The sequence below is a fragment of the Scyliorhinus torazame genome, unplaced genomic scaffold, assembly GCF_047496885.1.
Source record: "Scyliorhinus torazame isolate Kashiwa2021f unplaced genomic scaffold, sScyTor2.1 scaffold_974, whole genome shotgun sequence".
Lineage (NCBI taxonomy): Eukaryota > Metazoa > Chordata > Chondrichthyes > Carcharhiniformes > Scyliorhinidae > Scyliorhinus > Scyliorhinus torazame.
The window spans coordinates 3,130-73,384 of NW_027308701.1; the positions used below are offsets into that span (position 1 = coordinate 3,130).

At 51.4% G+C, this 70,255-nt stretch overlaps 2 protein-coding genes across 4 annotated transcripts; one reads left to right on the forward strand and one right to left on the reverse strand.

The window, feature by feature from the left end:
* Positions 1-11,376: 11,376 nt before the first annotated feature.
* On the forward strand, positions 11,377-18,067 carry LOC140406885 (kelch-like protein 11). The gene has a single exon (XM_072494751.1). The coding sequence runs from the start codon at positions 11,778-11,780 to the stop codon at positions 13,266-13,268; it is 1,491 nt and encodes a 496-aa protein (XP_072350852.1). The 5' UTR covers positions 11,377-11,777; the 3' UTR covers positions 13,269-18,067.
* A 7,174-nt stretch (positions 18,068-25,241) lies between these two features.
* Positions 25,242-48,851, reverse strand: LOC140406883 (kelch-like protein 10). Of its 3 annotated transcripts, none has more exons than XM_072494748.1 (5): positions 48,434-48,850; positions 44,401-44,890; positions 42,114-42,731; positions 29,045-29,194; positions 25,242-25,740 (listed from the first exon to the last, which is right to left on the reverse strand). In XM_072494748.1, exons 1-5 carry the CDS (start codon positions 48,622-48,624, stop codon positions 25,363-25,365), a joined length of 1,827 nt encoding a protein of 608 aa, XP_072350849.1. In that variant the 5' UTR covers positions 48,625-48,850; the 3' UTR covers positions 25,242-25,362. The 3 variants fall into 3 exon arrangements, with proteins under 3 accessions (XP_072350849.1, XP_072350851.1, XP_072350850.1); XM_072494750.1 differs by having other exon boundaries at positions 44,566-44,890; positions 48,434-48,849; XM_072494749.1 differs by lacking the exon at positions 29,045-29,194 and having other exon boundaries at positions 48,434-48,851.
* Positions 48,852-70,255: the final 21,404 nt, after the last annotated feature.

Consider the following 70,255-nt stretch of genomic DNA (forward strand, 5'->3'; position numbering starts at 1 on the left):
ACACTGACACTGGGGGGGGCGTGGCGGGAGAGAGATCCCACACTGTCACTGGGGGAGGGGAGAGATCCCACACTGTCACTGGGGGGAGGGGGCGGGAGAGAGATCCCACACTGCCACTGGGGGAGGAGAGGAGATCCCACACTGTCACTGGGGGGGAGGGGGAGGAGAGGCTATCCCACACTGTCACTGGGGAGAGGAGAGGAGATCCCACACTGTCACTGGGGGGAGGGGGCGGGAGAGTGATCCCACACTGTCATTGGAGGGGGAGGAGAGGAGTTCCCACACTGTCACTGGTGGGAGGAGAGGAGATCCCACACTGTCACTGGGGGGAGGGGGCGGGAGAGGGATCCCACACTGTCATTGGAGGGGGAGGAGAGGAGTTCCCACACTGTCACTGGTGGGAGGAGAGGAGATCCCACACTGTCACTGGGCGGAGGGGACGGGAGAGAGATCCCACACTGTCACTGGGGGGAGGAGAGGAGATCCCTCACTGACACTGGGGGGGCGTGGCGGGAGAGAGATCCCACACTGTCACTGGGGGAGGGGAGGAGAGGAGATCCCACACTGTCACTGGGGGTGGGGGGGAGAGGAGAGGAGATCCCACACTGTCACTGGGGGGGGAGAGGAGATCCCACACTGTCACTGGGGGGGAGGGGGGGAAGAGAGAGAGATCCTACACTGTCACTGGGGGGAGGGGGAGTGAGATCCCACACTCTCACTGGGGGAGGGTAGAGATCCCACAGTTTCACTGGGGGAGGGGGGGTGAGGAGAGGAGATCCCACACTGTCCCTGGGGGAGGAGAGTAGATCCCACACTGTCACTGGGGGGGGTGGGGGGAGAGAGATCCCACACTGTCACTGGGGAGGGGAGAGATCCCACACTGTCACTGGGGGAGGGGAGAGATCCCAGACTGTCACTGGGGGGGAGGAGAGGAGATCCCACACTGTCACTGGGGGAGAAGAGGAGATCCCACACTGTCACTGGGGGGAGGATCCCACACTGTCACTGGGGGGAGGGGGGGAGAGAGATCCCACACTGTCACTGGGGGAGGGGAGAGATCCCACACTGTCACTGGGGGGAGGGGGGGAGAGAGATCCCACACTGTCACTGGGGGGAGGGGAGAGATCCCAGACTGTCACTGGGGGGGGAGGAGAGGAGATCCCACACTGTCACTGGGGAGGGGAGAGATCCCACACTGTCACTGAGGGGAGGGGAGAGATCCCACACTGTCACTGGGGGGGAGGAGATCCCACACTGTCACTGGGGGGAGGAGAGGAGATCCCACACTGTCACTGGGGGGAGGAGAGGAGATCCCACACTGTCACTGGGGGGGGAGGATCCCACACTGTCACTGGGGGAGGGGAGAGATCCCACACTGTCACTGGGGGGAGGGGGGAGAGAGATCCCACACTGTCACTGTGGGGGGGAGGAGAGATCCCACACTCACTGGGGGGAGGGAGGGGGGGGGGAGAGAGATCCCACACTGTCATTGGGGGGGAGGGGGGGGAAGAGATCCCACACTGTCACTGGGGGGAGGATCCCACACTGTCACTGGGGGGGAGGGGAGAGATCCCACAGTCACTGGGGGGAGGGGGGGAGAGAGATCCCACACTGTCACTGAGGGGAGGGAGGGGGGAAGAAGAGATATCCCACACTGTCATTGGGGGAGGGGGGGTGAGAGATCCCACACTGTCACTGGGGGGGTGGGGGGAGAGATCCCACACTCACTGAGGGGAGGGGGGGGGAGAGAGATCCCACACTGTCACTGAGGGGAGGGAGGGGGGGAGAGAGAAATCCCACACTGTCATTGGGGGGAGGGGGGGGGGAGAGATCCCACACTGTCACGGGGGGGAGGGGAGAGATCCCACACTGTCACTGTGGGTGGGGAGAGATCCCACACTGTCACTGGGGGGGGGGGCGGAGAGATCCCACACTGTCACTGAGGGGAGGGGGGGGGGAAGAAGAGATATCCCACACACTCTGGGGAGGATCCCATACTGTCACTGGGGGAGGGGGGGGAAGAGAGATTCCACACTGTCACTGGGGGAGGGGGAGGGGGGGGGGAAGAGAGATCCCACACTGTCACTGGGGAGGGGGAGGGGGGGAAAGAGAGATCCCACACTGTCACTGAGGGGAGAGAGAGATCCCACACTGTCGTTGGGGGGAGGGGGGGGGAGAGATCCGACACTGTCACTGGGGGGAGGGGAGAGATCCCACACTGTCACTGGGGGGAGGATCCCACACTGTCACTGGGGGGAGGGGAGAGATCCCACACTCACTGGGGGGAGGGGGGAGAGAGATCCCACACTGTCACTGAGGGGAGGGAGGGAGGGGGGGGAAGAAGAGATATCCCACACTGTCACTGGGGGGGGAGGATCCCACACTGTCACTGGGGGAGGGGAGAGATCCCACACTGTCACTGGGGGGAGGGGGGAGAGAGATCCCACACTGTCACTGTGGGGGGGAGGAGAGATCCCACACTCACTGGGGGGAGGGAGGGGGGGGGGAGAGAGATCCCACACTGTCATTGGGGGGGAGGGGGGGGAAGAGATCCCACACTGTCACTGGGGGGAGGATCCCACACTGTCACTGGGGGGGAGGGGAGAGATCCCACAGTCACTGGGGGGAGGGGGGGAGAGAGATCCCACACTGTCACTGAGGGGAGGGAGGGGGGAAGAAGAGATATCCCACACTGTCATTGGGGGAGGGGGGGTGAGAGATCCCACACTGTCACTGGGGGGGTGGGGGGAGAGATCCCACACTCACTGAGGGGAGGGGGGGGGAGAGAGATCCCACACTGTCACTGAGGGGAGGGAGGGGGGGAGAGAGAAATCCCACACTGTCATTGGGGGGAGGGGGGGGGGAGAGATCCCACACTGTCACGGGGGGGAGGGGAGAGATCCCACACTGTCACTGTGGGTGGGGAGAGATCCCACACTGTCACTGGGGGGGGGGGGGCGGAGAGATCCCACACTGTCACTGAGGGGAGGGGGGGGGGAAGAAGAGATATCCCACACACTCTGGGGAGGATCCCATACTGTCACTGGGGGAGGGGGGGGAAGAGAGATTCCACACTGTCACTGGGGGAGGGGGAGGGGGGGGGGAAGAGAGATCCCACACTGTCACTGGGGAGGGGGAGGGGGGGAAAGAGAGATCCCACACTGTCACTGAGGGGAGAGAGAGATCCCACACTGTCGTTGGGGGGAGGGGGGGGGAGAGATCCGACACTGTCACTGGGGGGAGGGGAGAGATCCCACACTGTCACTGGGGGGAGGATCCCACACTGTCACTGAGGGGAGGGAGGGAGGGGGGGGAAGAAGAGATATCCCACACTGTCATTGGGGGAGGGGGGGTGAGAGATCCCACACTGTCACTGGGGGGTGGGGGGAGAGATCCCACACTGTCACTGAGGGGAGGGGGGGAAGAAGAGATATCCCACACTGTCATTGGGGGGAGGGGGGGGAAGAGATCCCCCACACACTGTGGGGAGGATCCCATACTGTCACTGGGGGAGGGGGGGAAGAGAGATCCCACACTGTCACTGGGGGAGGGGGGGGGAAGAGAGATCCCACACTGTCACTGAGGGGAGGGGGGGGAGAGATCCCACACTGTCACTGGGGGGAGGATCCCATACTGTCACTGGGGGAGGGGGAGGGGGGGAAGAGAGATCCCACACTGTCACTGGGGGGAGGGGAGAGATCCCACACTGTCACTGGGGGGAGGGGAGAGATCCCACACTGTCACTGGGGGGGGATCCCACACTGTCACTGGGGGAGGGGAGAGATCCCACACTCACTGGGGGGAGGGGGGGAGTGTGATCCCACAATGTCACTGAGGGGAGGGGGGAGGAGGGGGGGGAGAAGAGATAGCCCACACTGTCATTGGAGGGAGGGGGGGGGAGAAGAGATCCCACACTGTCACTGGGGGGGGGGGAGATCCCACACTTACTGGGGGGAGGGGGGGAGACAGAGAGATCCCACACTGTCACTGGGGGAGGGCAGAGATCCCACACTGTCACTGGGGGAGGGGAGAGAGAGATCCCACACTGTCACTGGGGGAGGGGAGAGATCCCACACTGTCACTGTGGGGAGGATCCCACAATGTCACTGGGGGAGGGGGAGGGGGGGGAAGAGAGATCCCACACTGTCACTGGGGGAGGGGAGAGATCCCACACTCACTGGGGGGAGGATCCCACACTGTCACTGGGGGGAGGGGAGAGATCCCACACTGTCACTGAGGGGAGGGAGGGAGGGGGGGGTGGGAAAGAAGAGATATCCCACACTGTCACTGGGAGGAGGGGGTGGTTGGACCATGAGAATGTTGAGGTCCATGCTGCTATTGGTAATGGAGGGACCCGTTATGGTATCAGCCTGGGCGGGTTAGTGTGGATCAGGAAAATGACGGTGGAGCCGTGACCATCATTTCATTGTGGTAAAGAAAGAACAAGTATGTTTGTTAACATTCCAAAATATAGGGCAGCATGGTGGTGCAGTGGTTAGCACCGTGAAAGTCAATATTTTCGCTTCTGTGAGAGAAAAGTTCAACACGCTCATTAAGACAGAATAACAAGCTTTATTTTCGAAAGCAACTGCTTGCAGTAATGGCTGAAACTTGAAGTAAGAGGGCAGTCAGCAAAACTGCTCAGTCTTTCACAAGTTCCGTGCTTTTCGTGGAGAATTAGCTCAATGTTCATACATTAACTTTATCAAGATTATGTGACTACAGTATGGTCAGGAGTTTAATCGGAAAAACAAACGGAAGCAAAGACCAGACCATGTTTGGTCATATCACTCATACCATTATTTAGTCCTCGGAGGGTCAGAATAGATTTGTTTCTTCCTGAACCTATCTTTGTTTTAAATTCCTACGGCCCTGGGTTATGCCGAGTTAGTTTTATCAGGAGTTGCCGAGGTCCGGTGTTTTGGAATGGCTTGACCTTCAAGTTATGCTGAGTTGGCCTATGGCCAGACATCTCTGAAAATGGTTAGGGCAGCATTCTTTACCTGGGCCTGGGGAGCTGGAATGAGTAGTTTCAGTCTATCTGGTATTGTCTCAAACCTTTTGACCAGTCTTCCCATTGACCAGTTTTCCCATCATGCCATTACTTAATTCGTACCATATCACAGCACTGCTGCCTCACAGCGCTGAGGTCCCAGGTTTGATCCCGGCCCTGGGTCATTGTCCGTGTGGAGTTTGCACATTCTCCCTGTGTTTGCGTGGGTTTTGCCCCCACAACCTAAAGATGTGCAGGCTAGGTGGATTGACCACACTAAATTGCCCCTTAATTGGAAATAATTAATTGGGTACTCTTTAAAAAAAAAAAAAAAAAAAAAATGTTTAATCCAAAATATGCCACATCCAGTTAATCTCTTTTGAGATGTAATCACTGATGTCCTGTACTGAGTGCAGTGCAATCAGAGGACATGGGAGCTCTGTTATCATTAAGCATTCAGAATTGGGGGAAGTGCAATTGTTTTAATTTTTGCCATTGAGCATGCCTCCACTATTCCCATCGTACCAGTCACAGATAACGTGATCTTGGATCATATTCTTGTAATACTCTCCACCCACCTTCTACCAAATCTTATTTCCTCCTGTGTCTTCTCCTGAAAGGCAATCTCCCCCAATTCATTTACAATTGCGCTTTCAAATTTCCACCTGTGTAATCTTTGGCTCTGTGTTACCACACCATTTTTGCAGCAATCCACATTTCGCAACTGCAATGTCTTCACCCCATTTAAAACCATTTCAGTCTAAGGGAAGCAAATTTGAGTGGATTTGATGGCCTACAGATTTACTATTCACCACCAGATCTGTCTGGACCAGAATCCTGCTGTTGTTTGTGAAACCCGCTTTCTAGTGCAGGATTGTCCTAGAATGCAAAGATAATCAACCCCTTTTCTGCACTGCAATTCATCTTCTTAAAGCCATTAAAGGTATTCCTGCGCCCGCAGAACACCGGGAACCATCCAAATCGCAAACATGCCCCCCTAGCAACCCCTCTACCTCAACCAGCGCCCTGGTCCCCGCCAGACGCAACCACCTACCTTCCACAAGAGCTGACATTTGCCATCGGATCCCAGGATCATCCAGCAGCAGCCGCCGACCGAGGAAGCGAGGGAAACGCGCCGGTCTGCAGATTAGACTGAAGCAACGCGGTTTCAAGACCCCTCTCTGCAGCATACGTCCAAGCGATCGAAAACAAGCTGGATGAACTTAACGCCAGACTTGCCTCTCAGAGGGAAGTAAGAGACTGCTGTGTGCTCTGTTTCACAGAGACATGGCTCACCCCCGCCTCACCGGACTGTGCCATACAACCTGGAGGCTTCTCAATTCACCGGGTGGACCGCACGGCATCATCAGGCAAAGCGAAGGGTGGAGGGGTTTGCCTCCTCATCAACTCCTCCTGGTGCTTGGATGTGGCGACCCTGGCGACCTGCTGCTCCCCAGACCTGGAATATCTGACCATGAAGTGCCGCCCATATTATCTGCCACGTGAGTTCACTTCAGCTATTATCACAGCGGTCTACATCCCACCCCAGGCAGAAGTGAGGAAGGTGCTGGACGAACTATACACAGTTATAAACAATTACAAAACAGAACACCCGGAGGTCTTGTTCATCGTGGCTGGAGACTTCAACAAGGCCAACCTCAAGAGTGTACTGCCAAATTTCCACCAGCACATCTCCTGTCCACCCAGGGGCGACAACACTCTTGACCACTGCTACTCAAAAATCAAGGGCGCCTACCGTTCCATCCCCCGACCGCACTTTGGGAAATCAGACCATAAGACGGTGCTCCTTCTCCCAGCATACAAGCAGAAACTTGAGCGGGAGAATCTAGCTAAGAAGGTTGTGCAGTGCTGGTCCGAGGAGACAGAAGAGCTCTTATGTGACTGCTTAGAGACAGTGGACTGGTCCATATTTAAGAACTCAGCGACCAACTTAAATGAGTATGCCACCACCGTCACAGACTTCATCAGCAAATGTGTGGATGACTGCAAAAGAAAGCAGTATGTACGTTCCCCAACCGGAAACCATGGCTCAATCGCGAGATTGATTCCCTACTGAAGGACAGATCAGAGGCGTTCAAGACAGACGATCCTGACCTATACAAGAAATCTAGGTATGACCTCCGCAAAGCCATCCGAGATGCCAAGAGAGAATATCAAACCAAGCTAGAGTCACAGACAGACTCTCAGCGGTTGTGGCAAGGACTAAACAACATAACGGGCTACAAAGCAAAGTCGAACAGTATCTCTGACAGCAGCGCACCCCTCCCCGATGAACTCAGTGCATTCTATGCTCGGTTCGAGCAGGTAACCAACAATCCGCTGGCGAGTGCCCCAGCAGCCCATAATTCACCTTGGCCTTCCTGAAAGTGAACCCTCGGAAGGTGACGGGCCCGGACGGGATCCCTGGTTGTGCACTCGGAGCCTGCGCGGACCAGCTGGCAGAGGTATTCGCAGACATCTTTAACCTGTCCCTACTCCACTCCGAGGTCCCCACCTGCTTCAAGAAGACCACCATCATACCGGTACCAAAGAAGAACCAGGCAACATGCCTCAATGACTACTGTCCAGTGGCCCTGACTTCAGTCGTAATGAAGTGCTTCGAGAGGTTGATCATGAAGCGCATCACCTCCATACTCCCAGAACGCCTTGATCCACTGCAATTCGCATACCGCCGCAACCGGTCCACATCAGACGCCATTTCCCTGGCTCTACACTCATCCTTAGAGCATCTTGAAAATAAGGACTCCTACATCAGACTCCTATTTATTGACTACAGCGCCGCCTTCAACAACATAATCCCAGCCAAGTTCATATCAAAGCTCCAAAACCTAGGACTTGGCTCCCCACTCTGCAACTGGATCCTCAATTTTCTGACCAACAGACCACAATCAGTAAGAATGAACAACAACACCTCCTCCACAATAGTCCTCAACACCGGGGCCCCGCAAGGCTGCGTACTTAGCCCCCTACTCTACTCCCTGTACACACACGACTGCGTGGCAAAACTTGGTTCCAACTACAAGTTTTCTGACGATACGACCATAGTGGGCCGGATCTCGAATAACGACGAGTCAGAATACAGGCGGGAGATAGAGAACCTAGTGGAGTGGTGTAGCGACAACAATCTCTCCCTAAATGCCAGCAAAACTAAAGAGCTGGTCATTGACTTCAGGAAGCAAAGTACTGTACACACCCCTGTCAGCATCAACGGGGCCGAGGTGGAGATGGTTAGCAGTTTCAAATTCCTAGGGGTGCACATCTCAAAATCTGTCCTGGTCCACCCACATCGATGCTACCACCAAGAAAGCACAACAGCGCCTATACTTCCTCAGGAAACTAAGGAAATTCGGCATGTCCACATTAACCCTTACCAACTTTTACAGATGTACCATAGAAAGCATCCTATCGGACTGCATCACAGCCTGGTATGGCAACTGCTCGGCCCAGGACCGCAAGAAACTTCAAAGAGTTGTGAACACCATCACACGAACCTGCCTCCCATCCATTGACTCCATCTACACCTCCCGCTGCCTGGGGAAAGCAGGCAGCATAATCAAAGATCCCTCCCACCCGGCTTACTCACTCTTCCAACTTCTTCCATCGGGCAGGAGATACAGAAGTCTGAGAACACGCACGAACAGACTCAAAAACAGCTTCTTCCCCACTGTCACCAGACTCCTAAATGACCCTCTTATGGACTGACCTCATTAACACTATACCCTGTATGCTTCATCCGATGCCAGTGCTTATGTAGTTACATTGTATATGTTGTGTTGCCCTATGATATATTTTCTTTTATTCCCTTTTCTTCCCATGTATTTAATGATCTGTTGAGCTGCTCGCAGAAAAATACTTTTCACTGTACCTCGGTACACGTGACAATAAACAAATCCAATCCAATCTTCCCTTTTTAAAATATATTTGTTCTTGGGATGTGGACACTGTTAGTATTGTCCATCTGTAGTTGGCTTGAAATGGGGATGGTGTGAACTGTTGAACAGTGATATTGTTTAAAAGAATAATGGGATGTGGGTGTAGAAGGCTGGACCAATATTTATTGCCCATTTCTAACTGTCCTCCATTTCAGAGGGTTTTTTGGGAATCGGTCACATTGCTGTGGAGTCACATAGGGATGGAATTAAGGACCAGAGGACGTTAGTGAACCAAATGGGTTTTTACCATTTTTTAAATCATTTATCATTTTATGATGATACGCAATTTCATGGTCATCGGCAGACTTCTAATTCTGGATTTCTATTGAATTCAATTTTCACCATCTGCCATGGTGGGATTTGAACCCGGGTCCCCAGATCTTGCCCTGGGTCTCGGGATTACTAGTCCAGTGACAATACCACTACACCATCGCCTCCCCTGTTACACCCACAGTACTGTTGGAGAGCGAGCTGGATTTTGACAACTGATGGTGAAGGAACAGTGATCGTAGTTCTAAGTCTGCTTGGTGAGTGGTTTGGAGGGGACATTGCTGCTGGTGGTGTTCCCATGCATCTGGTGCCTCAAATCACTCACCATGCAGGTGGTAGGAGTCACTGGTTTGGAAGGTACAGTTAAAGAAACCTTGGTCAGTTGCAGCAATGCATCTTGTAGATTTATACACTAATGCTAATGTACACTGGTGGTATAGAGAGCAAATGTAAAGGTGGTTGATGGGGTACCAATCAAGTGGGCTGCTTTGTCCTCTGACATTGATCTTGAGTATTTTTGGAGCTGCATGCATCAGGCAAGTGGCGAGTCTGCCATCAAATGCCTGACTTGTGCCTTGTATATGGAGGACAATCTGGGAAAATAACCATTTACCACAACTTGCCGTTTTCTGTCCTTAAGCCATTTTTTAAAAATCCAAGCTTGCAATGACCCTCCAATTCCAGCACAGAATCTTTATAATGCAGTAGGCGGCAATTCGGTCCATTGAGTCTGCACTGACTCTCAAAGATTATTCTACCTAGTCCCACCCCTCTGCCTTGGCCCTGTAACCTTGTACATTCCCTCTTTTCAGATAATCATGATCCACAGTTTTGTTAACCAGCCTTTCACGTGGTACTTTGTCAAATGCTTTCTTAAAGTCCATATAGATAACATCCGTGGTTTTCCATTCATCAGCCTTCACTGTTACTACATTTTTAAAAAATGAATTAGATTTGTCAAGCAAGACCTACTTTTTACAATCTGTGACCTAACTCTACTTACTTCATTTGAATTAGCAATTGATGATAGGAGCAGTTAGTGGGATGAATAGAGTAAATGATGAGGTAGAGCTGGGTATCTTCACTTAACATTTAAAAGTTGACTCCATTCTTCTGGTAGAAATGCCAAGAGTTAGCATGCAGAGGACTATGGATGGGCACAGTGCCCATACAAGTGCGGATGAGGAAACTATTTGAGGTAAGAGGTCTGTGTTGTAACTGTTAAGACTGGAAGCAGGAGAATATAGTGTACAGGAGTGTTGTGGAGGAGAAACATCAAAAGGAGTCTGGAATGAACAACCATAACAAAGGCTGCAAATGAGCAGGCTGTAATCGTATGAGACTTTTGTACTGTCATTACAAACATGAGGTGCGTTTTTGATGTCCTGCATTACTATTACAGAATTACTTTTGGTGGAAGTGTTTCTGTGATGTGAATCTGCAAAAGCTTTTATTCCACATTCTGGACCAAAGGATAAGTGTGCAGACCTCTGTAATGCTGTGCAAGCATCTGTACAGGCCAGATATTCTGCTGCTGGCTGAAAGATAATCATTGCATACTCACTGTCAGAATTAAACAGCAGCTTCCTCATGGTAGCCATGCAGATCCCTCCATGAGGCAGCCATGCAGATCCATCCACGAGGCAGCCATGCAGATCCCTCCGCGAGGCAGCCATGCAGATCCCTCCACGAGGCAGCCATGCAGATCCCTCCGCGAGGCAGCCATGCAGATCCCTCCACGAGGCAGCCATGCAGATCCCTCCACGAGGCAGCCATGCAGATCCCTCCGCGAGGCAGCCATGCAGATCCCTCCGCGAGGCAGCCATGCAGATCCCTCCGCGAGGCAGCCATGCAGATCCCTCCGCGAGGCAGCCATGCAGGTCCCTCCGCGAGGCAGCCATGCAGATCCCTCCGCGAGGCAGCCATGCAGATCCCTCCGCGAGGCAGCCATGCAGATCCCTCCGCGAGGCAGCCATGCAGATCCCTCCGCGAGGCAGCCTTGCAGATCCCTCCGCGAGGCAGCCATGCAGATCCCTCCGCGAGGCAGCCATGCAGATCCCTCCGCGAGGCAGCCATGCAGATCCCTCCGCGAGGCAGCCATGCAGATCCCTCCGCGAGGCAGCCATGCAGATCCCTCCGCGAGGCAGCCATGCAGATCCCTCCACGAGGCAGCCATGCAGATCCCTCCACGAGGCAGCCATGCAGATTCCTCCACGAGGCAGCCAGCGCTTTTGCCACTGCTCCAGTTTACTTTGCACTCATGAATTTTGACATCTCTGTCTTACTGTCCGGAGGCATGGAGTAAAATTGCTTTGATTGATATTCACTAACCACTATTTCTTGCAATATGAAGTCTGTGTTAACTTTATTTTCTAAAAATGTTAAGCATGTGGCGCATTTGTTTTCAATGTACTGCCCATTAGTGGCATTTACAACATTTTCCAAAACTGCCATTTCCTTGTTCCAGGTTCCTCTTGCTTCAACTGAAGGAATTCTGTGGGGAGTTTCTGAAGAAAAAGCTAAACCTCACCAACTGCGTGGCAGTTCACAGTTTGGCCCACATGTACTCCCTGGACCAGTTGGCATTGAAATCTGCAGACATGATCCGCAGGGATTTCTCCAAGGTGGTACAGGATGATGAGTTCTACACACTACCATTCCACCTGGTTAGGGACTGGCTTTCAGACTCTGAAATCACAGTGGACTCTGAGGAAGTTCTTTTTGAGGCTGTGGTGAAGTGGGTGCAGAGGATCCCAGAGGAGAGGGAGAAGCACTTTGAGGAGCTGTTCCAGTTGCTGCGGTTGCCTCAGATGAAGCCCACATACTTAACCCGGATCATCAAATCCGAGCAGCTCGTGGCTAATAATGCCAGCTGCCTCCGGCTCGTTTCAGAAGCAGTGGAAGGTCATGCACTGCGGTCGGAGAATCTTCAACCTGCAAACTTGGAGCACTGGGCGTCTCATGTTGTGTCATTCCAGCCTCGCTTTGGGCAGAACATGGACATTATCATGGTCGTGGGTGGTGTGTCAGAGGGTGGGGATTATCTGAGCGAGTGCGTAGGATACTTCATTGATGAAGATCGATGGATAAATCTCCCCCACATTCACAACCACCTAGACGGCCATGCTGTGGCCATCACAGACTCCCATGTGTACGTGGCTGGCTCCATGGAGCCTGGATTTGCAAAGACAGTGGAGAGGTACAGCCCTAACAGGAACAGCTGGGAGCAGGTCAACAACCTAATCACCAGGAAGCATTCCTTTGGCCTGTCAGCAGTTAAGCAGAACTTGTATAGTATCGGGGGGCATGGTAATTTTAGCCCGGGGTTCAAGGATGTTGACGTTTACGAACCTGAACAGGACAGATGGCACCATCTGGAGTCAGCTCCCAAAATATTACGGGATGTTAAAGCCATCAGTGTGGAAGATCGTTTTGTGTACGTCACTGCCCGCACTCCCGTGGACACCGATAATGAGGATGGACTGGAGACTATAAATGCAAAGTATGATACTGACACGAGGCAGTGGCAGGACGTGGAATCTCTGCCACTCCTTGATAACTACTGCGCCTTCCAGATGGCTATTGCAACCACAAACTTTTACCACACAGCCTCCTGCTGCCCCAAGTGTTACCCTGTGACAGATGGTGAAGCAAAGCAGAAAATCTCCAGCATGACAGCTGATGAAATCTTGGAGAGCTTACCATCTGAAGTGCTGAGTATTGAGGGGGCGGCAATTTGCTACTTCCGTGATGATGTCTTCATAATTGGTGGCTGGAAGAACAGTGATGACATGGACAAGCAGTACCGGAAAGAGGCATACCGCTATTGCTCAGAGAGGAAACGCTGGATGCTGCTGCCTCCCATGCCGCAGCCACGGTGCCGAGCAACCGCTTGCCATGTGAGGATACCTTACAGGTACCTGTACGGAGTTCAGAGATACCCAATGCCACAGAACCTGGCCAGGCAGCGAGAACGGCTGCAGCAGATGCAGCAGTTGCATCGACGATCTCTAAGCCTCAGGCGGCAACTGCAACCTCAAGTGGAATGTTAACCAGAAGCACTTCTGGGTTTGGTGAAAAACCTCCCCCCAAAATTCCAGTATAAGTCTGATTCTCTACAGCTTAATATAATTTGGAGGTTAGTGCTAACTAGAATTCCTGCCTCTCCAAAAATAAACTGCTGTGACAGTACAGATTATATAGATAGTTGAAAGTTGGCAGAGCTTTCAAACTCAACTGTTCTATAATAGAAATAAGGGTCAGTGTCATACCAAATGGACTGAATCAGACATCAAATGAGACTTGTGATGCGTTCGTGTCGTGAGCTCTGTCACTCTCCCTCTCTGGGTTTTGCCATACAATGAAAAAAATATTCCCCAAACTATGGGATCGAACCACTTTAGGATGGTTCACTACATCTTTTTCCAAAACATTGCTTCTTCCCATTCCACTCCATCTCCAGCCAAGTCGATGTGTGCCATATTTTTTTAATGTCTTGCCTTGGTGTTATCCATGTAACATTCCCTATTTTTATGTTTTTTTGCTTCTTCATCCCTTGTTGAGACCACTTTTTACCTCTTGTTCCAATAACCCCATGGTTATTTAAACATGCAAAAATTCCAGTTTTCTTAACATGAGGCAGCAGGGGGAACATATTCTGTTGAGCCATAGTAATTTCCTTAAGATGTCACTCAATGGTGTAGTCATGGCCACGACTACTTTGCCTAGCTATATGTGGTTGTGTGGCAGCTTGCCTCCATATCTGTTCTGATCAAAAACAATGATGATAGTAAACTGGAGAGCCAGTCTGATGGATTCCATTCTCCACGGTGCCTGAGAGCAGGTGGAACCAAGCCATGGAATGATCTATAATTTATTGGGAGAACAGCAAGGGTAAATTTGTTGGATTTTTAATTATATTAAAGTAGCACAACTGACATGAGACCGTGATAATTTACCCTGCGTTTTCCAGTCATGACCCCTGAAATGGAACGGGCTCAGTCAACAGTTGAAAAACCAAGACTAGATACTAACCAGCATAGGATTCCCTAAGCACTTTGGTTATTGCAGAAAGCATTTTAAACTGATGCTTGTTAACTTTAATGGAGCACACAGTTAAACCACACTACGATTAAATCTCCAGGAAATGGATTTTAAGTTTGTCCCTTTAAAGTACTTGTCATTCTGTCATGATCAGCTTTTTAGTTTTGACCAAACTACAGGTTAGTGAATACCAATTCATTGGTCCAGGAACCTGGTATGTGGCATGAATAGGGTATGACTTAGATCTTACTTTTGGCTTTCAACTTGGACTATGCGGAAAAGAGCTCAACTTCCTACTAAAGGGTTTGACGGAGTTACAATTGAACATTTTGGGGTTGCACGGGGTTACTGCTCTGAATGATTGTTTGTTGACCCATGCCACCTTTTCTTTTTCTCTCCTTTATTTCCGACACTTGGTCAGAGCTGGGAATTATGGTGAGCTTTACATTGGATTCAGTAGCATTTGCGTGTTATGTGTATATTTCATTGATTGAGACTGCAGACATCTGAACAGTGAGCTATGATTAAGATTTTCCTTTGCTCCTTACAATGGACAAGTAGAAACTACACCACCAAATCCTATGTGTAATCTATTTAAGCACTTAGTTCCCTACAACTTCTACACTTAAAAGTCAAGGAAACACTGAAATATAAGGATGTTAGGTAGTTCTGTCATACAACTCAGTTATGTTTCCAATCCAAGTTGTAGTGAGCTTGGAGTATAGCTTTTGGTTGCAGTTTCTCTTGTGGTACTGTCACTTTCTGCTGTGCTGTGTATATTTGTATCCTGACTTGTAAGACTGAAATGTATTTTCCCTGTATAGATCTATATATTTCCATTCCTTGTTATCCTCAAGTAAGGGAGCTACCTAAATTTAAACTGGCTGGCCTAATTTCTGTATCAGAAGTCACTTAGTTTTAAGTAGTGTACGTAATTCAAGTAGAAGATTTAACATGTGTTTTGTAAATCCTGTGTGTAAGATGACTTATCAAAGCAGGTCTCGCCTTTGTTTTGTGGGTATGGGCCATTCTTTCATCAGCCTGTCTGACGGGGCTGTTACTTTCCTGAGGAAGATGTCCTGCTGGTGACACACTGCCTGCACAGTTCCTTTTTTCCTAAATGAAACTTTTATAACCTCACTTTGATATATAATTGGTGTTGTCCCAATATTTGTTAACAACTGGTCTCCAAAACTGAAAGTTTTTGGTGCTGCACCAGTCACCATTTGTATTTTGATATGTTTATATTGCAGGACTGTAACACTAAATCCCCAAAGTTAGGGCTGACACCAAGGAACCAGGTTTCACACTGCTGGTATTTTCTTTTCTGTTCTGTTCAAATTTTAAGTTAAATAAGAACCATTAGTATCAAGTCACTAGACTTGTTTAGCATGTGTCCTGTCTAGGGCAGGATTGTACTTAAGCCAGTACATTTTAGTGTTGTGTTGTACTTGTCTGATACTGGTAGGCTGAATTAATCTCATTGTTCCTTCACTGCCAGTGGCCCACTTGTAACCTCAGAACGCTCGCTACACTGTCACAAGCCAGTTTGGAAGGAAAGGTTCTGTAATTGTATTGCTGAGGTCAGCAAAACTTAAATGTTCTCTCCATTACACTTTACTGAAACTATTGTGAACTCCATGGCCACTGTGTGCACTATTTCCCTATCATTTGTGCACAATCCGAGTGAACCTGGGCTGGGATTTCTTCCTCCTTGTACCAAATTATATTCCTACACTCAACCATCCAGAGGTAATGCTAGTGATACAATGGAAGTTGTATTTTTCAGAGGGTTCCATTCACTGTGATGTAGCTTGTTGAGTGGGGAATTTCTGCCCTGAGAAAGCCATGCATGGGTAGTGTAATCCACACAAGTGATCCAACTCCAATATCAGACCGACTTGTGCTGTTCAAAGGTAAGGCTCTGGGCCAGAGAAAAGATTTCAACTACATTCTCCCAACCTCCAAAATTATCTTTGTGCAGTTTGAAACCAGGCTCTGGTGTCTTTATGTACTTAAATATTCTGTGCTAATGAGGCATTTTATTTTTAGATTCAGCACATGCAGTGTCACAAGTGGCGGTAAGTGATACATCAGCATGGTTTAACAGGAGAGGTATTCTGCTTGTTTAGCATGGAGCACTAAACACAGAATGAGAAATGTTTTGCTGCACCTCACTTTATAATCCCTAAAGAAATTCAAGCTTCAGTAAGAATCTGGTTCCTTCAGGCTTGATGTCCAGCATGAAACCTTGCCTGCAAATAGTCCAGTACCAGGGCCTCTTACCATTTATAACATCCACATCTGATTGTGATGTAGATTTGAAAGAAAGTCTTGTTTTAATGTGTTCTTCTGCACCTCAGAAAAGCCTCAAAGCATTTCATCTTCAGTTTTGGAATTCACTTTAATTGTTCTTTTGGAAAAACGATGCCTGTCATGACGTGTACAACAAGGTCCATATCCATAATAGCAAGCCTGACTGGAAATGCCAGTTAATTGGTGATCAGTGACAAACTACCCTTAATTTCAACATCCTTTGATGGTGTTAGAAAACTTGGGTAGCTGTCGAAGCATCACTTTATTCGGAGTGAGAGTCCCTTAAATTGTTTTTTAGTTACCTGTTTTGATGTGATGCAAACCTTGATGGTCTAGTCTCGCATGTCCTTGATGTTGGCAGCTCAGCCATAGAGTATCTGATCAGCTAGTGGCACCACATTGTGCACACTTGTCCAAGTTAACATAGGAGTGAAATCTACTCTCTACACTGACTGATGAGATGTACAGAGCCTGGCCTAGGCCAGTGAGGAGAATATCATATAGGATGTCTGAAATAACTTGCCTCTTATTAACATCCACACAATCATTGGCTTGTTGAATATTTTAACATTTGATTTCTTTCTGCACTCACTCTTCATCAAGTGCTCTCTGGACAAATTTATTAAGTAAAAAATGCTCGATATGAACACTCCTGCTGCTGACAGTTCCCATTCTGCTGTTCTGAAGTGTAGAATTAGCAGAGCTAAATCTGCATTAGTACTTAGTTCAAAAGACTAACCGTAAGTGATTCTTTAGAGGTTTGGAGTGGGATGGGGAAATGTGTGATGACTCCCAGTTGTGTTTGGCTGCCGCATTCTCGGGCTGCACCGATTACGTTCATTAGTTTACTGACTTCCTGTTTCCTTGGCTGATCTGTACATTTTTATTTAAGTATTTTTACTTAACTCCTTCTTGGTTATTTCACCCTCATTGTTTGTCTGAAACACAGGAAAAGTGTTTGCGTGTGTGAGAAAAATGTCTGGGGTTTTATCTCCCTCTGCCTAAGGAGATAGAGCATTTTGCTACTGTGTAGTGAGGGAGGGGAGTGAGGTAAGAAAGTGTTTCAATTCTGATGTAGGCTCTGCTTTGAAATCTGAACACTGTATACTGTCTTGTATTCAAGCATAAGGTTTGTTCCAGTTTGTCTCCATCATTGTTGGGTGTTCCTGTTGCTCTTTTTCAAAAAAGCTTTGCCTAAGTGGACTTTCCCCCACCCTTAAGTGCATTTGTGCAGCTGGCTGGGCACAGTGGGATTGTGTCTTGTGATGAATTCGAGGGGACAGTGGAAGGAGTATCTTTCAATTGAGGGGTATTTGCTTTCTGCCTGACACCTTTTGGAATATTCACGCACAAGGTTGTCCAGACTTTACAAATTAATTCTAATGAGCACATGCATGTTTATGGTGTGTTCAGCAATGTGATAGTCATCCACTCTTGTTTTTAAAAAAATATTAAACAATAGCTTGTCAATAAAGGAAGATTTTATCATGAATGCTGTGTGTTTGCTTTCTATAGGGGTGCTGGCGATAGTGGTGTGCACAATTGATATAACAATTAAATCTCAACTATCTGATTCACTACATTATCTAGGATTGATTAGAGTAGATCAGATTATCCAACTCTTATGTGGGCAGATGCCCTAGGGAGGGTGAACTCTTCCTCTTCGTGCGCGAGGCTCAGCCTCATACAGTTTAAGGTGCTGCACAGGGCACACATCACCGGGACAAGGATAAGCAGGTTCTTTGGGGGGTGAGGACAGATGTGTTGGGTGCTCAGGGAGCCCAGCAAATCACACCCATATGTTCTGGGCATGCCCAGCGCTGGAGGAATTTTGGAAGGGCGTAGCGAGGACGGTGTCGAGGGTGGTAGGATCCAGGGTCAAACCGGGCTGGGGGCGCGCAATATTTTGGGTGGCAGAGGAGCCGGGAGTGCAGGAGGCGAAAGAGGCCGGAATTCTGGCCTTTGCGTCCCTGGTAGCCCGGCAAAGGATTCTCCTTCAGTGGAAAGATACGAGGCCCCCAAGCGTGGAATCCTGGATCAGCGATATGGCAGGGTTCATTAAATTGGAGAGGGTGAAATTCACCTTGAGAGGGTCGGTACAAGGGTTCTTTAGGCGGTGGCAACCGTTCTTAGACTTTCTGGCAGAAAGATAGACATTGGTCAATGGCAGCAGCAGTGGGGGGGGGGGGGGGGGGGGGGTTACTTTATTTCTGTTTATGTTATTTACACTGGAGGGTCTGAGGGGGTGTATACACCTGTTGTCTTTAGTCGGGGTGTTAATGTTAATTTATTATTTAGGTACAGGGGGGGAGGGGTTTGGGGGGTTGCTTTTTTAGATTGTGTTTTGTACTTAACCCTGTTGGGTTCTTTTTTCTTTCTCATTTTGTTGTTGATATTTTATGAAAACCTTTAATAAAAATTATTTTTTTTTTAAAAAAGATTATCCAACTCTTTTGGAAATAGAGCAAAGTATCTGCAAATGCCAGAGTGTGGAACACATGGTTACGCAGTATTGCAAGATCTATACAATAGGACAACCATCCTCTTATCTCTCAACCTTTCCTTCTGCTGTCCCCCTCAGTCCTGGAAAATAACTGCAGGAATTCCTACGGGTAGTGTCCTAGACCCAGCCATCTTCAGCTGCTCATCAATCTTTCTCCATCATAAATGCAGAAGTTGGGGTGTTTTCTGATATTCTGCTCAGCGCCATTCGCAATTTCTCCGATACTAAAGCAGTCCACGTCCATGTGCAGCAAGACCTGGGGACTATCCAGGCTTGGGCTGATAAGAGCCAAGTAACATTCACACCTCACAAGTATCAGGCAATGACCATCTCCCTTGTTAATTAACGGCATTGCTATTGCTGAATCCCCCACTATCAACATCCCTGAACTGGACCAGCCATAAAAATACTGTGGCTACAAGAGCAGGTCAGAGACTGGGGATTCTGTTCCGAGTAACTCATCTGACTTCCCAAACCATTGTCTGCTATCAACAGGGCATAGGTCAGGAGTGTGATGGAATACTTTTCACTTGGGCTGGTTGAGTGCAGCTCCAACAACACAAGAAGCTCAATGCCATCCAGGTCAAAGTAATCCCCGTGATTGGCGCCCCATCCACCATCTTTAAACATTCACTCCTTTCTCCACCAACACACAGTGACAGCAGTGTCTACCACCTTCAAGATGTAGCAACTCACCAAGGATCCTTAGGCAGCGCCTTCAAAACCTCCAATTTCTAGCATCTGGAATGGCAACTGCAGCAGATACCTGGGTACACCACTACCTGCACATTCCCCTCCAAGCAGCGCACCATCCTGACTTGGAACTATATCGCTGTTCCTTCACTGCTGTTTGTTCAAACTCCAGGAACTTCCTAAGAGCACTGGGTGTCTCTGCACCACATGGACTGCCCCCTTTCAAGAAGGAGACTCATCAGCAGCTCCAGGGCAATGTGTTGGTCCAGCCAGTGATGCCTACATCCCATGAACAAATAAAACTAAATGGTGACGCTCCTGTGTCTTTGAATTAAATCATTCACTGGAATGGATGTTGCTAGTAAGCCCAGCATAAATGCTCATCCCTAATTGCCCTCAAGAAGCTTGTGGTGAGTGCCTCCACAGGGGAGTTAGAGGTCAGTCATGTTACTATGAGTTCTGAGCCATGCATGAGTCTGACCCATGGCAGATTAAAGGACATTAGTGAACCAGATGTTTTTTTATGACCAATAGATTTTTTCAATAAATTTAAAGTGCCTAATTATTTTTTTCCCAATAAAGGGGCGATTTAGCGTGGCCAATGCACATCTTTGGGTTGTGGGGGCAAAACACATGCAGACACGGGGAGAATGTGCAAACTCCACACAGTGACCCAGAGACGGGATCGAACCTGGGTCCTCAGTGCCGTGGGCTGCAGTGCTAGCCACTGTGCCGCCCACGACAATCCAATAGTTATGATCACTTGCTGATTCTTTTTAATTCCAGATTTATCTAATATTTACCCCTACTTCCAATGTCGGATGTGAAGTTGTCACACGCTATTAGTCCATGCCTCCTGGTTACTAGTCCAGTAAATAATCTCTCTGCCACCATAATCCTTTTGGGGGATTTTTTTGTCTTTTAACCCTTTGGGTATAAATTAAACTTTTGACTGCAATAAGGCTGTACCAAAAAAAAAGATGTTTTGGTTCCTTTTAAGTTCAGCTTGATGGATGATCATAAGAAATAGTAGTTCCCACTGCCGCTCTCGCCGACAAAGTATACCACGAGCCCGGTGGTGGTGGCAACGCTAAGGATCTGGGGCCAGTGGAGACGGCACAGGAGTGCAATGGGAGCATCGGTGTGGTCCCCGATCCGGGGTAACCATCGGTTTGTCCCGGGGAAGATGGACACAGGGGGTTCCAGAGCTGGCATCGGGTGGGGATCAGAAGAATGGGGGACCTGTTCATTGACGGAACGTTTGCGAGCCTAGGGGCACTGGAGGAGAAGTTTGAGCTACCCCCGGGAAATGGCTTTAGATATATGCAGGTGAGGGCTTTTTTGAGGCGACAGGTGAGGGAATTCCCGTTGCTCCCGGCACAAGAAATTCAAGACAGGGTGATCTCAGGTGCATGGGTCGGGGGAGGGCAAGGTGTCAGCAATACACCAGGAGATGAAAGAAGAGGGGGAAGCGCTGGTAGAAGAGTTGAAGGGTAAATGGGAGGAGGAACTGGGGGAGAAGATCGAGGAAGGTCTGTGGGCTGATGCCCTGGGTAGGGTTAATCCCTCCTCGTGTGCCAGGCTCAGCCTGATACATTTAAGGTGGTTCACAGAGCTCACTTGACGGGGGCAAGGTTGAGCAGGTTCTTTGGGGTAGAGGACAGATGTGGAAGGTGCTCAGGGAGCCCGGCGAACCATGTCCATATGTTTTGGTCATGCTGGCACTGGAGGGGTTCTGGAGAGGAGTGGCGGGACCAATATCTCAGGTGGTGAAAGTCCGGGTCAAGCCAAGCTGGGGGCTAGCAATATTCAGAGTAGTGGATGAACCGGGAGTGCAGGAGGCGAAAGAGGCCAGTATTCTGGCCTTTGCGTCCCTAGTAGCCCGGCGAAGGATCTTGCTAATGTGGAAGGAGGCGAAGCCCCCCAGCGTGGAGGCCTGGATAAACGATATGGCTGGGTTCATAAAGTTGGAGAGGATTAAGTTTGCCTTGAGAGGGTCTGCGCAGGGGTTCTACAGGCGGTGGCAACCGTTCCTAGACTATCTCACGGAGTGCTAGAGGAAGGTCGGTCAGCAGCAACCTGGAGGGGGGGGGGAGGAGCAAGAGATAACATGAAGAGTCAGGGAAACTGGCACGTACAGGAGAGAGCCAGTGTACAAAGATATGTAAATATACTATTTTGTCATCTATATATCTTGCTCCGGGCGATTTTTCATTTCTTTTTTGTTACGGGGGGGGGGGGGGTTATTATTTGTAAGGGAGAAAAATTGTGTTAAAAATTTTAATAAATATTTTTTTAAAAAAAAAGAAATAGTAGTTCATTCTGCCCATTTATCCTGCTCTGTCATTCAGTAAGATCATGACCAGTCTAATTGTGATCTTTCCTGTCCCCCATAACCCTTGACTCACGTAGATTAAAACTCTTGTCTAACACAACCTTGAATACATTCAATGATCCAGCAGCCTCCCACCGATCTTTGGGGAAGAAAATTCCAAACACCAACCACCCTCTGAAAGAAGACATTCCTCCGCACCTCATGGGGACTCCTTATTTTAAACTGTTCCCCCAATACTAGACTTTGCCCCCCCCCCCCCACAGGAGGTAACATCCAGCATGTACCCTGTCAATCTCAATCTTGAATGTTTCAAGAAGATAGGCCCAACCTGTTCAACTTTTCCCACATAAGATGGCCTCTTCATCATAGGAATCAGCCCAGTCAACCTTCTCTCAACTGCTTCCATGCAAGAAATACCCCTCAAGTAAGTGACCAAAACTGTACCCTACTGTAATGCCGCCTACAGTTGCAGCAAGATTAAATAGAAGCAGGAGGAGGCCATTTGGCCCTCCTGCAATCTTAGTAGCGCCTGCAAACTTGCTAATCAGACCTGCTATGTTTTCTTCCAAGTCATTTATATATATTACAAACAGCAGAGGTCCCAGTACTGATCCCTGCGGAACACCACTAGTTACAGACCTCCATTCGGGAAAACACCCTTCCACTGCTACCCTCTGTCTTCTATGGCCAAACCAGTTCTGAATCCATCCAGCTAGGTCATCCTGACACCATGTAATTTAATGTTTTGCACCAGCCTGCCATGAGGGACCGTTTCAAATGCTTTACTAAAGTCCATGTGTAGACAACATCCACAGCCCTTCCCTCATCAATCATTTTTGTCACCTCAAAAAACTCAATTAAATTAGTGCGACATGGCCTGCCTTGTACAAAACCATGCTGTCGCTAATAAGACCATTCACGTCCAAATGTGCTTGGATCCTATCTTTGAGAATCTTTTCTAACAATTTCACTATCACTGACGTCAAGCTCACTGACCTATAATTACCTGGGTTATCCTTGCAACCCTTCTTAAATAATGGTACAACATTGGCTATCCTCCAATCCTCTGGGATCTCACCTGTGACCAACGAGGACAAAGATTTCTGTTAGAGGCCCAGCGATTTCATCTCTTGTCTCCCTCAGTAATCTGGGATTGATGCCATCTAGCCCTGGGGATTTGTCTACCTTAACGCTTTGGGATTGATGCCATCTAGACCTGGGGATTTGTCTACCGTAACGCTTTTTAACACACCTAACACTTCCTTCCTCGTAATAACGACCTGTTCTGAATTGTTTACATATCTGTCTGAGACACCAGTTAGGAAGGCAAATGCAATGTTAGCATTCATGTCGAGAGCTAGAATACAAGAGCAGGCATGTAATACTGAGGCTGTATAAGGCTCTGGCCAGACCCCATTTGAGAGCAGTTTTGGGCCCCATATCTAAGAAGAATGTGCTGGCCTTGGAAAGTGTCCAGAGGTTCACAAGAATGATCCCTGAAATAAAGAGCTTGTCATATGAGGAGTGGTTGCGGACTCTGGGTCTGTACTCGTTGGAGTTTAGGAGCATGAGGGTGATCGTATTGAAACTTATAGGATACTGAGAGGCCTGGCTAGTGGATGTGGAGAGGATGTTTCTACTAGTAGGAAAGACTAAAACTCTGACTGAAGGGAGAATCCTTTAAAACTGAGATGAGGAATTTTTTTTCAGTCAGGATGGTGGATCTGTGGAACTCTGCCGCAGGAGGTTGTGGAGGACAAATCACTTCAGTCTTTAAGACTGAAATAGATGGTTCTTGATTAATAAGGGGATCAGGGGTTATGGGGAGAAGGCAGGAGAATGGGGATGAGAAAAATATCAGCCATGATTGAATGGTACACCACTAGTCACCAGACCCGATTGGCTGAATGGCGTAATTCTGCTCCTATGTCTTATGGTCTTACAATACTCCAGATGTGGCCTCACTAATGTCCTAGGCCAGCATGCCATTTGCCTTCCTAATTACTTACATGCTAACTTTTAGGGACTCGTGACCAAGGACACCCAGGTCCCTCTGTACTGAATTATTCTGCAGTGTCTTTCAATTTCAACAACCTCACATTTCCCACTCCTGGTGATGGAAAGTTTCATCACACCCCATGTAAAGCTCCCTTTCAAACTACCATCAGCCAATCTACCAATATGGTATCCCCCTTCCCCACATCTGGCCTCCACAGCCTGACGTTCTCTCCAAGTTACTGACCTGTTTTGTAGATTTATTTCCCAAAGTTGAGCTCAAGCTGAATTTTAGTGCAATTTCCTGCCGTAGCAAATGCTCTTTGGCACTACTCCAGGGAGTTTCAACATGGCTTACTAATTAGCCTACCAATAAACATGTTTTTTTGTCGGTATGCTTGTGATGAACATGATTCGTCACCTCAAATTGCTTCCACCTCTACATTCCGGTAGCCGGCACCCCGGGACCAATAAAATGCTGCATCCTTTTCATCAGACCTCATTGCAGATGTTAAGCACTCTTTGTGAAGAAGATTTCCATTCTCACGTTATCTTTTATTATGCCTTTTGTTAATTTTGATCGTTCTTCCTTGCCAGATTCAAATTTAACGCGTTATTCCATTCTTTTCCGATCTTCTGAATCTCAAATCACTTCAGTCTTTAAGACTGAAATAGATGGTTCTTGATTAATAAGGGGATCAGGGGTTATGGGGAGAAGGCAGGAGAATGGGGATGAGAAAAATATCAGCCATGATTGAATGGTACACCACTAGTCACCAGACCCGATTGATCGACAGGGATCACACCTTTCTCAGTGGAAGCCGACCTTACTCCAGACTCACCTGCGCTCCGAAAGCTCGTGATTCCCAAATAAACCTGTTGGACTTTAACCTGGTGTCGTAAGACTTCTTACTTTCTCCAGACTGCCCTCATTGCTCAGATCTTGTCGCTTCTCCCTAAGACAGGAATTGTCAAGGGATGGGTGCGTCCTTGTGTATGTGCAGCGTTAGGGGCTGTGTGGCTATGGTTACTTACCCCCGAGATGAAAGGATCTCCCGCCAATATTGGTGATCTTCCCACTGCACCAGCATCCTTTAGACTTGGTTGTCGAGGTGACCAATTAACATATGCAGACCAATCTTCACACTGCTTAAAATTTTATTTAAAAATAAGTTTTCTTTATGGTTATTACACTGTTGATTCTTCAGGAAAATATTTTATTGGTAACAGCAAAAGAGTAATCGGGTTGTCAGTGCAGAGATCATACCGCTAAGAGGCTGGTGGAGGCAGAGTATTTTATTTGTTCCTCACGGGACAGTAACCCCAGCAGACTGTCTCTGGGTGCTGCATACTCTCTGACATTGGGCAGTCCCGGCACCACGCAGCAACTCAGGGCGCTGCGGTAAATACTCATGTCGTGAGCGTCATACCATTCATCCGTCTTCTCGTCGTAGCACTCCACGTTGAACGTCGTCGTGAAGCCGTTGAAACCGCCCACGACAAACAAGAGGTCGTCCACCACCTCGATCCCAAAGTTACTCCGTGGGTTGAACATGGTGGGCAGGGTGCGCCAGGTGTTGGTGAGCGGGCTGTAAGCCTCGGCACTCCGGAGACGGTTAGCTCCGTCGAAGCCTCCAACCTGCCGTCCAAAAGGGAGGAAAAGCAACTTTTCACTACAAACAAAATGCCTCACTTCTCTCGCAGCGTGAATGGTTTTTGTGGCCAGTCCTATTTCCAGTCTTATCTCAAGCCCACACACACTTTAACAGTGACTTAAGCTTGTTGACCAGTCGACATCTGCAGGACTCTTGTTCCACACTGGGCCAGCTAAAGAGAATTATTGTGCTTGAGAAAGGACGAAAGGATGATAATTCTGGAAATTGGGAATCAAACTTAACAAGAAAATAGTTTTTTTTTTAAAGTAATTCTCATTTGAAAAGAGGGTTTGAGGTCACAAATGCAGCAGTCAAAGTTATGAAGAGCTGGGAAATTTTCAAAAATCCTCTCTTTCAATTACTTTGTTCTTTTTTAAAATAAATTTAGAATACCCAGTTGTTGTTATTCCAATTAAGGGGCAATTTAGCCTACCCGGCACATCTTTGGGTTGTGGGAGTGAAACCCATGCAGACACGGGAGAATGTGCAAACTCCACATGGACAGTGACCCAGGGCCGGGATTTGAACCCGGGTCCTCAGCGCCGCAGTCCCAGTGCTAACCACAGCGCCGCCGTGCTGCCCTACACTACTTACTTTCTGAACTATGTTTACCAGCTCCTTCCCCGGGAACATTTAGTAACTTTGACGGAAATAAATGAAAGAGCTTGCCTCTCTAGTATTTTTTTTAAACAATTTGAGCATGGCCCAAAACATTGTACAGACAAATAAGTACTTTTGAAGTTGTAATGTCAAACATGCAGCAGCAGGGCAGCATGCTGGCACAGTGGGTTGCCTCATGGCGCTGAGGTCCCAGGTTCGATCCCGGGTCTGGGTCACTGCCGTGTGGAGTTTGCACATTCTCCCCGTGTTTGTGTGGGTTTCGCCCCCACAACCCAAATATGTGCAAGGTAGGTGGATTGAACACGTTAATTTGCGCCTTAATTGGAAAAAAATGAATTGGGTACTCTAAATTTATTTTTAAAAACATGCAGCAGCCAATTTGGGTTCACAATCTCCCACAAACAGCAGTGAGGTAAATGACCAGATCTACTGATTTAACAATATTGTTTGAGCAATGAATGTTGGCTAGGATGCAGAGAACTCTGCTCTTCAAAGTAGTGCCAGGGGATTTTTTATGTCTGCTTAAGCATGGTAGCACAGTGGTTAGCAGGTTCGATTCCTGGCTTGGGTCACTGTCTGTGTGGAGTCTGCACGTTCTCCTGTGTCTGCGTGGGTTCCCTCCGGGTGCTCTGGTTTCCTCCCACAAGTCCCGCTGTTAGGTGAGTCGGACATTCTGAATTTTCTCTCTCTGTGTACCCGAACAGGCGCCGGAGTGTGGTGACTAGGGGATTTTCACAGTAACTTCATCGCAGTGTTAATGTAAGCCTACTTGTGACACTAATAAATATTATTATTATTATTATTAAGGGGGCAGATGCGGACTCGGTTCAGCCTCTCATACAGCACCCCCTCAGTAATGAACTAAAGTGACAGGGCTCGGTTGTCCCGGACTGGGGCATGAACCCACAAACTTCTGATTCTGAGTCTTACCCACTTTCTCAAGGCTGACAGCTGAGAATGAAGGACATGCAGGGACAGGTGAAAGAGCCTGACAAGCTGGTGGATGGCTGTAGGGGAAGAGTTTGCAGTGACACAGTCACAGTGTTGTAATTCCGAGGATTCTGTGATATGCCAAATGGGTAGGTGGGGTTAAAATCAATCATAAATACATGAGCTTGTTCAACTGGTCCTTACTCCGCATCCGCTTGTTAACATTTTTAATGTCAACCTTTGTATTTAGGGTTAAAATAAATTTTTTAATATAAATTTAGAGTCCCCAATCTTTGTTTTTCCAATTGAGAGGCAATTTAGCGTGGCCAATTCGCCTACCCTGCACATCCTTTTGGATTGTGGGGATGAGACAAGGGTAGATGGTTTAAATAAATGTATGAGGAATATTCAGAAGCTGATGTGCATTGATTCTCAGTGTTGTTTGTGGATAGTTTGCATTTCTTGGTTAAAGGTTCATTCCAGCCTGTAGAATTCTAGACTGGTTAATGTTGACATCTCACTCCACTTCTCTCTGTAAAAAGTCATCTCCCTCTCATTCTATCACTCCCCCACACCCCCGCCTGGTGGCATCTACTGCTGGGGTGCGGGAGTGGGTTTAATAGAGTATAGGAGATTGGCTCACAAAGTGACTTTCCCTGCCATCAAAAGGTTTCTCAAATTTGTCTTTCGAACTTTGCTTTTAGACAGCTCTCCTGTTAGGTGCCAGCCCACCCCACAAAGCATTTTAGGATATTTCTAATATTAAAAGCGATGTACAAAAGCAAGTTGTTAGATAGCTAGCACTCCAGCTGCCCCATCTGTCCAACAGGCACCTTCAATACTGCCAGGTTTGCTTTTGTTATCCATTTGATTGGATGCGAGGCACAGGGGACAATATTTACAAGACACATCTGTTTGCTTCCCTGTGCCTCTCTGCAGCAGCACAGCAAAGATCTGGCCAAATGGTGGGAACTTGGCAGGAAGAAGGCCGAGTTTGGAACTGAGAGAATGTTGATTTATCAACTGGGAGCTGGAATCATGGTGCCCCAGACTGAAGTCAGGGTGATCGAAATTCCTGGGAGCAAGATGAGGTGGTCTAACGACCCATTGTCTGACCTCAAAATGTTTGGAGGGAAATCATGTCACCCACTGGCTTTATCCTGTTTCTCAGCACCCATTTCAAAATCCCCATCCTTCTCCCCAACCCGTGGCCTCACTCTCTCAAGCTCTACAACCGCCCCCCTCCCCCCAGGTCAGTGGACAAGCTTGCATCCTCCTGATGGAATGTGCATTCTCCGATATTACTGGTGGCAGTGCTCAGTCATCCTAACATCCAGAATCTGGAAGTCGGACTCTCCCCTTCCCATATTTCTCCCACATCAGAAATCTCCTCAAAATCTACTTGTTCAATCTAATTTTATCTTTGTGTGAACCCCAAGAACAAAGAAAATTACAGCACAGGAACAAGCCCTTCAGCCCTCCAAGCCTGCACTGACCATGCTACCCGTCTAACCTAAAACATTCTATACCTCCGGGGTCTGTACCCATTTAATTCCATCCTAGTCATATAATTGTCAAGGCGCCCCTTAAACATCACTATCGCACCTGCTTCCACCACCTCCTCCGGCTGCGAGATCCAGGCACTCACTACCCTCTGTGTGAAAAACCAAGTTGAGAAACTCCTTGGGATATTTTGCCATGTTAAGTGTTCTATAATTGCCAGCGGGTATCACTTACTGCGTATACACATTCACCATAAGCTATAACTCCAACGCCACTACGCCTGCTTCTCATGGGCGCTATGGTTGTCCATTGGTTGGTTTCGGGAGTGTAGAATTCGGCTGTGAACAAGCATTCATTACCATTGAATCCTCCGCATATGTAGACCTGAGGTGAAGAGGAAAGCACAGCTAGATGCCCGTGAGCGGGAAGGAATGTGTTAGAGTGTGAGATGTGGCACACCAGGCATTGTTTACACAGGAGGTGGTGAAGCTAGATTGAACCTTCGTGTGTCACACTTTGAATTAGACTTCATTATTGAAAACTGAACATTAAGGGCACACAGTGCAAATTTTTAGAAATAATGGAGAGAATCAGTGATCGTAGGAAGGTATTCATCTAAATGCAGGGTAGGGAAACCAGAGGAAGAGCCAAATATAAGAGAGAGGAAATATTTCAACAGAACCCAGGTATAAAGGGTTAATTATCATAATTGATACTTGAATTTGCCATTTAATTATTTAACAACATGGATGGTTAAATATAACCAGGGATGAATAAAACTTTTGTTCTAGACCCAGTACACCCACCTTCAGCATTTAGGAGAGCTCCTGGATGGACGGCTGTGTCTAGACGAGACCTCAGCAAGCCATGATTGTGAGGCTGGGGGAATATTCCGGTGATCTGTTCAATTCCTTTTTGGGATCAGGAAGTGCTGATACAACCTCCCCTCAGTGGGGGCAGAGTACACAGAGGATAGAATGCATGGGCTGTGGGACAGGATCCATTGCTGGTGCAGAATCCCTAATTGGGGAGTTGTACAGAGTTTGTGGAGAATGCTTGACAAGCTGACTGATATTTTCTCATCCCAATCATTCTCAAGTCCTTTGCTCTTAGCAGCATTGTTTTGTCAATCTTGTCAAAGTAAAAGCTGAGCTGTAGCTGCAGAAATTTACCTGTTTATGAAGACATGTGCTTCGATGAAACTGGCAGTCCAGAAAGGCAGTGAGAGGCAGTATACGGCGAGAACTTACCAATGGATGAACCCATGGTTATTTCCATCCTTAAGACATTGCATTATTCACAGTGCTTGTCTCCACTGGTTAGTAGATACCATGCAAAGAATTCAAAGTGCTCAAGTTAATAGACCCAATGGCTTGATGTGTAAATGTGCCAACTGCTACAGTACTAAACCTTGCCAATCAGAATGGTCCCAGGTCTGATCCACAGTCCGTGCAAATTTTGCTGATCTCAGTCTCGGACAGGAATTCAATGTCTAACAATTAATTTTCACTCCTGGACTAAGAAAGGGAAAAGTTGTCAGGAGTCCCTTTCCCGACCTATGATCACTCTTGTTGGATTTAGGAAAATGAGGAAGACATTCAACGTCCCCGGCCCATCCCCCACCACTCCTCTCCCCACCAGTCCTCTCCCCACCCATCCTACACCACCCCTACCCATCCATCCCACACCACCAACCCCCTCTCCCACCACCCCCACTCAGCAGCCGCCCATTCCCCCCCCCCCCCCCCCCCCCCACACACACACACACACACACACATCCCCACCCACCTTTACCCAGCAAGTATAAATAGAGAATAAGCTTGCTATTGTTCCTCTGGCACTAAATTTCAATAGCACGTTATTAAGTAATAGCATTGTCATATTTTCAAAACCTGTTTAAACACAATTACCATAACAATATTCCACAGGTAAAAGCAAAATACTGCAAATGCTGGAATCTGGGACAAAAACAGAAAATGCTGGAAAATCTGGCAGTTTCTGTGGAGAGGGGAACAGAGTTAACGTTTTGGGTCTGTATTACTACATTTCTCTTTCCAGTGGTGTTTCCAGACCTGCTGAGTTCTCCAGCATTTTCTGTTTTTGTGTTTGAACTCCATAGAATTGGATAATAGACCTGCTAAGTGGAATCAAACTCAGAGTTTGCTGGTGTGAGCAGTCACAAATTCGGAGCTCCTGCTTGGCTTTCTGGAGCTAAAATGTGTTCTATTCCTCTACATGTCTTGCTTCACTCTGATGTTCTATTGAAGGAAGAAAATTTGTCGGATTATGGGGGTAGAGCAGGAGGGTGGGGCTAATTTGCTAGATCTTTCAAAGAGCCAGCAGAGACATGATGCGCTGCATGGCTGTTTCCTCTGCTGTATCATTCTAGGATGTTTCAGTCACTGTAACTTCACTCTAACTTTGAGAATATGTATAAATATTTCAGGTTTTTATTTGAGAACATATTTTAAAACTAATAAAAACTTGACAGCTTAAAAAATTTAGTATGAGCAAGATACTGCAGATGCTGGAAATCTGAAATAAAAATAAAGGTGCTGGATAAACTCAGCAGGTCTGGCAGCATCTGTGGAGAGTGAAACAGAGTTAATGTTTCAAGTCCAATATGATTCTTCTTCAGAATTATTATTCGTAATTTAGTTTGTTCCCCACTATACATCCTGCATCTCTTCCCATTCTTTACAACACAAATCTTTCAACAGGCATGAGAAACCATAACATCACATTCCCAAGTTCTCATCCTTCATGTGTTAATCTAGAAAGTGTCAGAGGATGTGTCACCGATGGCTGACACCACAACAATGTTTAATCCTAGTGTCCTTCAAGAGTCACACACACATATATTGTAGAAATATAAACTTTGGCTAATTCTTCCCTCCTTTTCCCAGTCCAGTTGTGCTGGAGCTAATTGTAAAACCAGACTGATACCAAACCAAGCTCAGGACAGGGTTTGGGCCTCTGGTGATTCAGTGTTGTAGAGTAATCGGTTATAATAATAATCTTTAGTGTCACAAGTAGGCTTACATTAACACCGCAATGAAGTTACTGTGAAAATCCCCCTAGTTGCCACATTCCGGCGCCTGTTCGGGTACACAGAGGGGGAATTTAGAATGTCCAATTCATCTAACAGCACACCTTTCGGGACTTGTGGGAGGAAACCAGAGCACCCGGAGGAAACCCACGCAGACACGGGAAGAATGTGCAGACTCCGCACAGACAGTGAGCCAAGCAGAGAATCTAACCTGGGATCCTAGCGATGAGAAGGAACAGTGCTACCCACTGTGTTACTGTGTCGCCCATAACAAATATGTTAACGAGGTTGAGAATATTAATGATGTAACTAACATCAGTGGTCAGATGACAGAGAGACTCCAAGAGAGCTGGGTGCAGCATTGATGATATCCTGAATACCATGTGCTTACCCTGAGGTCTTCGTATAGAGTACTTTTTTAAAAAATGTTTTTATTGGATTTTGTTATACATAATATAAATACACAGAATGAGCGATTTGAACCACAAGAATTTGTGTTGGGCTTGTTTAAACGGCAGCCTCCCCAGTGCTGACCCTCCCCTTGCAGGTTCACCGGGATGATCTCGCTTTTGCTCATGTTGAGTTTGTAGCCCGAGAAGGCACTGAACTCTTTCAGGAGCGCAATGATTCCTTCCATGCTGCCTTGTGGGTCCGAGATGTAGAGGAGCTGGTCATCCGCATAGAGTGAGAATCTGTGCTCTCTGCCTCCTCTTTGGATCCCTCTCCAGTTCTTTGCTGTTCTGTGTGCGATCGCTAGTGGCTCTATTGTTAGGGCGAATAGCAGCGGGGATAACGGGCATCCCTGCCTCGTGCCCTTCTGCAGCTGGAAGTACTGGGAGCTGGTGTTGTTTGTCCGTATGCTCGCCCTGGGAGCGTTATACAGGAGCTTCACCCAGGCGGTGAATCCTGTTCCGAGCCCGAACCGCTCCAGTACGTCTGTGAGGTACTTTCACTCGACTGCGTCAAAGGACTTTTTCAGTGTCTCGGGAGACGATCACCTCCGGTGTTCACTCCCCAGATGGGGTAATGATCACGTTCAGCAGAAACCTCTATTCGATGTTAGCTGTCTACCTTTGACAAAGCCTTTGTATAGAGTACTTAAAAGATTTGAAGTTAATTTTTCCAAATATTTAAAGTCTGTCCAAAGGAAGCAAAGCCTCCTCGAGGATCATTTAGACTAGAAAGCATGGTATTGGTAAAACCTCACTAATGCTTAGCAACAACATTGAAAGAAACAATGTTGAAACATGATGGCAGCTCTGGAGGCCACTATATAGCAAACTGCAGTCACAGATTGACAACCCATGGGTGAAGACCGGCAAAGGAAGAAATTAAACTCCCCAACAATGAAGGTCAGATCCAAAAAGTGCCAGAGAGGGGACAGTGAGAGTCACACAATGTCGCTAACCACTGAGAAACACTACCCCTCCTACAGCCTTTTGTCAGGAAATCAGAATAACATGGAAAATCTGCTTTTCAAAAATATTGTTATTGAGAAAATGTTTTCAGTAGAAACTAAAAACCAAACTACACAACAAATACAATTCCACCCCCCCCCCCCCCCCCCCCCCCCCACACCAAAACAGAAAAACCACTGAGACAAAACCCAAAACAAAACCAGAAACTAGGTCCCCAAGGCCTTCTTCAACTCATTGGACAAACTAATTATGGCGTTCGTATTGGGAGAGGTGGGGGGGGGGGGGGGGGAGAGAGAGAGAGCGGAAGAATGTGAAACCAGAACTCCCCCACCCACCCCCCACATCTGATAGTGATCAGCTCCCTGAAATAGGAAATTAAAGGCTGCCATTTCGAGTAGAACCCGGTGGCGCAGTGTTTAGCACTGCTGCCTCACGGTGCTGAGGACCCGGGTTCGATCCTGGCCCCGGGTCTCTGTCCGTGTGGAATTTGCACATTCTCCCCGTGTCTGCGTGAGTCTCCCCCCTACAACCCAAAAAGATGTGTAGGGTAGGTGAATTGGCTACGCTAAATTGCCCCTTAATTGGGAAAAAAAGAATTGAATACTCTTAACTTTTTTTTTTAAACCCTTCTGCCGATCCCCTCCTGATTTACTTGATCTTTTCCAAGTGCAAAAACTTATTAAGGTCACTTAACCAAGACGAAGCTCTGGCCAGGACCGGAATCCGCCACCTACCTTCGGGCCATTAACGAGGCAACGGCAAGAGCATCTGCCTTCGCCCCCGTCTGCAATTCCGGATAATCGGAGACTCCGAAGATAGCCACCAGCGGACAAGGCTCCAACTCAATCCTAAGAATCCCTGACAGGGTGCTGCAGAAGGAGGCTCACAAGCTTGGGGCAAGACCAGAACATATGTGGATAATTTTCCGGATCTCATGAACAACGCTCGCACCTATCCTCTATTTTCGGAAAAACCCACTCATCCGCACCCTGGTCAGATGCGACCTGTGCACTACCTTGAACTGAATCAAGCTGAGCCTAGCACATCAGGAGGTGGAGTTGACCCTGTATAGAGCCTCACTCTACAATCCCCCCCCAACTCCATCAAAAACCTGACCCAGCTCCCTTTCCCACTTCCCGTTAACCTCATCCAATGGAGCTTCCTCCACTGACAAGCCGCGTATAAATATCCAATATCTTCACCTCCCCTACACAATCGCCAAAAGAACCCTATCCATCAACGAGAGTGAGGGTGCCAAGGGGAAGGAAGGAATCTCTTTATACAAAACGTTACACAGCTGATATCTAAACAGATTAGCTTTCGGAAGCTGAAATTTACCCAACCTCATCAAAAACAACGAACAGCCCTTCCACGAACATGACCCCGAATCGCTCCTGCCCCCCCCCCCCACCCTAAATGACAAGTCCAAAACCGCCGGAAGCGATGGTTTCCACAGGTTGGGGCTAACAACAACATGGCACCCAGCTTGAAATGTTGCCAAACGTGTCTCCATATTCTCAGAATGGCCACCACTACCGGACTTGAAGCAAATTTTTTGAGGGGGGAAAAGGAAGTGGAACCGTAACCAGGGCCCTCAAACTAGTCCCTCGGACAAGAGCTCAACTCCATTCCCCTCCCCATCCCCCCCCATATGGAATCCGGATCCTTAAGCCACCTCAGCCCCGTTTCAATGGCCACTGCCCTATAATAAAGTAACAGTTGGACAACACAAATTCGTGGGGTCTTGCCCACCCAATTGAAAGAAGATATTTTATTAACATTCACAAAGAATGATTTGGGAAGGAAAGCTGGGAGAGATTGTTTGGAGACTTGGGCGGAGAGATGGCAGATGGAGTTTAATCCGGACAAATGTGAAGTAATGCATTTTGGAAGGTCTAATGCAGGTAGGGAACATACAGTGAATGGTAGAACCCTCAAAAGTATTGAAAGTCAAAGAGATCTAGGAGTACAGGTCCACAGGTCACTGAAAGGGGCAACACAGGTGGAGAAGGTAGTCAAGAAGGCATACGGCATGCTTGCCTTCATTGGCCGGGGCATTGAGTATAAGAATTGGCAAGTCATGTTGCAGCTGTATAGAACCTTAGTTAGGCCACACTTGGAGTATAGTGTTCAATTCTGGTCGCCACACTACCAGAAGGATGTGGAGGCTCAGTTTGTTCTCACTGGAACGAAGGAGGTTGAGGGGTGACCTGATAGAGGTCTACAAAATTATGAGGGGCATAGACAGAGTGGATAGTCAGAGGCTTTTCCCTGGGGTAGAGGGGTCAATTACTAGGGGGCATAGGTTTAAGATGAGAGGGGCAAGGTTTAGAGTAGATGTACGAGGCAAGTCTTTTACGCAGAGGGTAGTGGGTGCCTGGAACTCGCTACCGGAGGAGGTGGTGGAAGCAGGGACGATAGTGACATTTAAGGGGCATCTTGACAAATACATGAATAGGATGGGAATAGAGGGATACGGACCCAGGAAGTGTAGAAGATTGTAGTTTAGTCGGGCAGCATGGTCGGCACGGACTTGGAGGGCCGAAGGGCCTGTTCCTGTGCTGTACATTTCTTTGTTCTTTGTTGTTCTTTGACTGAAACAAAAGTAAAAACCTGGGGCGGATATTCATCTTCCCCGATTGGACCCTGCAGGCCAGGGACAGAGGGAGGTTTTCCCACTTCTTCAAGTCAGACTTGATCCCATTTACCAGACATGCAAAATTTAGTTTATGGAGTGAGGCCCAATCATGGGCCACCTGGATTCCCATTTAACGGAAACTGGACTTGGCCAGGCGAAAAGGCAACCTGTCTAGATCCCCTCCCTGGGTTGTTCCCTGGAAAGTATTCACTTTTGCACAAGTTCAATTTATATCCCGAGAAGGAGCCAAAACCCCTAAGTAGCTTTGTTATCTCCTCTACACTCGAGAGAGGATCCCTTACATACAACAACAAATCATGCACATACAGAGACACCCTATGTTCCTTGTACTCCCCATTCCCCTCCACCTCGTAGATGCCCTCCGTGCTTTGGCCAGTGGCCCGGGCAAACAATAGTGGCGACAATGGACAACCCTGCCTCATACCTCTCTTTAACTGTAAATATTTTGAGCTCAAGGCATTTGTATGACACTCATGGTGGCAGTTCTATATACAAGCTGGATCCAAGATATAAATCTAGGTCCAAAACCAAACCTTCCAAGGATCTCAAACAGATACCCCCACTCCACCCTATCAAAAGCCTTTTCAGCATCCATTGAAGTAAGTACCTCTGGCTCAGGGACTGAGGGGGACAGGATTGCATTAAGCAATCGCCAAATATTGGCCGACAGCTGCCTGCCCTTAACAAACCCAGTCTGATCCTCTGATATAAGCCTTGGCAGGAAGGGCTCAAAGCGTATTGCCAAAACCTTCGGCAACAACTTTGCATCCGCATTCAATAATGAAAACTATTGCAAAACCTGTACATTTCTTATAAAATTCGATCAGCCAGGCCTGATGCTATACCCGAGACTGCACCACGACCACCTCCAGGCTCAGCGGGGACTCCAACTCCTCCTTTCTCTCCCGTTCTACAACTGGGATAGACAGGCCGTCCAAAAATTCCATCATAGGCAACCTATTCTCGAGTCACTCGGGCTTAGGACTCGCTCGGTCTGCAGAGTGGCCGCCATGGAGCGGCCTCATCCTTTTGGGCTGTACGGAGGAGGCCAGGGAGGACAAGGCGGCGGCAGGGTGGGTGATGGTGCCGAGCATGGCTCTGGGGGAAATGCAGGAGTTCCCGGCAGCAGCGGTGGTGGGCCTGACTTGGCAGGTAACAGTTACCATGAGGAGGAGGAGGGCGGGGCGCCCGGGAGCTGCAGCTCTACCTGGGCTTGAGGGCGGCATCACTGTCCGACTCACTGCCGCTTCACCTGGCGCCACACTGGTTTAACACACAGAGGTTTCAAGTGCCCAATTTGTTCAAAATCTATAGCTTCCGACAAGATGGAGACACTGTATAATGTGTCTCAGCAAACCACGATTTCTACAACGGTGGAGTCATACCTGCTTATGTGAAACTTCAGTGTTTCATTAGAAGTTGAATTCTGAGATGGCTACAATAAAAAGCCTCAAAAACTTCAGTGACCTTACCTGGGGCAGAGACCAACCTGCTACTCGAGTCCTTCACCTGCACTGTTTCCTGACAGGCCGCATGCCATCTCAGCTGGTGTGCTGACAGGCGACTGACCTTCTCCCCTTGCTCATAAAAAGCTCCCCTTGAGCGTCACAGCTGGCGCACCGCCCTGCCTGTCGAAAGCAGCCCAAGTTCCAATTGCAATTCTTTTAGGCTTGCCAACTCCAGCGTCGGGGCAAGTAAGTATTGGCGATCCACCTCAAGGATGGCACATGACATTCTCTGTCCCTCCATCTTTCCACTCTTCTCTTTATCTGCCCTTTAAGAGATTATCTCCCCCAATGACCGCTTTCAGAGCCTCCCACAATGTGGAAGGCAATTTAGTCTCACTCTTGTTAAAGTCAATGTACACCCCAATGGCGGAGGAAACCCTCTCACAGAATCCCTTAAACACCAACAATGCTGTCTCTAGCCTCCACAATCGGACAGGTGGGACTGGCTTCCTAAAGAAGACAAAATTCAACCTTTTTACTTAAAGCCACAAGGGCGTGGGGACACAAAGCTCTAAGTGAAAGGTCGACTCATCATGATGAAAAATAAATGAATGAAAAGCTCTAATTCACCGAATCGGCCAATGTCTCTGCTCAGCAGGTCAGTGAGTTTGAGACTAGGGCGTGAATGTTTGAGATGGCAGGGCTTCCCTTCCCACCACCTGAAGAGTCTGCAGGAAAGCCATCCCTGACAACCCTGAGTGCCTTGCTGCCAATTAATGCTGGAATGAATGTCATTGGGTGCAGGTGGGACTTCTGCCCCCTTCACTCAGGAGGTCCCACCTTAGAGAGCCGCCAGCGAATCTGTTTAGCCAGATCTCTAGTCCCTGCAGTGGACAGAAGAGTAAGTACGAAGGTGAGAGCTGAAATTGGTGGACTGGATGACAAGGTAAGTTTGAGGAATCCCGGCGAGGGGATGGGAGGCCTGTGGTGGGGTGCAAAGGGGAAAATCAGGGTGTAAGAATAGAGGTGGGTGGAGGTGGAGGTCTAGTGGTTCCCAGACCTGAAGTGGGAAGGGCGGTCACCTAAAGGAAGAAGGGACTTTGATGGAGCCCCCCCCCCCCCCCCCACCTCACCTGGGAGGCCTAAGCCTGATCATTTTTGGACTTTCTCCATGCCAGGTAAATCCCCCTAGATTTTTAGCCAGCTTAAAAATTGAGACAGTGCAAGAAATGACCCTTAAGTGGCCAATAATTAAGTGGCCAGCATAAAATCACTCCTGTGAGATCAGCTCCCCCGCCAATGCCTAAAGACCCACCAGTGGAGAATGTGAAATTCAGGCCTTAGTCTCATACAGAAACTTGACAAGATCTCCGGACAGGACAGCAGAGTACCTTTAAAGGATGAATTCCAAATTTGTTTGAAGAACTGACAGCCTTCGATTTAGCAGCAGCCCGAGAAGTTTATTCATTAATCAGTGAGTCAGACTTTATTACAGAAACACCATCCACTCGACCCACAGGAGGAGATTGCTGACCTCTCAATTCTTTTTGCAGACATGCTCGGAGGTGAAGAGATAGAAGGCACTGAAAAAGTTGCTCACCATCTGCCAGAAGAGCGATGATGAGAAGGTGGTGTTGCAGAAACAAGTCGTTAATTGGAAGATGCGGTCCTAGGGATTGTTACACTCTGGCTCCACTGCCTAGGCATATGAAAATTTTAAAGTATATTTTTTGGAGTGTTTGGTGCAAAGGAGCTAATTTTGTGTACTTGTCCCATCAGAGATGCATTGGCCAGACTGAGCTGTGTACCGAGAAAGAAATGCTTGATTCCAAGTTGGATTATACCACTCACTAGAAGAAGTGCAGAGCCCCCCCAGTTTGTATGTAGATAGGTTGCATGGTATTAGTGAAACTTCACTAAGGCTTGGCAGCCACGTCAAACGATATTGAAACAAGAGTCACGGGAGCCATTGTATTTACCACTGGAGGAATTTGGAACTTTAAAATACATACAAACATTGTTCCTACTGCAGGTTCTGATGAGGACTCAAAGCTTTATTTTGGTTGCGTGTATGGAACTCAGCTCCTTGATGACTCATTTCAGAGCCAGCTACTGTTTTCCTACAATAATTCTGCCTACCAGTCAGTACAGATTATTCTTGGTACTTACTCAATTCCAAGAGGAGGTGGAGAGTTAATTTACACTAAAGGGAATGGTTTTGTTCAACAATGACAAAGTTAGAGTACTTCAGCTTGAACCTGACTAGCCACCTCTGAAGGTGGTTAATGTGGTATTGGGGGAAAGGTTTAGAACATAAAGAGAGTTTTGGACCCTTGGTCATTTGTGCTCCAAAATGTGTGAAGGCCGAGAGAGCAGTGAGTGGGCAATAGAGTCCGCTCTATTGCTCAGCTGGAAGCTATCTATTGGAATATGTTTACAACATTGATGATCATTTGCCGAGGAATCACTTTAATTTCTGATGAAACGCCATTGGCCTGAAACATGAACTCTCTCTCTACAGATGCTGCCTGACCTGCTGAATGTTTCCAACATTTTGTGTTTTTATCAATTACTTTACCCCAAATTCAAGCAATATCCAAACATTGAAACAAGCCCCAAACCTCAGCACATCTTACACAACCAATATTCTGATCAAAGGTCATTGATCTGAAACATTAACTCTATGGTTTTTCTCTCTCCAGGTGCTGCCTGACCAGCTGAGTATTTCCAGCAGTTTCTGATTTTATTTCACATTTCCAGCATCTGCAACATTTTGCTTTCATGTTGCTGATAAAATGTTTGACTCCAAAGAGTGATCGACCTCATCAAGAACCTTCCTAATAATCACAGTGCAAAACAACTAAAACCTTTTCTCCTGTTGTAAACTCCCTGGGGCCTGTGGGAATATGACAGGTCACAGTTCCAGTGGGGAGTTATACTGACATGGACCAAGTGATTGGTGAACGGTTACAATTGTTGGCAAGATTTTCTGATCATTGCACCATACTGGATCATTGCATAACCCTGAATATCTGCACAGTGAGTTCTGATGAAAAGGTCAGAGAGTTTGTCATACAATTTGACACACTTTGTGGGACCATCACTGTGTGATTTCAATAAATAGTACAAGGGGATAATAGTCTGTAGCATCATTGCCAGGAACTGATGCAGCCAGAGGGTAAGGCAATGGGCTAAATACTGACCTTCAACCTCTGGGGCCTGGGTTCAAATCCAGCCTGGACAAAGGGCCAAAGACATCTGAGTTTGTTGATCCCAAGGCTCGTGTGAAATGAGTTTCAGACATCTCAAACCAATTTCACTGGACATGGATATAGGCACACATTGAAGATCTCAGTGACAGTGAAGAGCAGTGGGAAATACCATGCTGGACTTGGGTGGCTTCATAAGCTGCTAGAGTGAAGTGAAAAAGTAAATTTCTCACCACTAATGTTACCCTCAACTTGGGTACAAAACAAATTGCGTTACTGATGAAATAAAAGCTTAACCCCAGCATTTCCGACCTTCCGTTTAATTCTCTGGCAGAGGAGAGGAGCCCTGTGACTTGAATAGGAGTGCTGCTTTTCCATGTTCATACAGGGGGTACAATTCTATGGTTGCAGCTATCCCCTGATGTCTCACCAAGTGGACATTCGTGAACCTAGACAGTTAGGCTAGGTTGATGCAAAAAGAGCAATATCAGATTGTCCACTCGTTACACAGTCAATGGAATTAAATATCAGGTGCTGAGTATAATGGGCAAAAAGAGCAATATCAGATTGTCCACTCGTTACACAGTCAATGGAATTAAATATCAGGTGCTGAGTATAATGGGCAGCTAATCCGCTATCACCCATTTTGCCACCCGAGATTAGATTTTACCCCAAGTGTACAATATGGAGAGCCCTTCTGAGCCACGATCCTGGCTTCTCTCTATCTCCATCCACTTTACAGCAACAAGGAGGATTCTGAAATTAAATATTGTACCCTTGACATCAGGACAAAATTGGGATGGATCGCAATGATTTGAATCACAGTGATGCCTGGGACATTGTGGGGAAATATCAGAATTTGTATTCACCGTGGGGCAGAATTTCCATCTTCAAGGCACAGTGTCCAAATTCAGAGATCCTCTGAATGGCAAATTGTAGCCAATTCACACTCTGATACCTGATTTTTTTTTTTTAATGTTCCATTAAGGGAAATTCAGCGTGGACAATCCACCTACACAACACGTCTTTGGGTGGTGAGGGTGAGACCCACGCAGACGCGGGGAGAATGTGCAAACCCCACGCGGACAGTGACCCGGGGCTAGGAACAAAGCAGGTCCTCAGTGCCATGAGGCAGCAGCGCTAACCACTGCGCCACCATGCCACCCTTCTGATACCCGATTTGTGCCAGTGCAGGAACTCTAAACCAAGGGCCTAAACTTTCCCCTTTCAATGATTACGGTGTCTATAATTCATTCACCCTGTAAAGGTGGTGCTTTAAATGAAATGGAATGGTGGACTCCACTGCTGACCAGGAGATGAATTCGCAGCCACTCCCTGGTCTGGTGGGGGCCCAACCACAGCTTCCAGGTTAAGTTAGTGGATCTCATTGGTGGCCAAAACCCATAGGTTAGAACATGGACCATGGATCTGGGTCCTAGCAGGTTGGGATCGTTCTCACAGACCATGAGGAGTCAATGGTCTTCCTGAAGGCCCTTTTGGAGGGAACATTCACTCATTACCTTCCCGTGCAGGGTGGTGGCGCTGGCATCACTCCGCTGTTCGTGCATTGGCGCAATCAACGTCCATTGGTTAGTCTCGGGTTCGTACCTCTCGGCGGTGTTGAGCCGGACATAACCGTCAAAGCCACCCATGGCGTAGATGAAGCTGTTGAGGACGGTGACGCTGACATAGCACCGCCGCGAGTGCATGGGCGCCACTTGCTGCCATGTCTTCTTCACCGGGTCAAAGCGCTTGACGCTGTTGAAATAATCGACGCTGTCGAAGCCGCCGATGATGTAGACAAAGCCATTGAGATAGGCGGCTCCATGGTAGGCCCGGGGACTCTCCTCCTCACAGGTCACATTGACCCAGCGGTCCGCACGGGCATCGTAAGCCTCAATGGCGTTGGTGGGACTGCCCCCGCTCCAGCCCCCAATGGCGAAGAGGATGGAGTAGGGCAGGCGGGGTCTGGTCAGGGGGTTGCGGAAGTCTGAGTTTGAAGGTCCATTCATGTTGAGGTCGTACATGGCCTTCAGCGCATTGATGATGATGGGTTTACAGTCATCATTGTCCTTCACATAGTCATTGTTCTTAACGTTGTTCATGAAATATTCCGCGTTCATTAAAGCCAGTCTCACCTGAAGGGGGGAAAGGTTCAAAATGATCAGCTGGAAGAACAGGACTACTCACTTTCCCCAAGCCCCTCTGGGGCAGTTCTCTCATGAAAGGCGCTATAAAAATGTAAGTGATTCTATTATTGCCCAGCTTTGATACCTGTGACCGGAAAATGACACCTGCACCACCCAATATGGAGGTAGGATTTGAAATGTAATCTGTGCTCTGTCACTTCTCAGCCAGAGTAGCAGTTTGGAGGGGAAATGGTCCTCACTGCCCCCTGACATACACAGAGGAGGTCAAAACCTCACTGCCCCTGACATACACAGAGGGGGTAAAAGCAGCCCAATGGCCCCAGTGGGAATGCAGAGCTCAGGAGGATAACCTGGCCCTAGTTTTCTGGATGACTCAATAGCCTCCTCCAGCACTCACCTGTCCAGGCTCAGACACAAGGAATGACCATTTATTTGGGTGACGCGCCATAACCCAGAGGTTAGGATTGAAGGGGAGGAAAGCAGTAAAAGATATGGATAGGCAGGTGGAAGATTATTGTAACTCGGTAAATTGCCCCTTAACACATGAGATGGAGGTTTGCACTTTAACTCCCAATCGCAGCTGCAGCGTTTGTTTATCTAAGTGTGGAGTTGGTGGGTTGCTGGGCAATCTAATCAAATTGAGACTTATCCTAGCACTTCATACCAACAAGCGTGGTTATTGATTATCCAAGGATATCTAGCTAACTAGAAATATAGTTAATAAGACTGGCACATTCCAATCTTTAGGACTAGGTGAGCAGGAGGCAGCTTGCGAAGAGGTCACTGTAAAGCTCAGTGGGGAAAGGCCACAGTCTAAGGTCCACCCTCCAGAATGAAGAGGCTGGAAACCATGTACAATCCCTCAACTGGAGAATATTTGACATTAAATGTAAACACAAACTGTAAATATAACCTCAAATTGTAAGTGTACTGACACCTCGGAGTGCATATAACTGATGTATTGAAATAAATTGAACTGTATTGGCACTTTATATGAAGTCAAATTTGAACGTTGTGTTACTTTTGCAAGATTTTACAGATTGAGCATATTTTTTGGGGAAAAAGTAATAATAAAGGATTCTTCCACTCATTTATCACCAGTCTGCAGAGATTAAAGAAAGAGACTAAAAGAGTCACAAAAATGAAATTAAATAGATAATGGGCTCCAGTCCCAATATTCAGCAGCCAAGGTTGGTTCCTCCAACTAGTGAATTCCTCATCCTATCAGTGCTAGGTACTTCCTCACAAAGACAGCTATATATCACAGTCAACCGTCTCCACTGGGGATAAGATAGTGAGTGTGAAATAGCAACCTTTGATTTTTGTTTGAGAAGATCACCGAACCGTGAAGCTAAATGTCATATTTGTACTGTATATTACCAATCTATTTCAACCAAATGGTTTCCCCAATTATTACCAAGCTAATGGCAGCTTTCTGCTGCGGACCATTGGTTGCTAGGAATTGAATTGAAATTGCTCCATTGTAGGATTGACAAACGCAGCAAGGGAGAAAATTGATTCTCACAGTTTTGATAGGACTCAAACTCAGGTGTGAGATGAAGGGACAAAATGTTAATCCATGGCTCCAGCCAGTCTCTCTTTTACAACAAAAATATTTAATTGACACAAATGAAGATACATTTAGCTCCTCATGTACCTTAGGCAGCAGTATGACAATGCACTTTTTCCTGATGTCTGGGTCTTGGGCAATCCACTTGAGAATGGCATCAAACACTACATCTTCTTGTTTCACATTCAACTCATCCTTCTCAATGATGTCTCTGAGCTCAAAGGCTGACAGCTCTAGGAATTCCTCACTCACCTTCACTATCTCCTCAAAATGGTGCAGGATGTACATGTAGGCTTTGTGACGGAGCTCTGGGCAGAAGTAGTAGTCTGCAAATTTGCAGATCCCAATGCAGTTTTCCAGGCATAACTGGGATTCAAGGAATTCACAACAAGCTCTGACAATTCCCAGGACGTTGAACTGATCTGCAGCGGCTAGGAGTCTCTCAACATTCTCCACAGTGACTGGTACAGTCCTAGTGTATGCATATTCTATTATGAGCTTCATCATGTCAGGGGATACCCCTGGGATGTTATATACCTTCTTCTCTATGCTGTTCCAGCCACTAGTAAATAGAGCCCTGCAGAGTAAAAGATGTAGAAATCTTATAGAACATAGAACATTACAGCGCAGTACAGGCCCTTCAGCCCTCGATGTTGCGCCGACCTGTGAAACCAATCTAAAGCCCATCTACACTATTCCCTTATCATCCATATGTTTATCCAATGACCATTTAAATGCCCTTAATGTTGGCGAGTCCACTACTGTTGCAGGCAGGGCATTCCACGCCCTTACTACTCTCTGAGTAAAGAACCTACCTCTGACATCTGTCCTATATCTCTCTCCCCTAAATTTAAAGTTATGTCCCCTTGTGCTAGCCATCACCAACCGAGGAAAAAGGCTCTCACTGTCCACCCTATCTAATCCTCTGATCATCTTGTATGCCTCAATTAAGTCATCTCTTAACCTCTCTAATGAAAACAGCCTTAAGTCCCTCAGCCTTTCCTCATAAGATCTTCCCTCCATACCAGGCAACATCGTGGTAAATCTCCTCTGCACCCTTTCCAATGCTTCCACATCCTTCCTATAATGCGGCGACCAGAACTGCACGCAATACTCCAAATGCGGCCGCACCAGAGTCCTGCAACATGACCTCATGGCTCCGAAACTCAATCCCTCAAACAGTAAAAGCCAACCCACCGTACACCTTCTTAACAACCCTATCAACCTGGGTGGCAACTTTCAGGGATCTATGTACATGGACACCGAGATCTCTCTGCTCACCCACACTACCAAGAATCTTACCATTAGCCCAGTACTCTGTATTTCTGATACTCTTTCCAAAATGAATCACCTCACACTTTTCTGCATTAAACTCCATTTGCCACCTCTCAGCCCAGCTCTGCAGCTCATCTATGTCCCTCTGTAACCTGCAACATCCTTCCGCACTGTCCACAACTCCACCGACTTTAGTGTAATCTGCAAATTTACTTACCCATCCTTCTACGTCCTCCTCCAGGTCATTTATAAAAATGACAAACAGCAGTGGCCCCAAAACAGATCCTTGTGGTACACCACTAGTAACTGAACTCCAGGCTGAACATTTCCCATCAACCACCACCCTCTGTCTTCTTACAGCTAGCCAATTTCTGATCCCAACCGCTAAATCACCCTGAAGCCCATGCCTCCGTATTTTTTGCAATCGCCTACCGTGGGGAACCTTATCAAGCGCTTTACTGAAATCCATATACACCACATCAACTGCTTTATCCTCGTCCACCTGTTTGGTCACCTTCTCAAAGAACTCAATAAGGTTTGTGAGGCACGACCTACCCTTCACAAAACCGTGTTGTCTATCCCTAATCAAATTATTCCTTTCTAGATGATTATAAATCCTATCTCGTATAAACCTTTCCAAGACTTTGCCCACAACAGAAGTAAGGCTCACTGGTCTATAGTTACCGGGGTTGTCTCTACTCCCCTTCTTGAACAAGGGGACAACATTTGCTATCCTCCAGTCTTCTGGCACTATTCCTGTAGACAATGACGACATAAAGATCAAAGCCAAAGGCTCAGCAGTCTCCTCCCTAGATTCCCAGAGAATCCTAGAATAAATCCCATCCGGCCCAGGGGACTTATCTATTTTCACACTTTCCAGAATTGCTAACACCTCCTCCTTATGAACTTCCTTAGGATAAATAAAAGTGCCATTCTACCTAACCTTTCCATTTCTCTCATTCTGGAGCTGCTCTATACCAATCAATTTGCCCGTACCAGCCTCCCCGAACAGGCGCCGGAATGTTGCGACTAGGGGCTTTTCACAGTAACTTAATTGAAGCCTACTCGTGACAATAAGTGATTTTCATTTCATTTTTCATTGTGGATACTTTTGGCACAACGTGCTTAAAATAAGAAAGGTGAAGATAAGAACTAATCAATGCAAGAGGATTTAAATCCACACATCTGAAATGATGATTCCTGCCCGGGAATAATTTGGTAGTGATGCCTTCCTTTACTGAATAGCTTGTAAACACTCTATTTTTCCCATTTTCTTGATATTGCATTTGTTCTATCAGCAGCAGCTGCTCTTCATAATTAACTACACTGACAATTTGCAATTCAGTAAAACACCCCAGAGTCCTTCACAAGAGCATTATCAAACATAATTTGACACAGAGCCACATCCAAATATTAAGAGGGGTGACCAACAGCTTGATCAATAAGGTAAAGGAACAAAGGTTGCTTTTGAGAGAAAATTACAAAACTTAGGACCTAGAGAGCTGAAGACACAGACACCAGTGGTGGGTTGAAGGAATTAAATCAGAAAATGCTGGAAATACTCAGCAGCTCAGGCAGAATCTGTGGAGAAAAACAGAGTTAATATTTCTTGCCCTGGCGAAAGATCACAGACCTGAAACATGAACTCTTTTTCATTTCTCTCCAAGGTGCTTGCTGCCTGCCTGGCCTGCTGAGTATTTCCAGCACGTTCTGTTTTTATTTTGGCTTGCCAGCATCTGCGCTATTTTGTTTTTTATTACTGGGTTCAGGGAAATTGGGTGGATGGGGGGGGGGGGGGGGGGGGGGGGGCGGCGGCGGCGGTTAAGAGAGACCAGAAATGGAGAACAAAGAGTTCTCAGAAGGTTGTAGGGTTGGAAGAGGTCATGGAGGTAAGGAGGGGGCCATGGAGGGGTTTGAAGACAAAGATTAACATTTCAAAACCAAGCACTAGGGTAGTGGTTGAACTGGATTTGGTGCAAGTTAAGTATAAAGGCAGCAGAGTTTCAGTTGAGGTCAAGTTTAAGGAGGGGAAGAGGGGGTGATAGGAGGCCAGTTTGAACAATATTGGAATAATTGAGCCTGGGGGTATCAGAGGTATGATGAAGGTTTCAACAGTGGATGGGCTGATGCAGGGGCAATATTAGGAGTTGGAAGTAGGCGGTCTAGGCAATGGAGCACGTATGGTGAGGGTTGGATGCTCAGCTCAGTAGGATGGCAATGTGCCAAAGCGCAACCATGACTTTGGTCTTCTCAGTGTTTAATTGGAGGTCATTTCTGATCACCCAATACTGGATGCTGGATAACAGCAGTGTGATAAACCCAGGATACAGAGGTAGGGAAGTCGGGCATCCTCAATGGAACCTGGTGTGTTTTTGGATGATGATGCTGAGGGACAGCATGTGAATAAGAAATAGCAGGTAACTAATGATAGCCTCTTGAGGGAGAGCAGAGGTAAAGATGTAAGACTTGGAGCGTAAGTCGCAAAGCAGGAGATTATCTGGTTGCTACTGGATAGGTACAAATCTTGCAATGAGTTTTGGCGACATCCAACTCTTACTGCCTTGAAAGGGCATATTATGGTCTTTCTGTGAAGTGTTATAATGTTATATCTTCAGATTAACAGCGGGTCAGTTGGGCCCTACTGCAATCCTGTTGCATTTAAAAAATTGCATTTCAGCACATGGACGAATTCTGAATATCACTTTACAATTTGAATGAGTTGAGTTGTAGATTATATTTGAGGGTGAATGACTTCGCAACACTTGTGTTGAGCATAGTTAGCTCAGGCCTGAAGCACACACTGTGTGGCCATGGGATCAGGAGTAATAGTTGTCCAGTTACTGACCGGAAGTAGGAGCTGCAGCTACATAAGATGTTCTTGTGGGCGTTGAAGTCGATGCCATTCACCCTGATCACCACGTCGCAAAGTTTGCCCTCGAGCCGAAGCTCGTTGAAGATGGTACAAGCCATGGCGCTCATCTTCCTCTCCATGGTGCTCTGCCTCAGCTGCCGAGTTGAGGTTGAGGGTTCCTCCATAGTGAAGCCTTCAGAGCAGAAGCGACAAGAAGTGTTGCCGGTGAGATTGGGTGGATGTGCTCAGTGTGTGAGCTGCGGTTGTCACGATTTGTGTTTTTAGCGGCGGGGCTGAGGGTTCCAGAACACATCCAATTGTAACATCACTGAGGAGAAGGGGCCCAGCACATCTGCTGCACTTCCATTTAGTGACATGGACAATGCCAGGTCGTCGCCTCACTTCACTCAGCATGCAGCGGGCTGCCAGTTAGCCGCCCGCTATAGCCCCTCACTCCCTCACATGGTGGCAATGTGGCCCCCCCCCCCCGGCTCTGCATTTACCTGGTTACTCACTGTTCTCATAACGTGAAAATGGACGGTGTACGTTTTAAAATGACACAACAAAAGACTATTAGCGGCCTACAGCTGGTCCGATAACTAACTTCAAATGGTGAAAAAAGTCAGATAGAATGGCTCCACTCCCAGACAGAGAGACGCCGAGAACCTTCCCGCCATAAACAATGGACCAGATCCCACCGGCTGCCTTTCTGGCCGGTGAGGGACGCGTTTGCCGGTAGCGTGAGGTGGCTTCAATGGGAATTCACAATGAGAGCGGCGGGAAACACGCGGCTGGGAGGAATCTCGCCCAACCTGCCAAAAACATTGGGCGCGATTCCCCGATCGCCAAATTTGTGTTCGGTGATTGGCCGGAGAATCCATTTTTACGCCAGAATCGGGGGCGGCGCGTTTTTCCGATGCTCCGACCCTCAAAACGGCTGGAGTACGCCCCAAGCCATCGGGACAGCCTCAGGATGTCTCCTGAGTCCCTCCCCCAATGCTCCACCCCCGATGGACCAAGTTCCCGACGGCGGGGGGGGGCCTCGCACTTTTCGCGGATCTCGCATGGCGGCTGCGGAATGTCCAGCGTCGCCACAGTCGGCGGGGGGCATTCCGCTGGCGGGGTGCTTCAGCAGGGGCTGGGGGACTGGTGCGGGGTGATCTGGGGGTAGCAAGGAGGGTTACAGTGCTTGTGTGTTTTAATAGCATGAGGTGCACGCGCGCATCTTTTATTAGATTGAGGTGTGTGTGCGCGTGTGTTTTAATAGAATGAGGTTTTTATGTGTGCGGGTGTTTTAATAGCAAGTGGCGTGTATGTATGCAATTTAATAGAATGAGGCATGTGTGTGTTTTAATAGAATGAGGTATATGTGTGTGCGTGTGTTTTAATAGCATGAGGCGTGTATGTATGCAATTTAATAGAATGAGGTGTGTGCCCTGGTTATGCACCACTCCTGGTTTCCCCTGCTAGATTCTCCTCGAGCCCGGTGGTAATAGCCACTTTGAGGATTTGTCACTCCATGTCACTGCTGGCTCCAATCTGCGGGAACCGTAGGTTTGTGCCATCTGGTTTAGATTCATCGTTCAGGGCATGGGAGAGGGAGGGGTTGGGGAGGTTTAGGGACATGTTTCTTGAATGTAGGTTCGCCGGCCTTGGCAAGTTGTTGGAGAAGTTCCAGCTCCTGAGAGGGAACGTATTCAGGTGCTTTCAGATGTGTGATTTTCTACGTAAGGAGCTTCCTTCATTTCCCCTGGTACCATCGTCTTCGCTCTTGGACAGAGTCCTGTCCATGGCTGAGTTCGGGCAGGGTAAGAGTTTGGGTGTCTATGGGCAGATGTGAGGCGACGGAGCACGCATTATTGGAGGAGGTAAAGAAGAAGTGGGAGGACGAGCTGGGTTTGGTCTTTTAGGGTGGGGGAGTGTGGAGTGAGGCTTCACAGGGGTAACTTCACTTTCTCATTGTGCAGGGTAGGTGGATTGGCCACGCTAAATTGCCCCTTAATTGGAAAATAAAGTGAATTGGTGCTTTAGATTTATTTTAAAATCTTCACCTCATGGGCAGCACGGTAGCCTTGTGGATAGCACAATTGCTTCACAGCTCCAGGGTCCCAGGTTCGATTCCAGCTTGGGTCACTGTCTGTGCAGAGTCTGCACCTTCTCCCCGTGTGTGCGTGGGTTTCCTCCGGGTGCTCCGGTTTCCTCCCACAGTCCAAAGATGTGCAGGTTAGGTGGATTGGCCGTGATAAATTGCCCTTAGTGTCCAAAATTGCCCTTAGTGTTGGGTGGGGTTACTGGGTTATGGGGATAGGGTGGCGGTGTTGACCTTGGGTAGGGCGCTCTTTCCAAGAGCTGGTGCAGACTCGATGGGCCGAATGGCCTCCTTCTGCACTGTAAATTCTATGATAATCTATGATGTGCGAGGTTCAGCCTGATCCAGTTCAAGGTGGCGCGCAGGGTGCACCTGAGCAGGGCGTGTATGAGTGGGTTCTTCTGGGGGTGGGGGATTGGCGTGAGTGGTGCTGTAGGGCGGCAGGCGAATCACACGCACATGTTTTGGTCTTGCCCCTAGCTCGTTAGTTTCTGGGTCTCCTTTTTTGATACAATGTCAGGGATCTTGGGGATCAGCTGGAGCTGTGCCCGTTGGCCATTTTTTGGAGAATTGGAGTTGCCGCTGCTGTAGACTGGGCTGAAGGCAGATGTCCTAACCTTCGCCTCGCTAATAGCCCATAGCTGAGTGCTGTTTCCGGTGCCGCCTGAAGCCTCTGCTTCGCTGGAGGACCTGTAGGAATCTTTAATTTATGGGATCTTAACCTGTCGAACTACGCCAAGTTTGGGGGAAGCTTAGTTGATGAATCAAGTCCTGGCGCAATACGATAAGTTGTAAGATTTGTACTATTTCTGGACTATGCCAAGTTGTTCGATTCCTTGTATTATTCGACTGTGTATAGTTGAAGGAATTTATATTATCTCTGCTATTCGGTTATCAGTAGCACTTTGCGAATACTGGAACTCAGCAGAAATTTGCAGTATAAACTTCTCAGGTACCAAAAAGAATTGTTTTATTTGTAGTCGCTTGATTACAATTTGAAAGTCATTTAAAAGGCAATTCGTAGACAATTCGAAGCTTTCAGAGAATTACAGACATTATCTTTCTTTGCTTAGGCAGACAGCTCGAAAGTAACTTTTAAAAGGTCAAAGTCTGGCAATGAAACATGAAGAGAGAGAGAAAGCTAATCTTCAGCTAAACTCAAACTCAAAGTCAAAAGTGGACTAACATCACTGACACAGACTGGTAGACTGACAGAACCCCAAAAAGACATCTCTAAAATGGAGACTAGAATCAAAGACAGAAATTAAGGACAGACAACACGAAAAGACATCTCTAAAATGGCGGGCGGAAACTTTTCAGTTATACACTTTCATATCTGTCTTAAGTCATCTAATTACACCCCAATATAATCCTAATTGGTTTAGGTTAGACTCAAACACATTTGATTTGATGGCAAGCCGTCCATCTTCAATGTGCAACATCAGCTTTTTAATTGTTTCATGTCTGCATGTTATGGAATGTGATATTTTGCTAATCTTTTAGCTGGCTTGGCTAATGTAACAATTGAGACTTCATATCGAGAATATATATATGATTCAATGCTCTTACAAACTGCATTGGACTCTTGCCACCTAGTTGCCATGGAACTCAGTCCTTGGCCTTGACAATCAGCACAAGCAGTGTCAAATTGTTTTGCAACTGTGCTGTTTTAATGTCACACAGTCTTTGAAAATATGCATTTGCCAGAACAACGGACTTCAGTAAAAGTGAATTATGCTGTATAAATGGGTATTCAAAACTGGGGCTCAACATTTATGCTTAAACAGCTATCTTTTACCTATACTAGTTGTATTCGAAATACCTGGCTTCTACAGGACCTGATGGAATTTTTGCACCTGGAGAAGATTAAGTTCACCATGAGGGGGTGGGTGGAACTGTTCTACTCGAGATTGCAGCTCTTCATCTCCTTCTTCAGGGGACTGGTTACCGGCAGCTGTTGGGGGGTGGGGGGTTGTCTTTTTGTTAAGGTTTTGCTTTCTTTATGGGGGGAGGGGGCACTGGGGATTGGGTGCATGTGGGTATTTTGTGGTGGGAGTTACTGTATTGTTTTTGTTATAATGAAAATTTTGTTTGAATAAAAATATACTTTTAAAATCGCTTTGTTGGATTGCTCACTGAAGTTCGCACTTCTGGAAAATTGCTGGGTAAACCTGTACGTCGGAACCTCCCAGAGGGATTCCCCAGCACATCATTGGGGTAACCTCTAAATGTGACCCTGGGGAACCAGGAAGTTATGTAGTATGTGTGTGTAGTACACCACAGTGTTGTGCAGAGTATAGTTAAAAATAATGGAAGGCATGAAGTCTAAGTTAAGGCATATGGTACCTTATATAGTCTGAGTATAATTGAGGTCCCATCACCATAATCTCCACTGCTGATGCCTCTCATCTTTAAGTTGTTCTTCGACAATATTTTTGGTATCTCCTTGCTCCAGACTATTTCCTAGTCTTCTCTTTCATTACTCAATTAACTCAAACAGATGGTGTTGCCGTGGGATCCTCTCTAGGTCCAGCTCTCACAAGCATCTTTGTCGGTTTCCATGAGAAACACATCTTCAATGGAATGACACCTAACCCCTTAACCCTTGCATATTTCTGATAGGTAGATGATACACTTGCTATCTTTGAATCCGCAGCTGTGTGAGAGAATTTCCTTACAAGCCTTAGTGGGTTTCATCTTGCACACAAACTCACCATTGAAATGGAGCTGTGAAACCCACTCCCTTTCCTCGACGTACTGGTTGAGAAATATTCCATTGAGTTCTCTTGTGGTCTATCGCAAGCCCACCTTCATTGGTCAGGATACACATTGACAGTCCCACAGTTCGATGTGCTAAAGGATAAATAGGGTCCAAACTATTTTCTCACCATACAAGCTTGATGCTGAAATGGGGAACATCAAAGCCATCCTGAGAAATAACGGCGATCCCGATCAGATCACTGCTCGCTGTATATCGCACAAACTCATGAACGGGCCTATGGCCATCACTTTCAGCCCTGCAAAGTTCCCATCTACCTCAGATTATCTCGGAAGGATAAGATCTCAAACGTTTGAGGAACAGATGAAGTTGGCCATTGCACGCTGTTATTATGCAGTAGTAACAGGAGTGGTATTCTCCATGAACAGGACGCTGCCATCAAGTCAAAATGATGTTCTGCCAATCACACAAATGAGTAATGTGGTAGATGAATTTCAGTGCCGATGTGATACCTGGTATGTAGGGCGTAACAAACAGCATGTCCCTTCGGCTACTCGCAAAGTACTGACTGTATCCAACCAGCCCATGCTTGCAAAACTCAACATAGTGTCCAACATTAGGTGTGATTCAACGATGGAACAACACTTGCTAAACAATCTGAATTGTGATAAGAATTACACTTAAAACCAATTTAAAATGATCAGTCGGATTTGCAGTGTGGCTCACTTGCATGTGTTAGAAGTTACATATATTCACACACGATCCTGTCCTTTGCAGACTGAAGGAACGAGTCCATGCATTGCGCCGTTTTCAACTAAACAAATGATTGGGGGCAGCCATTCCCTGGTTCATTCATTTTAAACTGGTTCATTCCCAAAAGCAATGCCTGGACCAATCAGAGTCAACCTGCCTGGTTTGAACGTGAAACAAAAACTTAGCGGTTAGCTGTTCTCTGCTGCATTCTTTATGCATCACCTCTGCCAATCAGAGTCCATTTGCCAACTAATCAGCACTGTCTTCTCATGCAGTATAAATTGTTGTTCCCAATACTGTTGATTTATTTTGCATAGCTGTGCTGGTAAGTGCAAAACCAAACTTTGGCAGTGTGTCCTTTTTTTCAGCAATTCCCTAATAGTTTGAGTATCCTGTTGAAGATTAACTCTTCTCATCACACCCTATCACTTCACCCGGGAACCTTTCCTCTTTCTGTCCCTCTTTTTTTATAGTATACTAACTTCCCAGAATTAAAGTTTATCTCTGATGGTCTTACACTATAAGGCTCGCCATCTTTTTGAGACTTCTGCCTAGATGAACAACCTTTCCCCTGCATATAGGATGTTCAAATGCGCAGAAAAGGTGATACTAATTGTGATCTGTTCCAAGGCCAGGTGATGATTGCATCACTAAAGGTATTTTTGGATTTCTCCTACAGACCAATTGATGTGGGCTATAGCTCGCAACCATTTGAAGTGTCATGTGGACTGCCCATGCCAGGACAGATGTTAGTTTACAGTTTTGTTGGTCAACTAAGATCTTGTGAAGCATCTAAAATCACTGCGTGATTTAGTTCACAAATCCCGGCTAAATGTTCATCATTACAATGTTCATACTTTCGCGCACGTCTCTAAATGTGTTATTGGCAAATTCTGCACCCTCCCCCTGTTGTCAGTTAGTAATTTAGCCAGTGCCCCCAGTCCAGCCCTATCTATTTTTCCATGATTTTATCCGCAATGACTCTTTTATCTTTACCATGCGGACAGACAGACATGTCTATAAAATGTAAAATGTTCTTGTTCTTCTTCCACACCTTTAAATCCTTATCTACAACTTCATTCAAGTCTCACGCTAATGGGAGATTTACAATAAGCCGTCTTGGTGTCCTGTGCTACCTTCTGCGTCTATCACTAATTTCTTCAATAAGCTTTGTGTATTCCTCATCAACTACCACTGCAAACTTTGGGATCAAAATGTATGACCAAGTTGTTGACATAACTTTAGACAATTCGGCAGCACGGTGGCACAGTGGTTAGCACTGCTGCCTCATGGCGCCGAGGATCCAGATTTGATCCTGGCCTCGGGTCACTGTCCATGTGGGGTTTGCACATTCCCTCTGGTCTTGTTGGTCCAGCTAGCCAATTCAGCTGCCCAATTAAACTTTGGAGTTCCTCTTTTTCCATTTTCGATGTTGTTGTATCCTTTTGTGAGGCCTTACCATGAATAATTGCTATGGGGTTAATATTCTCCAAGAGTGGATGCTGATGTAGAGTGACATGAGAACCACTCTGCCCCATTTCTAACTCTGAATGCACCAGAAGTCTGACTCCAATGTTGAATTCCGTTCTAAGCCCATTAATAACAGTATTTTAAATTCGCTACTACCATCCCACAAAAAATAATCTACATGCATCATGAAGATGCCCGAATACCAATAAAACATCGCAGGATCTGCTTTCAACTGAAGACAGCCCAACTTTAATAAAACCAACCTCACTGACAATACCAAACTCTGGAGGTGTCAATCAACCCGTACGCACATTTATTTAACTTCCAGAGAACCCTTTCTGTGTTTGGTGCCTCTCTCAGAGGATAAAGAAAAATGTATCTTTCAACCTGATGTCCCTGTAATAAAGCAGCTTTAATATCTATTGATTTGCATTCCTAAGCACTTGTGGCTAACAGAGCCAAGAAGATCTTCAAAATAGCCATCGGGGAATCTACCCTTAGTCACTAAGTTTTCTTCAAAACCTTGTGCTATCAGCTTTATCAGTTCCATGAGGAAGCAGCTTTTCCGTGCATCTACTTCAATCAGATGGAACTCATTGTCCCCTCTCTGGGACCTCTGTGAACACCCCAAATTCTTTCCAACTTTGCAGTTCTTGCTGTTTTGCATCTTTTATTAATTTATCAGCTAATTCAGTGTTCTTCAAAGTGTGGGTCGTGACCTGCGGGCGGGTGTCCGGAGTGTCGCAGAGCAATCGTTTGTGCCGTTCCTGAAGTGGTCCCGATCGCAGAAGGGACAACGGTCGGTACCGGCTTTTAAATTTAGAATACCATGGGCGGCAAGGTGGTGCAGTGGTTACCACTGCTACTTCACGGCGCTGAAGACCCTGGTTTGATCCCGACCCTGGATCACTGTCCGTGTGATGTTTGCACATTCTCCCCGTGTCTGCGTGAGTTTCAGCACTACAACCCAAAGATGTGCAGGTTGTGTGGATTGGCAACGCTAAATTGACCCCCTCTGCTCCATTCTCTCGATCCCCGACTTAATCGGTTCCACCACTTTGGCCAGGTCTTCCAGGGCCTTCTTCCTCTGCTGACTGAACTTTGCATACAGAAATTCCACCAGCTGTTCCGTTGACCACTGGGTGGGCAGGACAGCCCCCTTGCCCGCCGTTATGTTAACCTGTGGCGCACCACAAAGACTGTCCTAGATCCAGCCACACAAGAGGAGTAACACCTTCTCCAGGTACTCCTGCACCTCTTTCCATCAAAACACCTCGCCCCTCAGATGGAGAAAAATCCAAAAAATACCACCTTGTGTGGGAGCCACCAAATGTGCGACCACTCACTCCATGGCCGCCACCAGAAATTCTGATTTCTTTTTTTTAAGTACCCCTTGTGGGGCATTCACTGCTTTGGGCTCATTGTATCTGCTTTTAGAAGTAGAGTTTGGGGAGGGTGGAGTTAGGGAGTAAGGATTGAGTTAGGATGTTGGGGGGGGGGGGCATGGGGTTTGGGCATAAGCTTTGGGTTTGCAGGTGGGTTGTGGGGTTAGAGTTATGGGGTAGCTTTTGGGGGGAAGATTTGGGTCAGGATGCAGGCAGGGTGGGGTTTGGAGGTAAGGTTAGGGTTAAGGTCATGGAATCCCCAGGCAGCACAGTGGCGCAGTGGTTAGCACTGGGACTGCGGCGCTGAGGACCCGGATTCGAATCCCGACCCTGGGTCACTGTCCGTGTGGAGTTTGCACATTCTCCCCGTGTCTGCATGGATTTCACCCCCACAACCCAAAAGATGTGCAGGTTAGGTGGATTGGCCATGCTAAATTGCCTCTTAATTGGGAAAAAATGAATTGGGTATGTTAAATTTATAAAGGAAAAAAAAGGCTAGGGTTTGGGGAAGGGTGTGGGATAGGGTTTTGGGAGTAAGGTTTGGGTTAGGATGTGAGGGAGGGAGGTTTGAGATGGGTGTTGTAGGAATTGGGTGGGATTTGATTTCAGGGAGGGTTTGGTTTGGGGGGAGGGTTTGGTTTGGGGGAGGGTTTGGTTTGGGGAGGGTTTACATTTGGGGGAGGGTTTGGGTTTGGGTTTGGGGGAGGGTTTGGGCTGGGGGAGGATTTGGGTTTGGTTCGGGGAGGGTTTTGTTTTGTTTTGGGGGGGGGAAGAGGGTTTGTTTTGGGAAGGGTTTGGCTTGGGGGAAGGTTTGGGTTTGGGGAGGATTTGCGTTTGGGGAGGTTTTGGGATGGGGAGGCTTTGGGGTGGGGAGGGTTTGGGGGTGGAGAGGATTTGGGTTTAGTTTGGGGGTGGGTTTGGTTTGAGGGAGGGTTTGGTTTGGGGGTGGGGAGGGTTTGGTTTGGGGGGGGTTGGTGTGTGGGTGGGGAGGTTTTGGGTTTGGGGGAGGGTTTAGGTTTGGGGATGATTTCGTTTTGGGCAGTTTGGTTTTGGAGGGGTTTGGTTTGGTGGGAGGGTATCTGGAGGAGGATTTGGTTTGGGTTTGTTTTGGGGGGAGGGTTTGGTTATAAGGGGGGCGGTTGGAGTTTGGGTTTAGTTTGGGGGAATGGTTTGAGGGGTTGGGTTAGACGGGGAGGTTAGGGGGAGGGTTTGGGTTGGGGGAAGGGTTTGGGGGGGTTAGAGGGAAAGGCTTTGGGGGGGTTAGAGGGGGAGGTTGGGGGGGTTAGAGGGGGAGGTTGGGGGGGTTAGAGGGGGAGGTTGGGGGGGTTAGAGGGGGAGGTTGGGGGGGGTTAGAGGGGGACGTTGGGGGGCGTTAGAGGGGGAGGTTGGGGGGTTTAGAGGGGAAGGTTGGGGGGGTTAGAGGGGCGGTTGGGGGGGGTTAGAGGGGGACGTTGGGGGGTTAGAGGGGGAGGTTGGGGGGTTAGAGGGGGAGGTTGGGGGGGTTAGAGGGAGAGGTTGGGGGGGTTAGAGGGGGAGGTTGGGGGTGGTTAGAGGGGAGGTTGGGGGGTTAGAGGGGGAGGTTGGGGGGGTTAGAGGGGGAGGTTGGGGGGGTTAGAGGGGAGGTTGGGGGGGTTAGAGGTGGACGTTGGGGGGGTTAGAGGGGGAGGTTGGGGGGGTGTTAGAGGGGGAGGTTGGGGGGTTTAGAGGGGGAGGTTGGGGGAAGTTAGAGGGGAGGTTGGGAGGGTTGGAGGGGAGGTTGGGGGGGTTAGAGGGGGAGGTTGGGGGGTTAGAGGGGGAGGTTGGGGGGTTAGAGGGGGAAGTTGGGGGGTTAGAGGGAGAGGTTGGGGGGGGTTAGAGGGGGAGGTTGGGGGTGGTTAGAGGGGAAGGTTGGGGGTGTTAGAGGGGGAGGTTGGGGGGGGTTAGAGGGGGAGGTTGGGGTGGTTAGAGGGGGAGGTTGGGGGGGGTTAGAGGGGGAGGTTGGGGGGGTTAGAGGGGGAGGTTGGGGGGTTAGAGCGGGAGGTTGGGGTGGTTAGAGTGGGAGGTTGGGGGGGGTAGAGGGGGAGGTTGGGGGTAGAGGGGGAGGTTGGGGGGTAGAGGGGGAGGTTGGGGGGGGGGTAGAGGGGGAGGTTGGGGGGGTAGAGGGGGAGGTTGGGGGGGGTAGAGGGGAGGTTGGGGGGGTAGATGGGGAGGTTGGGGGGTAGAGGGGGAGGTTGGGGGGGTTAGAGGGGGAGGTGGGGGGGGTTAGAGTGGGAGGTTGGGGGGGTAGGAGGGGGAGGTTGGGGGGGTTAGAGGGGGAGGTTGGGGGGGGGGGGTTAGAGGGGAGGTTGGGGGGATTAGAGGGGGAGGTTCGGGGGGTTAGAGCGGGAGGTTGGGGTGGTTAGAGTGGGAGGTTGGGGGGTAGAGGGGGAGGTTGGGGGGTAGAGGGGGAGGTTGGGGGGTAGAGGGGGAGGTTGGGGGTAGAGGGGGAGGTTGGGGGGGTAGAGGGGAGGTTGGGGGGGTAGATGGGGAGGTTGGGGGGAAGAGGGGGAGGTTGGGGGGGGTTAGAGGGGGATGTGGGGGGGTTAGAGTGGGAGGTTGGGGGGTAGGAGGGGGAGGTTGGGGGGGGGTTAAGGGGGAGGTTGGGGGGGTTAGAGGGGGAGGTGGGGGGTTAGAGGGGGTGGTGGAGGTGTTAGGGGGGTGGTGGGGGGGTTAGAGGGGGTGGTGGGGGGGTTAGAGGGGGTGGTGGGGGGGTTAGAGGGGGTGGTGGGGGGGGGTTAGAGGGGGAGGTTGGGGGGGTTAGAGGGGAGGTTGGGGGGGTTAGAGGTGGACGTTGGGGGGGTTAGAGGGGGAGGTTGGGGGGGTGTTAGAGGGGGAGGTTGGGGGGTTTAGAGGGGGAGGTTGGGGGAAGTTAGAGGGGAGGTTGGGGGGGTTGGAGGGGAGGTTGGGGGGGTTAGAGGGGGAGGTTGGGGGGTTAGAGGGGGAGGTTGGGGGGTTAGAGGGGGAAGTTGGGGGGGTTAGAGGGAGAGGTTGGGGGGGGTTAGAGGGGGAGGTTGGGGGTGGTTAGAGGGGAAGGTTGGGGGTGTTAGAGGGGGAGGTTGGGGGGGTTAGAGGGGGAGGTTGGGGTGGTTAGAGGGGGAGGTTGGGGGGGGTTAGAGGGGGAGGTTGGGGGGGTTAGAGGGGGAGGTTGGGGGGTTAGAGCGGGAGGTTGGGGTGGTTAGAGTGGGAGGTTGGGGGGGGTAGAGGGGGAGGTTGGGGGTAGAGGGGGAGGTTGGGGGGTAGAGGGGGAGGTTGGGGGGGGTAGAGGGGGGTGGTTGGGGGGGTAGAGGGGGAGGTTGGGGGGGGTAGAGGGGAGGTTGGGGGGGTAGATGGGGAGGTTGGGGGGTAGAGGGGGAGGTTGGGGGGGTTAGAGGGGGAGGTGGGGGGGGTTAGAGTGGGAGGGTTGGGGGGGTAGGAGGGGGAGGTTGGGGGGGTTAGAGGGGGAGGTTGGGGGGGGTTAGAGGGGAGGTTGGGGGGTTTAGAGGGGGAGGTTCGGGGGGTTAGAGCGGGAGGTTGGGGTGGTTAGAGTGGGAGGTTGGGGGGTAGAGGGGGAGGTTGGGGGGTAGAGGGGGAGGTTGGGGGGTAGAGGGGGAGGTTGGGGGTAGAGGGGGAGGTTGGGGGGGTAGAGGGGAGGTTGGGGGGGTAGATGGGGAGGTTGGGGGAAGAGGGGGAGGTTGGGGGGGGTTAGAGGGGGATGTGGGGGGGTTAGAGTGGGAGGTTGGGGGGTAGGAGGGGGAGGTTGGGGGGGGGTTAAGGGGGAGGTTGGGGGGGTTAGAGGGGGAGGTGGGGGGTTAGAGGGGGTGGTGGAGGTGTTAGGGGGGTGGTGGGGGGGTTAGAGGGGGTGGTGGGGGGGTTAGAGGGGGAGGTTGGGGGGGGTTAGAGGGGGAGGTTGGGGGGGGTTAGAGGGGGAGGTTGGGGGGGGGTTAGAGGGGGAGGTTGGGGGGGGTTAGAGGGGGAGGTTGAGGGGGTTAGAGGGGGAGGTTGGGGGGATTAGAGGGGGAGGTTGGGGGGGGTAGAGGCGGAGGTTGGGGGGTAGAGGGGAGTTTGGGGGGTGAGGGGGAGGTTGGGGGGGTAGAGGGGGAGGTTGGGGGGGTGGAGGGCGAGGTTGGGGGGGGTAGAGGGGGAGGTTGGGGGGGTAGAGGGGGAGGTTGGGGGGGGGGTAGAGGAGGAGGTTGGGGGGTAGAGGAGGAGGTTGGGGGGGTAGAGGGGGAGATTGGGGGGGGTTAGAGGGGGAGGTTGGGGGGGTTGAGGGGGAGGTTGGGGGGGTTAGAGGGGGAGGTTGGGGGGGTTAGAGGGGGAGTTTGGGGGGTAGTGGGGATGGTGGGGGGTGGTTAGTGGGGGAGGTTGGGGGGGGTTGAGGGGGAGGTGGGGGGGTTAGAGGGGGTGGTGGGGGGGGGTTAGAGGGGGTGGTGGGGTGGTTAGAGGGGGAGGTTGGGGGGGGTTAGAGGGGGAGGTTGGGGGATTTAGAGGGGGAGGTTGGGGGGGTTAGAGGGGGAGGTTGGGGGGGTTAGAGGGGGGAGGTTGGGGGGTTAGAGGGGGAGGTTGAGGGGGTTAATGGGGAGGTTAAGGGGGTTAGGGGGGAGGTTGGGGGGGGTAGTGGGGGGTTGGGGGGGGGTTGGGGGGTAGGGGGGTGTGGGGGTGGTGGGGGGGTGTGGGGGTGGGGGGGGGGGTAGAGGGGGAGGTTGGGGGGGGGGGTAGAGGGGGAGGTTGGGGGGGGGGGTGGTGGGGGGGGGTGGGGGGGTTGAGGGGGAGGTTGGGGGGGGTTAGTGGGGGAGGTTGGGGGGGGTTAGAGGGGGAGGTAGGGGGGGTAGTGGGGAGGTTGGGGGTGTTAGGGGGGGGGGTTGGGGGGTTAGGGGGGGGGGGGGTGTGGGGGTGGTTGGGGGGGTTGGGGGGGTGGGGGGGTTGAGGGGGTGGTGGGGGGGGTTGAGGGGGTGGTGGGGTGGTGTGGGGGGGTGGGGGGGTTGTGGGGGTGGTTGGGGGGTTTAGAGGGGGGGGTTGGGGGATTTAGGGGGGGGTTGGGGGGGTTAGGGGGGTGGTGGGGGGTTTGAGGGGGGTGGGGTGGGGGGAGGTTGGGGGGGTTGGGGGGGAGGGGTGGGGGGGTGGGGGGGGGGGGTGGGGAGTTGGGGGGGGTGTGGGGGAGGTTGGGGGGGGGGGGTGTGGGGGGGTAGGGGGGGTGGTGGGGGGTGGGGGGGGTTGGGGGGGGGGGGTGGGGGGGTGGGGGGGGGTTGGGTGGGGGGTGGGGGGGTTGGGGGGTGGGGGGGGGTTGGGGGGAGGTTGGGGGGGGGTTGAGGGGGGGTTGGGGGGGTTAGAGGGGAGGTTGGGGGGGTAGAGGGGGAGTTTGGGGGTTCGAGGGGAAGGTGGGGGGTGGTTAGAGGGGGAGGTGGGGGGTTAGAGGGGGTGGTGGGGGGGTTAGAGGGGGTGGTTAGAGGGGGAGGTTGGGGGGGGTTAGAGGGGGAGGTTGGGGGGGTAGGAGGGGGAGGTTGGGGGGGTTAGAGGGGGAGGTTGGGGGGGGTTAGAGGGGAGGTTGGGGGGTTTAGAGGGGGAGGTTCGGGGGGTTAGAGCGGGAGGTTGGGGTGGTTAGAGTGGGAGGTTGGGGGGTAGAGGGGGAGGTTGGGGGGTAGAGGGGGAGGTTGGGGGGTAGAGGGGGAGGTTGGGGGTAGAGGGGGAGGTTGGGGGGGTAGAGGGGAGGTTGGGGGGGTAGATGGGGAGGTTGGGGGGAAGAGGGGGAGGTTGGGGGGGGTTAGAGGGGGATGTGGGGGGGTTAGAGTGGGAGGTTGGGGGGTAGGAGTGGGAGGTTGGGGGGTAGGAGGGGGAGGTTGGGGGGGGGTTAAGGGGGAGGTTGGGGGGTTAGAGGGGGAGGTGGGGGGGTTAGAGGGGGTGGTGGAGGTGTTAGGGGGGTGGTGGGGGGGGTTAGAGGGGGTGGTGGGGGGGTTAGAGGGGGTGGTGGGGGGGTTAGAGGGGGTGGTGGGGGGGTAGAGGGGGTGGTGGGGGGGGGGTTAGAGGGGGAGGTTGGGGGGGGTTAGAGGGGGAGGTTGGGGGGGGTTAGAGGGGGAGGTTGGGGGGGGGTTAGAGGGGGAGGTTGAGGGGGTTAGAGGGGGAGGTTGGGGGGATTAGAGGGGGAGGTTGGGGGGGTAGAGGCGGAGGTTGGGGGGTAGAGGGGAGTTTGGGGGGTAGAGGGGGAGGTTGGGGGGGTAGAGGGGGAGGTTGGGGGGGTGGAGGGCGAGGTTGGGGGGGGTAGAGGGGGAGGTTGGGGGGGTAGAGGGGGAGGTTGGGGGGGGGTAGAGGAGAAGGTTGGGGGGTAGAGGAGGAGGTTGGGGGGTAGAGGGGGAGATTGGGGGGGGTTAGAGGGGGAGGTTGGGGGGGTTAGAGGGGGAGGTTGGGGGGGTTAGAGGGGAGGTTGGGGGGGTTAGAGGGGGAGTTTGGGGGTTAGAGGGGAAGGTGGGGGGTGGTTAGAGGGGGAGGTTGCGGGGGGTTTGAGGGGAGGTGGGGGGGTTAGAGGGGGTGGTGGGGGGGGTTAGAGGGGGTGGTGGGGTGGTTAGAGGGGGAGGTTGGGGGGGGTAGAGGGGGAGGTTGGGGGATTTAGAGGGGGAGGTTGGGGGGGGTTAGAGGGGGAGGTTGGGGGGGTTAGAGGGGGAGGTTGGGGGGTTAGAGGGGGAGGTTGAGGGGGTTAATGGGGAGGTTAAGGGGGTTAGAGGGGGAGGTTGGGGGGGTAGAGGGGAGGTTGGGGGGTAGAAGGGGAGGTTAGGGGGTAGAGGGGGAGGTTGGGGGGTAGAGGGGGAGGTGGGGGGTAGTGGGGGAGGTTGGGGGGGGGTAGAGGGGGAGGTTGGGGGGGGGGGTAGAGGGGGAGGTTGGGGGGGGTAGAGGGGGTGGTTAGGGGGGTAGAGAGGGAGGTTGGGGGTGTTAGAGGGGGAGGTTGGGGGGTTAGAGGGGAAGGTGGGGGGTGGTAGAGGGGGAGGTTGGGGGGGTTAGAAGGGGAGGTGGGGGGGTTGAGGGGGTGGTGGGGGGGTTAGAGGGGGTGGTGGGGGTGGTTAGAGGGGGAGGTTGGGGGGGGTTAGAGGGGGAGGTTGGGGGATTTAGAGGGGGAGGTTGGGGGATTTAGAGGGGGAGGTTGGGGGGGTTAGAGGGGGAGGTTGAGGGGGTTAGAGGGGGAGGTTGGGGGGATTAGAGGGGGAGGTTGGGGGGGTAGAGGCGGAGGTTGGGGGGGTAGAGGGGAGTTTGGGGGGTAGAGGGGGAGGTTGGGGGGGTGGAGGGCGAGGTTGGGGGGGTAGAGGGGGAGTTTGGGGGGGTAGAGGGGGAGGTTGGGGGGGTAGAGGGGGAGGTTGGGGGGGGTAGAGGAGGAGGTTGGGGGGTAGAGGAGGAGGTTGGGGGGTAGAGGGGGAGGTTGGGGGGGGTTAGAGGGGGAGGTTGGGGGGGTTAGAGGGGGAGGTTGGGGGGGTTAGAGGGGGAGTTTGGGGGTTCGAGGGGAAGGTGGGGGGTGGTTAGAGGGGGAGGTTGGGGGGGGTTAGAGGGGGAGGTGGGGGGTTAGAGGGGGTGGTGGGGGGGTTAGAGGGGGTGGTTAGAGGGGGAGGTTGGGGGGGGTTAGAGGGGGAGGTTGGGGGATTTAGAGGGGGAGGTTGGGGGGGGGGTTAGAGGGGGAGGTTGGGGGGGTTAGAGGGGGAGGTTGGGGGGTTAGAGGGGGAGGTTGAGGGGGTTAATGGGGAGGTTAAGGGGGTTAGAGGGGGAGGTTGGGGGGTAGAGGGGGAGGTTGGGGGGTAGAAGGGGAGGTTAGGGGGTAGAGGGGGAGGTTGAGGGGTAGAGGGGGAGGTTGAGGGGTAGAGGGGGAGGTTGGGGGGTAGAGGGGGAGGTTGGGGGGGGGTAGAGGGGGAGGTTGGGGGGTAGAGGGGGAGGTTGGGGGGGTTAGAGGGGGAGGTTGTGGGGGTTAGAGGGGGAGGTTTGGGGGGTAGAGAGGGAGGTTGGGGGTGTTAGAGGGGGAGGTTGGGGGGTTAGAGGGGAAGGTTGGGGGTGGTTAGAGGGGGAGGTTGGGGGGGGGGTTAGAAGGGGAGGTGGGGGGGTTAGAGGGGGTGGTGGGGGGGTTAGAGGGGGTGGTGGGGTGGTTAGAGGGGGAGGTTGGGGGGGGGTTAGAGGGGGAGGTTGGGGGATTTAGAGGGGGAGGTTGGGGGGTTAGAGGGGGAGGTTGGGGGTTAGAGGGGGATGTTGGGGGGGTTAGAGGGGGAGGTTGGGGGGGTTAGAGGGGGAGGTTGAGGGGGTTAATGGGGAGGTTAGTGGGTTAGAGGGGGAGGTTGGGGGGGTAGAGGGGAGGTTGGGGGGTAGAGGGGAGGTTGGGGGTAGAGGGGGAGGTAGAGGGGGAGGTTGGGGGGGGTAGAGGGGGAGGTTGGGGGGGTTAGGGGGAGGTTGGGGGGGTTAGAGGTGGACGTTTGGGGGGTTAGAGGGGGAGGTTGGGGGGGTGTTAGAGGGGGGAGGTTGGGGGGTTTAGGGGGGAGGTTGGGGGGGGTGTTGAGGGGAGGTTGGGGGGGTTGGAGGGGAGGTTGGGGGGTTGAGGGGGAGGTTGGGGGGTTAGAGGGGGGAGGTTGGGGGGGTTAGAGGGGAGGTTGGGGGGGTAGAGGGGGGTTGGGGGGGTTGGGGGTGGTTGGGGGGGTGAGGGGGTGGTGGGGGGGGGTTAGTGGGGGTGGGGGGGGGGTTAGAGGGGGAGGTTGGGGGGGTTAGGGGGTGGGTGGGGGGGTTGAGGGGGTGGGGGGGGGGGGTTGGTGGGGAGGTTGGGGTGGTTAGAGTGGGAGGTTGGGGGGGGTAGAGGGGGAGGTTGGGGGGTAGAGGGGGAGGTTGGGGGGTAGAGGGGGAGGTTGGGGGGTAGAGGGGGAGGTTGGGGGGTAGGGGGGAGGTTGGGGGGGTAGAGGGGGAGGTTAGGGGGGTAGAGGGGGAGGTTGGGGGGGGTAGAGGGGAGGTTGGGGGGGGTAGATGGGGAGGTTGGGGGGTAGAGGGGGATGTGGGGGGGGGTTAGAGTGGGAGGTTGGGGGGGTAGGAGGCGGAGGTTGGGGGGGTTAGAGGGGGAGGTTGGGGGGGGTTAGAGGGGGAGGTTGGGGGGGGTTAGAGGGGGAGGTTGGGGGGGTTCGAGGCGAGGTTCGGGGGGTTAGAGCGGGAGGTTGGGGTGGTTAGAGTGGGAGGTTGGGGGGTAGAGGGGGAGGTTGGGGGGTAGAGGGGGAGGTTGGGGGGTAGAGGGGGAGGTTGGGGGGTAGAGGGGGAGGTTGGGGGGGTAGAGGGGGAGGTTGGGGGGTAGAGGGGGAGGTTGGGGGGGTAGAGGGGAGGTTGGGGGGGTAGATGGGGAGGTTGGGGGGTAGAGGGGGAGGTTGGGGGGGTTAGAGGGGGAGGTGGGGGGGTTAGAGTGGGAGGTTGGGGGGTAGGAGGGGGAGGTTGGGGGGGGGGTTAAGGGGGAGGTTGGGGGGGGTTAGAGGGGGAGGTGGGGGGGTGAGGGGGGAGGTGGGGGGGTTAGAGGGGGTGGTGGGGGTGTTAGGGGGTGGTGGGGGGGTTAGAGGGGGTGGTGGGGGGGTTGAGGGGGTGGTGGGGGGGTAGAGGGGGTGGTGGGGGGGGTAGAGGGGGTGGTGGGGGGGTAGAGGGGGTGGTGGGGGGGGGGTTAGAGGGGGAGGTGGGGGGGGGTTAGAGGGGGAGGTTGGGGGGGTTAGAGGGGGAGGTTGGGGGGTTAGAGGGGGAGGTTGGGGGGGTAGAGGGGAGGTTGGGGGGTAGAGGGGAGGTTGGGGGGGTAGAGGGGGAGGTTGGGGGGTAGAGGGGGAGGTTGGGGGGGTGGAGGGGGAGGTTGGGGGGGGTAGAGGGGGAGGTTGGGGGGGGTTGAGGGGGAGGTGTGGGGGGGTTGAGGGGGAGGTTGGGGGGGGGGGGGGGTTGGGGGGTGGGGGGAGGTTGGGGGGGTAGAGGGGGAGGTTGGGGGGTAGAGGGGGGAGGTTGGGGGGGGTAGAGGGGGAGGTGGGGGGGTTAGAGGGGGAGGTTGGGGGGGTTGAGGGGGGTGTGGGGGGGTTAGAGGGGGAGGTGGGGGGGTTAGAGGGGGAGGTTGGGGGGGTTTGAGGGGGAGGTTGGGGGGTTAGAGGGGGAGGTTGGGGGGGTTAGAGGGGGAGGTTGGGGGGGGTTAGGGGGGAGGTTGGGGGGGTTGGGGGTAGGGGGGGGGTTGTGGGGAGGTTGGGGGGGTTAGAGGGGGAGGGTTGGGGGGGTAGAGGGGGAGGTTGGGGGGTAGAGGGGGAGGTTGGGGGGTAGAGGGGGAGGTTGGGGGGTAGAGGGGGAGGTTGGGGGGGTAGAGGGGGAGGTTGGGGGGTAGAGGGGGAGGTTGGGGGGGTAGAGGGGGAGGTTGGGGGGTAGGGGGGGGTGGGGGGGTTGGGGGGGGTTGGGGGTTGGGGGGAGGTTGGGGGGTTAGAGGGGGGGTGGGGGTGTTGGGGGGGTGGGGGGGGTTGAGGGGGGGTGGGGGGGTTAGGGGGGGTGGGGGGGGTTGGGGGGTGGTGGGGGGGGTTGGGGGGGTGGGGGGTGTTGGGGGGTGGTGGGGGGGGTTGGTGGGGGGGGGTTGGGGGGTTGGGGGGGAGGTTGGGGGGGTGGGGGGGGGGTGTGGGGGTGGGGGGGGGGGTTGGGGGGGGGTAGGGGGGGTGGGGGGGGGGGTGGGGGGGGGTTGGGGGGTGGGGGGGTGGTGGGGGGGGGGGTGGGGAGGGTGTGGTGGGGGGTGGGGGGTGGTGGGGGGGGGGGTTGGGGGGGTGGGGGGGGGGTGTGGGGGGGTGGTGGGGGTGGGGGGGGGGGGGGGTTGGGGGGGGGTAGGGGGGGTGGGTGGGGGGGGTTGGGGGGAGGTTGGGGGGGTTGGGGGGAGGTGTTGGGGGTGGGGGGAGGTGGGGGTGTGGGGGGGGGTTGGGGGGGTTGGGGGGTGTGGGGGGGTGGGGGGGTTGGGGGGTGGTGGGGGAGGTTGGGGGGGGTAGAGGGGGGTGGTTGGGGGGGTAGAGGGGGGAGGTTGGGGGGGTAGAGGGGGAGGTTGGGGGGGTAGAGGGGAGGTGGGGGGGGGGGTTGAGGGGGAGGGTGGGGGGGTTGAGGGGGGGGTTGGGGGGGGGTAGAGGGGGGGTGTGGGGGTGGTAGAGGGGGAGGTTGGGGGGGGTTAGAGGGGGAGGTTGGGGGTTGAGGGGGAGGTGGGGGGGTTAGAGGGGGGGGTGGGGGGGGTGGTGGGGGGGTGGGGGGTGGGGGGGTGGTGGGGGGGGTTGGGGGGGGTTGGGGGGTGGTGGGGGGGTTGTGGGGGGGTAGGGGGGGGTTGGGGGGGTTGGGGGGGGTTGGGGGTGGGGGGGGTTGGGGGGGTTAGGGGGGGGTTGGGGGGTTGTGGGGGGTGGGGGGTTGGGGGGGTTGGGGGGGTTGGGGGGGGTTGGGGGGGGTTGGGGGGGTGGTGGGGGGGGGGTTGGGGGGTGGTGGGGGGGGTTGGGGGTGGGGGGGGTTGGGGGGGGTAGGGGGGGTTGGGGGGGGTTGGGGGTGGGGGGGGTGTGGGGGGTGGGGGGGGGTTGGGGTGGGTGGGGGGGGTTGGGGGGTGGTGGGGGGGGGGTAGAGGGGTGGTTGGGGGGGTGTGAGGGGGGGTTGGGGGTTGAGGGGAGGTGGGGGGGGTTAGAGGGGGGGTGGGGGGTTGGGGGGGTGGGGGGGGTTAGAGGGGGTGGTGGGGGGGTTAGAGGGGGTGGTGGGGGGGTTAGAGGGGGGAGGTTGGGGGGGGGTTAGAGGGGGGGGGGTTGGGGGGTAGAGGGGGGAGGTTGGGGGGGTTGAGGGGGAGGTTGGGGGGTTAGGGGGGAGGTTGGGGGTGTAGGGGGGGGTTGGGGGGGTAGGGGGGAGGTGGGGGGTAGAGGGGGGGTTGGGGGTGAGGGGGAGGTTGGGGGTGGGGGGGGTTGGGGGGGTTGGGGGGGGTGGGGGGGGTTGGGGGGGGTAGAGGGGGAGGTTGGGGGGGGGGGGTGTGGTGGGGGGGTGGGGTGGGGGGTTAGAGGGGGAGGTTGGGGGGGGTTAGAGGGGGGGGTTGGGGGGTAGAGGGGGGGTTGTGGGTAGAGGGGGAGGTTGTGGGAGGGTGGGCGGCGGTTAGAGGGGGAGGTGGGGGGGGTTAGAGGGGGTGGTGGGGGGGGGTTAGAGGGGGTGGTGGGGGGGTTAGAGGGGGTGGTGGGGTGGTTAGAGGGGGAGGTTGGGGGGGGGGGTTAGAGGGGGAGGTTGGGGGATTTAGAGGGGGAGGTTGGGGGGTTAGAGGGGGAGGTTGGGGGGGTTAGACGGGGGGTTGAGGGGGTTAATGGGGTGGTTAAGGGGGTTAGAGGGGGAGGTTAAGGGGGTTAGAGGGGGAGGTTGGGGGGGTAGAGGGGGAGGTTGGGGGGTAGAAGGGGAGGTTGGGGGGTAGAGGGGGAGGTTGGGGGGGGTAGAGGGGGAGGTTGGGGGGGGTAGAGGGGGGGTTGGGGGGTTGAGGGGGGGTTGGGGGGGGTTAGAGGGGGAGGTTGGGGGGGGTAGAGGGGGAGGTTGGGGGGGGTTAGAGAGGGAGGTTGGGGGGTAGAGTGGCGGTTAGAGGTGGAGGTTGGCGGCGGTTAGAGGGGGAGGTGGGGGGGTTAGAGGGGGAGGTGGGGGGGTTAGAGGGGGTGGTGGGGGGTGTTAGAGGGGGTGGTGGGGGGGTTAGAGGGGGTGGTGGGGGGTTTAGAAGGGGTGGTGGGGAGGTTAGAGGGGGTGGGGGGGTTTAGAGGGGGTGGTGGGGGGGGTTCGAGGGGGTGGTGGGGGGGGTTCGAGGGGGTGGTGGGGGGGTTAGCGGGGTGGTGGGGGTGTTAGAGGGGGTGGTGGTGGGGGGTTAGAGGGGGAGGTTGGGGGGGTTAGAGGGGAGGTTGGTTTGGGTCCGGGGTGGGGGGCGGGGTCCAGGGGGGGTTGGGCTGGGTCCGGGGGGGTGTTGGTTTGGGTTGGGTCCGGGGGGGGGGTTGGTTTGGGTTGGGTCGGGTGGGGGGTTGGTTTGGGTTGGGTCCGGGGAGGGGGTTGGTTTGGGTTGGGTCAGGGGGGGGGGTTTGGGTGGTTCCGGGGGGGTTTGGGTTGGGTTCTGGGGGGGTTTGGGTTGGGTTCGGGAGGGGTTTGGGTTGGGTTCGGGGGGGGGGTTGGTTTGGGTCCGGGGGGGGTTTGGGTTGGTTCCGCGGGGGGGGGGTGGGGGGTTTGGGGGGTTGGGTTGGTTCGGGGGGGGGGTTTGGGTTGGTTCCGGGGGGGGGGGATTGGGTTGGGTTCGGGGGGGGGGGTTGGGTTGGGTTCGGGGGGGGGGGTTGGGTTGGGTCCGGGGGGGGGGGGGTTTGGGTTGGGTTCCGGGGGGGGGGTTGGTTTGGGTTGGGTCCGGGGGGGGTGGTTTGGGTTGGGTCCGGCGGAGGGGGGGTTTGGGT

Bases quoted from the DNA above. Each gene is read 5' to 3' on its own strand.
- LOC140406885 (XM_072494751.1), top strand. From the start codon at position 11,778: ATGTACTCCCTGGACCAGTTGGCATTGAAATCTGCAGACATGATCCGC.
- LOC140406883 (XM_072494748.1), bottom strand. From the start codon at position 48,624: ATGGAGGAACCCTCAACCTCAACTCGGCAGCTGAGGCAGAGCACCATG. The intron at 44,891-48,433 runs GTCAGTAACTGG...TTTACTCTGCAG, and splicing joins AGCTGCAGCTCCTACTTCCG to GGCTCTATTTACTAGTGGCT. The intron at 42,732-44,400 runs GTACATGAGGAG...TCCCCCCTTCAG, and splicing joins TTGTCATACTGCTGCCTAAG to GTGAGACTGGCTTTAATGAA.